General features: G+C 33.6%; 3 protein-coding genes across 3 annotated transcripts; all 3 read left to right on the plus strand.

Annotated features, from left to right (window-relative positions):
- Window positions 1-3,036: 3,036 nt before the first annotated feature.
- Window positions 3,037-4,911, plus strand: LOC127148365 (uncharacterized). The gene is made up of 3 exons (XM_051081853.1): window positions 3,037-3,340; window positions 3,587-4,042; window positions 4,232-4,911. Exons 1-3 carry the CDS (start codon window positions 3,037-3,039, stop codon window positions 4,909-4,911), a joined length of 1,440 nt encoding a protein of 479 aa, XP_050937810.1.
- Window positions 4,912-11,386: 6,475 nt separating this feature from the next.
- LOC103501261 (26S rRNA (cytosine-C(5))-methyltransferase NOP2B-like) lies at window positions 11,387-16,628 on the plus strand. The gene is made up of 17 exons (XM_008464796.3): window positions 11,387-11,785; window positions 11,879-12,051; window positions 12,162-12,225; window positions 12,317-12,450; window positions 12,531-12,614; window positions 12,698-12,772; window positions 12,903-12,974; window positions 13,057-13,130; window positions 13,429-13,481; window positions 14,210-14,319; window positions 14,532-14,600; window positions 14,692-14,766; window positions 14,872-14,964; window positions 15,048-15,127; window positions 15,217-15,316; window positions 15,954-16,213; window positions 16,334-16,628. Exons 1-17 carry the CDS (start codon window positions 11,524-11,526, stop codon window positions 16,386-16,388), a joined length of 1,833 nt encoding a protein of 610 aa, XP_008463018.1. The 5' UTR covers window positions 11,387-11,523; the 3' UTR covers window positions 16,389-16,628.
- A 49,691-nt stretch (window positions 16,629-66,319) lies between these two features.
- On the plus strand, window positions 66,320-69,539 carry LOC103501260 (uncharacterized). The gene is made up of 5 exons (XM_008464795.3): window positions 66,320-66,992; window positions 67,750-67,835; window positions 67,972-68,274; window positions 68,355-68,438; window positions 68,899-69,539. The coding sequence occupies exons 1-5, from the start codon at window positions 66,603-66,605 to the stop codon at window positions 69,347-69,349; spliced, it is 1,314 nt and encodes a 437-aa protein (XP_008463017.1). The 5' UTR covers window positions 66,320-66,602; the 3' UTR covers window positions 69,350-69,539.
- Window positions 69,540-72,089: the final 2,550 nt, after the last annotated feature.

Genomic DNA, 72,089 nt, shown 5'->3' on the forward strand with positions numbered 1-72,089 from the left:
TAAGAAAATTGTTTAGCCAAATCTAAACAATCGTGTATCAAATTTTGAAAAAAAAAAATCATTTAGATTTGGGTACCTAAATCTAAACGATCAAATCTAAACGATCGTGACCAAATTTAAATGTTGCTAAATTAAACGATCGTGCAACCAAATTAAATGATAGAATTAAAAAAATAAATTGTAGCCAAATCTAAACGACCAAATCTAAACAATCGTGTTACAAACAATAGTCAAATCTAAATGATCGTGTACCAAATATATTACGAGCGAATTGTTGACGAGGCATTTTTGGTATTTTCTACAGTGAGCTTGTGAGCCTTTTTTGTTTTTAAAATTGTTTTATATGGTGTAAACATTTTGCCACTTTGTTATATTTTTTAAAAGACCCCATTAATTCATGTAATTTTAATAAATCTTAAATTTTGTTTTTTTATCGACATCAACCACTAAGTTACTTGTAAGTATTAAAAATTGAATAGTTATATATATTATATATATATAAAGACGATAAAGTTGAGGGGGCTCGCCCCCCAGGCCTATACTAAATCCGTTGATGATCGCATTGGCTAAATCGTAATAAAATAATTTTAATTGAACTAACTCCAAACTACTACTACCAAAATAGTATTTTAATTAAAGGAAAATTATTTATTATATCATAATAATTACAAAATATATATATATATATATATATATATATATATATATATATATATATATATATATATATAAACAAATTTAGTTATTAAAGTTCCAATGTAGTGATTTTGACAAAGGTTCACATTTGAGGATAATTTTGTAAATGAAATTAATATGTTTTAAAAAGTTTGATCATACGATATTCCCCGAATTTTTTTTCATTTTTACCTCTCTTATTTGTCATACCATATATTGACATATTCATAACATTATCTCGCTCTCGTCTTCAATATTTCCCATTAAAAAAAAAATCACAAAATTATAGAGAGAAACAAAATTAGGATTCACAAGCCACGAAAAGAATATTAATTTAGCTCCAAAATAGAGAGAAATGTTACTCACATGTCAGACTTTTGAGACTTCAATAACTTTTTTTGCGTAATTAGTTGTCAAAATCCATCATTTGGTAAGAGATGAGGCTCTACCAAAGTTTCATCTTGCTATGAAAAATCAACCTTCAAGTTATATATATATAAAAAATAAATATAAAATATAAAAATAAAAAACCCTTCAAACAATGAAAACCTACTTGTATTTCTATTTTCTCAATTAGTTTAAGAGCTTGTACACTTCAAAAGCATGCTAAACCTTCAAATATATATACATATATATTTCGGTAGAATTTCAAAAAGATGAATATGTAAGTTTCATTTTAATTTTCCAACATCTTACCCTTTTATATATTATAGATATATACCCAAATGTACATATTTAATTACTTAATCAAAATTCATTCAAATTAATTAACAACTATCATTATTCAATCTTAAACAAATTTAATCCTTAAATAATTCAAGATAATTAAATTAAAATTATCTTAAAATCAGGATGTTACATAGAAGGAAGAAAAATATAAAAAGAAGAGAGAAAAGAGAGAGTCAAATTTAAATTCGGCTAGAGGCCGATTGAAGGTATAGTTGCCCTAAAAGATGACAAAAGCTTTTGTTGAAGATTTTGTCTAAAAGAAAATATGAGATCATTTTTTTAAAATATAAGATAATCAAAAGATAAAAAGATTTCCCTTTATTTTAGGAATCTTCCAAAATATCTTTGTGAAAATAGGAAATATATATAAGTCATATACATATATATTTATATATATATATATATATATATATATATATATATATATATATATATATATTTAAAGGGGTTTTTATCAAAGAAGTGTTGACTGACGAAACAAACGAAGAAATAGCATACAGTGTTGAAGGTCGACAAGATATCAATTGCTTGTTTGCCGAAGCCGGAGGTACGAATTAGTAGTAGAAGCAACAGGTACGAAAAGGTAGTGCGATCTTATGACTAAAGGTTTTGGATGTTGATCTAAGTTGATTTATATGATGAGTAATAATAAGGACGAAGAAGTGATTTGAGTGACCACAGCAAAAACTTCAGTAGAGTATGAAGACTACGTCTAAAAGATTCACTCATGCATTCAGAGGGAGCCTGAAGTCAGACACCATTGAGAAGGATGACTCATGCATTCAGGGGGAGCCTGATGTCTGAAGCTATTATGCATGTTAAATAGTCATATAGTATAACAAAGTTTATATGTTGATTCTATGTATTTTGATTGAAAGCGAATCTTAATAAAATTACTCATTTAGGTTGTGCGCACCTCCCCAGACGTAGGCATCATTAGCCGAACTGGGTTACCAAAGTTTCTTGTATTATTCTCGTTTGCTATCCCTCTAGCTATTACAATAGTTATTAACATATGGATTAACTAAAGGTTATTTGATTATCTCACATTGTTTTTTCAATTGGTATCAGAGCGGGTTGCATGATCATGGAGATAATCAGAGAGGGACTTTCAACTTCTCTTCCTCCTGTACTGGATGGTAAAAATTACTCATATTGGAAGCCTCGTATGATATTATTTATTAAAACTTTAGATGGGAAAGCTTGGAGGACTCTTGTGGCTGGTTATGAACCTCCGATGATTACTGTGGATGGTGTATCAGTTCCGAAACCTGAGGTTGATTGGACTGATGCTGAAGAACAAGCATCAGTTGGGAATGCTAGAGCTCTAAATGCAATATTCAATGGTATGGACCTAAATGTGTTCAAATTTATAAACTTCTGTAGTACAACCAAAGAAGCATGGAGAATATTGGAAGTTGCTTATGAAGAAACTTCTAAAGTCAAGATATCCAGATTACAGCTGATAACATCGAAATTTGAAGCATTGAAAATGTCTAAAGATGAATGGGTTTCAAAGTACAATGAGGGAGTTCTGGAGGTTGCTAATGAATCACTGTTGCTGTGGTGAAAAAAATTCCTGATTCTAAGATTGTGCGAAAGGTGCTACGGTCTTTACCTAGGAAGTTTAACATGAAGGTCACTACCATAGAGGAAGCACATTATATTACTACATTAAAACTTGATGAGTTATTTGGGTCTCTGCTTACGTTTGAAATGGATGTATCTGATAGAGAGAACAAGAAAGGCAAGAGGATCGCTTTTAAATCCATATATGAAGAAGAGACAACAATGAATCAATCTGATAACGAAGCCAACATGGATGAGTCAATAGCTCTACTAACAAAGCAGTTCTCTAAAGTAGTTAGGAAATTCAAAAATATGAATACTATAGGAGCGAATGCTAAAAATTCAAATCAATATCGAAGGAAAGATGGTGAGAACACTACAAGAAGGTATAATGAAGACTCAAATAGAAGGGGCGGTGATTATGGAAAGAAAAAGAAGGGAGAATGAAGGTTTTTTAGATGCAGAGAATGTGCGAGAGTTGGTCATTATCAGGCTGAAAGTCCCACGTTTCTAAGAAGAAAAAAGAAAATCTTTCGTGCTACCTTGTTAGATGAGGACATTGATGATAGTAAAGATGATAATGACATGAATGCTTTCATAACATGTATTACAGAAATCGATTTTGGAGACGAAAGTGAATGTTTCGAAGAAAATTATGATGAAGAACTGACTTTTGAGGAACTTAAAGTGTTGTGGAAGGAAAATTCTGAAGCCAGAGCAATACAAAAAGAAAGAATTCAAGACCTTATGGAAGAAAATGAACGATTAATGTTTGTCATATCATCTTTAAAGCTGAAATTGAAAGAAGTTCAGAATGACTACGATCAGACGATAAAATTTGTGAAGATGTTGAATTTAGGAACTGAAAATTTATACTTAATATTAAATTCAAGACAGAACAGTTCAAGTAAATACGGTCTTAGTTTTGATGCTTCAGTAAGAAGTGTTAAACCTACAACTAAAATAAAGTTTGTTCTTGCTTTAGTAAAAGACGAAACTGAAACAGTTCCTACAATGATAGTTGTTAGTCCTCCAGCTAAAACTACAAGATGGATTTGTTATTACTGTGGTAAAAAAGGTCATATCAGACCTTTTTGTTTTAAACTACAGAGAGACAAATGGTGCCAGCGGGAGGCAGAGTATGGCAATCTAAAGCATAAATCAACTTTAAAAAATTGGAACAGAGGAAAAAGAAGTCATATGGTCTAGAGAGTTAAACCGTCTGAACACTGCAATATTGCCTTTACAACTGTTCAAGCCACAAATGATGCGTGGTACTTTGGTAGTGGATGTTCTAGACATATGACCGAAAACAAGTCATTTTTCTCTGAGTTAAAGGAATGTGTCTTGGGTCATGTTACGTTTAGAGATGGTGCAAGAGGAAGAATCATAGCTAAAGGAAACATTGATAAAAATAATCTACCTTATCTAAATGATGTTAGATATGTGGATGAATTAAAAGCAAATCTGATTAGTGTGAGTCAGTTATACGATCAAGGTTACAGTGTGAATTTTAGCAAAGCCAGTTGTGTTGTAGTTGACAAAGATAATCATATGTTTATGAGTAGTAGTCGACAGGCAGATAATTGTTACCATTGGATCTTTAATAACTCTCATATATATCACTCAACTAAAGAAGATCAAACCTGGTTGTGGCATAGAAAATTGGGGCATATTAGCTTAAGGAGCATAGATAAAGCTATAAAAAATGAGGCTATGGTAGGTATTCCAAATATAGACATCAATAGTAAATTCTTTTGTGGAGACTGTCTAATTGGAAAGCAAACCAAAGTGTCTCACAAAAGTTTAAAAGAATGTTCCACAAATAGAATTCTTGAACTACTACATCTGGATCTTATGAGGCCGATACAAATTGAAAGTCTTGGAGGCAAGAAGTATGTATTTGTTGCTGTGGATAATTTTTTCAGATTTACTTGAGTTCGGTTCTTGAAAGGTAAATTTGATACTGTTAAAAGTTGTATCAGCCTTTGCTTAAATTTACAACGTGAAAAAGGAAAAAAGATTATTAGGATCAGAAGCGATCATGGTAAGGAGTTTGAACATGAAGATCTAAATAACTTTTGTGAGTCGAAAGGAATACATCATGAATTTTTTGCTTCTATAACTCCTCAGCAAAATAAAGTAGTTGAAAGAAAAAATAGAACTCTACAAAAAATGGCTCGGGTCATGATACATGTCAAAGGTTTGCCTTTAAACTTTTGGACAGAAGCTGTTAACACAGCCTGTCACATTCATAATAGAGTTACGAGTCGATCTGGAACTACTGTCACTTTATATGAACTATGGAAGGGAAGAAAGCCTAATGTGAAGTATTTTCATGTCTTTGGAAGTATTTGTAATATTCTTGCTAACAAAGAATATCATCGAAAGTGGGATGTGAAATCAGAACAAGGAATCTTTATTGGATATTCTCAGAATAGTCGAGCTTACAGAGTATTTAATAATAGATCTAAAACAGTTATGGAAATAATCAATGTTGTGGTAAATGATCTTGAACCTACTGCCAAACGAACTATTGATGAGGATCATGAAGCACCAAATGTACCTGTCGTTTCTTCTACTATTCCTACTAAAGCACCTAAAGTTGATATTCAGGCAGATAGTGCTGATAGAAACTCAAAATCATCATCTAAGGATGTTACAGCTAATGACACTGAACTTATTCCATCAATATATGTAAGAAAGAATCATCCATCAAGCTCAATAATTGGTAATCCTTCAGCTGGAATTACCACTAGAAAGAAGGAGAAAGTAGATTATTAAAAAATGATCGTTGATTTATGTTGTACGTCTGCCATTGAACCATCGACTGTTGATGTCGCTCTTAAGGATGAATATTGGATAAATGTAATGCAAGAAGAACTACTTCAATTTAAGCGTAATAACGTATGGACATTAGTTCCTAAACCTGAAGGAGCTAATATAATAGGTACAAAATGGATTTTAAAAAATAAGACTGATAAAGTTGGGTATGTAACAAGAAATAAAGCTCGATTGGTAGCTCAGAGTTATGCTTAGGTCGAGGGAGTTGACTTTGATGGAACATTTACACCAGTTGCCAGACTTGAAGCTATTCACTTGTTGCTCGGAATATCGTGTATCCGCATATTTAAATTATATCAAATAGATGTCACGAGTGCCTTGAATGGTTATTTGAACGAAGAAGTCTATTTGCACAACCTGAAGAATTTATTGATTCTGCATTTCCTCAACATGTGTATAAGCTTAATAAAGCTTTATATGGGCTTAAGCAAGCTCCTAGAGCCTGGTACGAACGATTGACAATTTATTTGAGTTGTAAAGGATATTTTAGAGGTGGGACTGACAAGACATTATTTATTCATATAACGAATGATAATTTAATTGTAGCACAAATTTATGTCGCTATTATTATATTTGGGGATTTTCCTCGAGATCTTGTTAATAACTTTATTGATATCATAAAATCAGAATTTGAGATAAGTATGGTGGGAGAATTATCTTGTTTTCTAGGCCTACAAATGAAACAGAGAAGTGAAAGTATATTCTTATCTCAAGAAAAGTATGCCAACAATATAGTTAAAAAATTCGGGTTAGAGCAGTCTAGACATAAAAGGATTTCAGCTGCGACACATGTTAAAATTACCAAAGATACTAATGGTACAATAGTATATCAAAAGCTTAACAGACGAAGCATGATCGAAAGTCTATTATATTTAACTGCCAGTCGACTTGATATTGCTTATGCTGTTGGGATATGTGCTCATTTTCAGTCTGATCCTCGTACTTCACATTTAGAAGCCTTTTATAGAAAATAGTAAAGCGCTGCAACTCTTGACATTTGTTGTCAATGCACAGCATGCCGCAGTGACTCAACACACACACGTTCCTCAAACACCAAAACACCACGACATTTGGCTACCATTCTCCAAAGATGTGCTCTTACGAATTTGCATAGGGCAATGTGCCATTACGCCTCTTCTCTACACTCGATTTAGCACTGGGAAAAGTGCCATACACTTTATTATACACACATTTACTCCTATGGGTATTTTGGTCATTTTCTCAACTTGATGTAATACTACCTTAAATTGGCTCGATTTAGAATTGTTTAACCTTAAACACTTTATTATACCTCTTAAGTACCAAATATCTACAAAATAAACAATTAGCACATCAAACTTGGAAAAGATCGTTAACTAAGAAGAAGATAGTAATACATTCCAAGTGTTATCAGTCAAGGTTGAGGTTGCAAAATTACTGTTTGGGGATCGAGTCCTCGAAGGTAAGAATTTCCCGTCTTTTATTCTTTTAAAATTTATTATTATTTATTTTAAATCAATTAAATTTTTATATTTATATTGAAAGGTAAACATTTTATACGACAAATTAGTATTAATGTTGCTTTATTTATTAAAGTAAATAAAAATTAAAAATATTCTAGTGTTAATTAAAGGGGTCTTTTAAAAAAATATAACAAAACGGCAAAATATTTACACTGTATAAAACAATTTCGAAAACGAAAAAAGTCCATAGGCCCACAATGAAAATACAAAAAATGTCCCATGAACCACGTTGTCAACAACGCGTGTAATATACTTGGTACACGATCGTTTAGATTTGATTGTTTAGATTTGGCTATTATTTAATATACAATCGTTTAGATTTGATTGTTTAGATTTTGATAGTCAAATATAAACGATTTATTTGTTCAATCTATTGTTTAATTTGGTTAACGATCGTTTAGATTTGGGTACACGATCATTTAGATTTGATTAGCCAAATTTAAACGATATTTTTTGAAAGTTTGGTACACGATTGTTTAGATTTGGCTAAACAATTTTTTTCAAGATTTTTTTATACAAGATCGTTTATTTTTTCAATATTCTTTGATACACGATCGTTTAGATTTGACTAAATGATTTTTTTTAATTCTTTTAGTACACGATCGTTTAGATTTGTCTAGACGATCGTGTATGAAGAAAAATAAACGATCGCTATTTTTTGTACACGATCGTCCCAAATCTAAACGACATTTTTTCAAGTCTACATGATCTTGAACAACCAAATAAAAGTTTGAAAAAAAAATAGATCTTTTATATTTGATACACAATTTTGAACTAAATAACAGTTTGGAAAAAAAGAGAAAAAGAATAAAGACGATGGAAAGGAAAAAAAATTCACATACGAAGAGGAGAAGAAAGACAGAGAAGAAAGAAAGGGAAAAACAAAACTGGAATATTTAAATAATGGCTAAATTCATGTGCTTTGTTACACTGGCAATAAATATTTTACCGGTTTGTCATATTTATGAAAATTTTTCTTAATTAAATTATGAAATAAAATTGAAAAATTAGTATAAAGTCACTATTCAATATAAAGGGTCACTTCATCTCTAGCATAAAAAATTAACTAAATTAGGCCTATGTCACTTTAATTTTTAAAATGCAAAAAAGACATGTTCGATTATCCTATACCAAAATCGCCAATGGGCTTGAACTAAAAAGTTGAAAATATGCCTCATTTTTTAAAACAATTTGATTGTTATCTGATTGTCATCTAATTCCCTTCGCATCTTTTTTTTTTTTAAATTTCAATTAGCCTTGTAAGATATTCATTTGATTACCTTTTTGACTGTCATTTGATTGTGTTATATTGTTTTATTATTAATTTCAGTTAACCTTATGAGATAGCCATTTGATTATCTTTTTATTGCCATCTAATTACCTATTTAGTTAGCATTTTGAGATAGTCATGTGATTACCTTCTGATTGTCATTTGATTACTTTCTTCTTGTCATATTAATTTTTTTATATTGCTTGATTGTCATCTGATTAGTTTATATTGTTTAGCATGTCTAATTGTTATTTGCTATCTTATTGTTATCTGATTCCACTTATTGCTATGTGATTGTTATCTAATTGTTGTTTAATTAAGATTTTATGTTGATTGTTATTTGATATTATTATTCACATTGCAATGTAAGTATGACAATTTAGTGATATATGAAAGATAAGTACATCATATCATTGAAGCCATGACAAAATCAACATTAAAACTGAGACAAAATCAATATAACAAAACATATTTAAATTCCAATAATCTCAAAACAATCAAATGGATAATAAAGATAACAATTAGATGGTGATCAAATAGCGATCATGAACTAATTAAGATACGATACTCAATCTCCAACTAAAATATGAACTAAGAAAAATCAAACAATCTTCTAGCATCCTTAGCCTTTCTATTATGAACATATGCTAACAATAACTCATTACACAAAATTTCATTCTTAACCAACATTTGATCAAATATTTTTCTAGCCTTCTCCACAAATCCATTACGAGCAAACTCAGATAACATAACATTCCAAGAAACAAAGTCCTTCTTAGACATCTGATTAAACAATTCCTCAACAAAATAAAAACGAACACGCACGAATATATTGCTAATATTGTCTAACAATTTCACTACTTATCAAAAAGAAGATCATAAGATTTTATTGTATATAAGTGTAACATCCAAAATTTCAGTAATTTTTAAATCAATTACCTCAAATTAACGAGTTTTAAATTTCCTTTTAATTGAGTGGGTGGGAGGGAGGGGATTTATATTAAAGGGTAATATGGAAAGACAAAAATAATGAAAATGAAAGTTTGTTTTTTTTTTTTTCTATTTTTGCAAAAATGTTAAAAACCCAATCTATGTTTTTTATTTCCTTAATAAGTTTTGCCATCTATTATAATTTTTCCAATATAAATATAAATATACATAAATACTAAATATATATTGTCTCCCTTTTGACTCCATCTTTTGATTCTCCCGATTCGGGCAGATCTTGCGGGTATCCAACCCTACTAAGACTTCTCAACTCTTCATCTCCTAGAAGTTGGAGATTAAATCCCACTCAGCAATTGCTATATTAAAAAATATTGTAAGATGAGAGTCAAACTATTTAACCTTTAAAAGATAATTGGTGTTATATTCAAGAATTAAAATATCCGTCTACATGGTGATATATTTGTAAATCAAAGAGTTTAAATTGATATTAAAAATTAATTGATATTTTCGATATCTTCTCTATATGTTTCTAAAATACAATAAAATATCATTCATTAAATCCAATATAAATCGAAACACAAATAAATAATATCCAAAATTTAGTTGGAAGAAAAATCAACATAATAATTAATCTAAATAAATATTTTCATTTAATAATTTGTTTACTTACAGAAATATCAATGTCTAACAATATCGATCATTCTTAAAAAAAGATGTTTATAGTTTATCGATATATTCGTAAGATTGAAATCATCAGATCAAAATTAAAAAGATTGTTTTCAAGTCTAGCAAAATGAACCTAGTGATCAATCATGATAGACACATATAGACTTTCAATGCTTATCAATGATAGGGGATGATAGCCTATTATCACCTGTCATTAATAAACATCAAACAATGATACTTTGCTAGGATTGTAAATATTTTCAATAATTTTATTATATAAATTTTTATAAATATAATAGAATACCAAAATATTTATGGTCCAATAACAAAATAAAAAAGGCCATGAAGCGGACCAATTTTTTAAAAATATCTTTCTTCTTCTCTTCTTCTACAATTTTTCTTTTCCTTTTCATCTTCTTTCTTCTTCTACAATTTTTCTTTTATATTTTTTGAAATCATGCTCTTTGTTTTCAATTCATCGTAAATTTTGTATTATTTTTTCTAAAGTGTTACTTGGTTCATGATCGTGTAACAAATATGAAAGATCTTGGTGCACGATCTTGAATAAAAATTGTCGGGATATTGGTACATGATTGTGTAGCCAAATCTTAACTAAATCTAAACGATATTAGTAGAAGATCGTGGACCAAATATAAAAGATTTTTATTTGGTATGCGAAAAAAAAATTGTTGAGATGTATACGATCATTTAGATTTGGGTACATAGTCGTGTACCAAATCTAAAAGATATTTGTACAATATTGTTGTACCAAATATAAAAATGATATTATAAAAATATAAAAATCTTGGTACACCATCTTAAACTAAGATCGTTCAGATTTGGTACACGATCACCACTAATTAATTGCATGTTGATGGAAGCATTTTTTATATTTTTTTCTGTGGACTAGTGAATTTGTTTTCGTTTTCAAAACTGTTGTAAATATTTTTGTCAAATATTTAATTTTTGATCATTTTTCTAAAATAATTATCCGTATCAAAATTAATATTTTAATCATGGGTTATATCCGGTGAGGTAGGTTGGGAATTGCGTTCCGTATCAACCATTGGTTGGTTTTGAAAGCTTTTGGCCGGGTCGATTCGAGTCGGTCTGTCAAAACTTGAAAAGACCGGACCGGTTTAACACTTGTGTAATCAAATTTTCCCTTTGCCAAAACCCTAAACCCCATTTGTCGACGATTCTTGTCGATGTCTTCCTTATTATATCTTTCTGTTTCCCGAATTGGTCGCTACTTCTTCACTTTGTAGTTCCAAGTTTCGGTGACGGGTTCCATCCAGCAAAGAAATTCTGCATCTTCCAATGGCTGCCACCAAGTTTAACAAGAAGAAGAGTGTGAAACGGGACGACCCTCCATCGAAAAGGAAGAAGAAGGACGAGCTTTTCACTCCTAAGCGTTCTAAGGAGGAAGAGGATGATTCTGACCTTTCTGATGCTCTGGATGAGGAAGAAGTAGATAATGGACTGATTGATAGTGATGAAGAAGGATCTGGGTCTGGTTCTGAAGATTCTTCGGATGGTGATGACCCTTTGGCTCATGATTTTCTCCAAGGAAGTGACGAAGGTCATTATCTTTTCCTTTTTCTTTTTCTCATAATGATTTGTCTTCTCCTGTTACCTTGTTCTGTGGGGTTTATCGAAAATTTTCGTTTTCTAGATGAAGAGAATGATTCAGGCTCGGTTTCAAGTTCTGATTCTGATGAAACTGACATCGAAGACAAGTCGAGAATCATCGATGAGAAAAGGGCGAGGGAAGAAAAGGATGCCGCTGATGAAATGCAGCTCAATATTAAAGATGAGTCCGATGAGTTCAGATTACCGACCAAGGAGGTTGCATTCATATGCAGTTTCGCCGTGTTTAGTTTGTGTGATTTTGATGTGATTGGTTTATGGTATTTTATTTTCTTACAGATGTCTTCGTGATTACTATGTTTTATTAGGAACTTGAAGAAGAGTCACTTAGACCTCCTGACCTTTCAAATTTACAAAGGCGGATAAGAGAGAGTATGCATCTTCATTTGTTCTCTGCAATTTATTATTTCCATAGTTTCTTCTGTACTAATGTCATCCCATGTCTGCTGGAATGCAATTTTAGTTGTTCGAGTTCTTTCAAATTTCAAGGCTTTGAGGCAAGAGGGGGCAACCCGCAAGGACTATGTTGAACAACTTAAGAAAGATATTGGCTCATACTATGGGTATAATGAGTTTCTTATTGGGGTGCTGGTTGAGGTAACCACTCGTTGATAATTATTTTCCTATTGTGTTAGTGTTGGGAGTAAAAGTTAATGATCAACATGCTTTGTATTCAGATGTTTCCAGTAGTTGAGCTAATGGAACTTATTGAAGCTTTTGAAAAGCCTAGACCAATATGTTTGCGGACTAACACTTTAAAGGTAGTTTCCATACAGTTGGCCCTGTTTGTGATATGAGATTTCTGATATTTGTATCTTATTGAAATACTTCACTTTGCTAATAGACAAGAAGGCGAGATTTGGCTGATGTTCTGATTAACAGAGGTGTGAACTTAGATCCTTTGAGCAAGTGGTCAAAGGTAAGGTGCCTAGTTTCTGATAAGTTATCCTCCATTCTTGCTTCTTTCTTTTCTTTCTTCTCTCTCTGTTTTTTTATTTTTATATTTTTAAAAAATAAGTAAGTAATTAGCTTTCCTATGCTTATTGCAGGTTGGACTTGTTGTATATGATTCCCAAGTTCCAATTGGAGCGACTCCTGAATATATGGCTGGTTTTTACATGGTAAATTTTGTTATAATTCTATTATCTTTATGTATGCTTCTTAGTACTTTAAGTAGTAAATAGATATGTTTTATCTTTACAGCTACAAGGTGCAAGCTCCTTTCTGCCTGTGATGGCCCTTGCTCCTCAAGAAAAAGAACGAATTGTTGACATGGCGTAAGTGAATAACATTGCTTCTCAGTTATACTTTATTGTTACTTTTTATACTGATGAAAAGGATGCCATATCCAGCAAAGTTGGCTTATTTGAACTTTATTCTCTATATCCCATTTATGGCCATCAACTCTAACCTTTGTACTCTTTGGTGAGAAATGACTTGGCTGTTTGATTCCAAAATTTAGCAACTTGAAATCCATTCTATGTTACAGTAGTATAGTCACTATCAATGTAGTTGGATATTTGGCACACTATTGTATCAAATATCTTCTCTTATAATAGTTTGAAACTATTGCAGGGCAGCACCTGGTGGTAAAACTACTTACATAGCGGCACTCATGAAAAATAGTGGTATGTGCATCCCAATTAAGATATGTTGATGTCCGTGTACATAGTCTAGTTTGCTGAAGTAATCTGTTGACCATGACCTCCAATGTATTCTTATAGAGTAAATATAAATGTATTATTCTTATGGGTAATAAGAACTGGTTGGTTAAGGGTTTGAGGTGTGGATGGGTATAATTTTTGCTTTTCTGTGGTAAATTTTGTCTAGACCCGAATAATTTGTTTGATAACAATTATATTAAATGCCAACTGGATCAAACCGAATGAGGGTTACAAACCAGTTTGGATAGCACTGGTTGGTTCAAATCCATTCAATTCAGTTATTGTTTTAAAATTGCTATGAAAATGGATTCATGCAAGCTCAAGTTTTATGGGGGCACTTGTAAATGAGGGTATGACCTTTCCTTTAGCAGGGTTTCCTTTGAAGGCTTTTCAGTTCAAGCTGTTACATATAAAAAATGTTTGAGAGTAGGGAATGTAGTTGGAAAGTAGTTTTATCTAGATTGATAAATGTAAAATTCCGTTGACAATTTTTATCTTTTGAGAAATGTCCAGTTGTTCACTACAGTTGTGCACTATATATTCTCCAAGATATACCATTCTGATCTTTTAGCATGTCATAGCCTTCACTGTTGCACCTATAGTTGATTCTCTGTTTCTTCTATTTGTGAATTTTGACGTAAAATTTTGACTGTTCTGATTCTATTTGTTCATCAACTGTTTGACTATCTTAGGGATAATATTTGCAAATGAAATTAAAGCACAAAGATTGAAGTCACTTACTGCAAATTTACATCGGATGGGAGTGACAAATACTGTTGTATGCAATTATGATGGGAAAGAGGTCTGGTTATCATTATTCTCCCCACCACCTATTTTCCAATTTATACTAATACATGTCTTTCACAATGTCAAATATAGTGGGCTTAGTCTGAGTATACAATTTTTTCATATAATTTTTTTGGGAGAAATTAGCTGCTGCATATTTGTGTCTGAGAATATAAGCAATTTTTTTTTTTTTTTTTTTTTTTTCCCTTTTTGTTTGTTCTCATTCAGCTCCCAAAAGTATTGGGCATGAATACAGCTGATAGAGTTCTATTAGATGCCCCTTGCAGTGGATCTGGAGTAAGTAACGCGTGCCAATATATTGGGCTCTTTATTTTTGTCTCGTCCATTATTGTTTTGTAAACTAAATCTTTTTTTTTCCCCGTGTTAGGTTGTATCCAAGGATGAATCTGTTAAAACCTCAAAAAGCTTAGAGGAAATCCAGAAGTGCGCTGAGTTGCAGAAGGTGTATATTATGTATTTTTGGGGACCCAACAAATGTTCCTTTAATTACTTTTTTGGTTCCATTGGACAAAAGGAGAGTTTCCAATAAATCTTATTGTGTTCACAGCAACTTATACTCGCTGCAATTGACATGGTTGATTCAAATTCAAAATCTGGGGGATATGTTGTTTACTCCACATGCTCCATAATGGTTGATGAGGTTTGTATTACTATCAATGCCTTTTGTTATTTTTTTCTAGGCGGAATACTGCCAAGTACTAATCGCACATTTGCATGGTGCAGAATGAAGCAATTGTTGACTATGCACTTAGAAAGAGGGACGTGAAGCTTGTGCCATGTGGCCTTGATTTTGGACGTCCTGGGTACCCCAAAATACTTTTTTCTAGGCTTACAAAGAAGTCACTCCTATTTTTGTTCATACCCTCATTTAACAAATCTACTTTTCTTTTAGGTTTATCCGGTTCAGGGAAAAACGTTTCCACCCATCTTTAGAAAAGACAAGACGTTTCTACCCTCATGTACACAACATGGATGGTTTTTTTGTTGCAAAGGTAGATTTCATACATACTCAAATTAGTAAATCTAGTATACACCTTGGATCCATACATACTCAAATTTCGTCAAGGATTGATGTACGTCGAGATCCTCTTCCCTAAACTTAGACATGCTCAACACATTACCGTGCGTGAGGTTCTGAGTGTTTGTTTTTATTTTATTATTATTTTGGTTAAGTTGGAGATATTCAGGTCAGAGAAGCATAAGTAAACAAAAATGAGTAAAATTAATTGGATGAAAACAAAAAACAATAGAGAACTGACATGAGGAACAATTTTAAGTTGCATGTTTTTTTCTTGGATTGTTATCTAGGAGTTCAACCTAAGTTACAAAGGGACTGTTCAAGAAACATATGAAAGTGAACAAAAGTTGTGACCATCAAGATCCTATATTTGTAAAACTATATTATTTTCATTTAGTTTATGTTTTCATTTTTGTTTTTGCTTTTTGCTTTTTTTGTGTTTTTCGAACCAACGATGGCCATCATGATTTTTGCTGCATGGAGGTTGGCATTCATTCTATTGTTTTATCTTTCAACTTGGAATTGATATTCTATTATAGCTTGTAACATAAAGAACCTTTTGATTTGAATGTAATATAACTCTGGATTAATTAGTTTCCACTGTTATACAGTTGAAAAAAATGAGCAACAAGATTCCATCTGCAAAATCTTCAGAATCATTGGACGAGGTTGTGGAAGAAGATAATGACACAAAGAAAGGTGGAAATGAGAAGAACGACGGTGAATGTCTTCACCCGCAATTAAATGACGGTGAAAAGGGGAAGAAGGGTTCACAAAATCACGCGGTTGGCAATGGCAAAGAATCCAAGCCCTCCGTGGAGCGGAGGCAGAAGAGAAAATTTCCTTCAAGAGAGGAAATTTCAAGAGCTAGGTGAGCAACTGGCTGATCTTTCCCATCATTTGCGTAGCCTCGAGAGTTCGTTGTTTTAGCAATATCCATATGGTTGTATTCTCTGAAAGATTTTGACGGTTCATTTCAAACTCTCTGCAGGGAGGAAAAACGACAAGCTTTGAGGGTAAAGAAACATGGGAGCAAGAAAGGGTAAAACCCAAAATCTAATCACTTGAGGTATCTTAAGGATGGACTAGTCGATATAGGAGGTATATTTCTGTTAGAGTAAAATCTAATGATGTTTATTGAGCACCTGAAAGCCTTGCTCAAGTGTGGAAAGAAAATACAGTTCTTGTATGAAATGTCCAATTTTGTTAGCTAAAGATTCATGTAGGAGGATCTGATCACACATTTGCTTAATTTATATTTTTATGATGAATTGTTTTTTACGACCTATGAATTTGGTACCGTGGTGGTTCCCTCAGAAAATTAGTAATAGAGCGTTACTTTATGTAATTTTTTTTTATCGATGAATTAAATTTATTTTAGTCCAATTTTAATTTGATTTTTAATAATTGAATTGAAGATGCACAGCTCTAATTATAGGATGATGGCCTCAAAATTTAATTAGGCAATCACTAGAAGCAGAGTAAAAGTAATGTGATCCGAAGTTTGACAGATTTTAATTTTTTTACCAATACAATTAATGTTGAATCAATTTTCAACATAAGCTTGCAATTACGTAATTGAACTTTAAATGTAAATTTTTTCTCTCGTTTTTGCTGAATCGACCACAAAATTTACACAAAAGTAACCATTTAATCATACCAAAAAAAAAAAAAAAAAAAAAATCAAGTATTCCACTGTCACTAATCAATTCATGAAATCATGGTTAAGAGTAGTATAAATATATATTATTTCATGGTGTGAATATTCATATTTATGTTACATAGATTGCATGTTAGATGTCCATTATAGGATTAGGTGTCTAAGTTATGAGAGTTGTAAAATCAAGAAAAAATTGCGTAAACCACCCTTGAGCTATGATATGTTTTTATACTTTGTTAATCAAACCTTCTACAAATTCCAATTCAAGTTAGGAGAAAGTGAGAGATTGAATTAAGTTGTGAAAAAAAAAAGGAAGAAGGAGAAAGGAAAAAAAAAAAAAAAATTCAAGCATTCACTTCTTTTCACTACAATATAGTATATTTCTTTTCACTACAATATAGTATATAGTACGACCCTTTTTTTCTTCAATCTCTCTCATATTTTATTATGTTCGAAATTGACCAAAATCGACCAAGTTTCTTAGAGAAGGGGGAGAGGAAGATGAAAAGGCAGAGAGATGGTGAAGGGAGAAGAAAGAAGTGTGAGAAACGAATAGAAGATGAGAGAATCTTTATTTTCATGTGTTAATTCTAAACTATCCAATAATAATCAAAGAATAAACGTTAATTCAATAAAGGGGTCAGATTGAAATCATTAACAAAGTATAAGGGGCATAATTGATCAAATTGAAAGTTTAAGAGTGTAATCCTAGCTAATATCATAGTTTAGAGGTGGTTTATGCAATTTTTCCTAAAATCAATTAGGTGATAATAATTTATAGTAATAATAAAGTGCATCCTCACTTAGGATAAACAAATTCACCAGTTTCATAGAAATATGTTGATATCTTGTAAAACTAGTTACAAGAAACTCATTTGATTAGATCTTGACAAAAAGTTGGATAATATGACTAAGGTTGAAGGTTTAAAGTTGAAGATTTATGCAATACTTGTTGTCTGGAGGTCAAAATTAGTTCGTTTTACGAGCATGCACGAGGTAATAAAACATGTTTATCATGTAGACATCGTAGGTTAAATTTTTAGTACAATAAGTTATGCTTAGATAAATCACCTAGACTTAGAGAATGTTTATTAGTTGAAATATATGCCTAAGTAAAAGTACACCTTAATCATCTAGAAAATTTTAGCTGAAGATAAGTATTGTACTTTTAGCTCTAGTGTACTTAAAAGTTCACACCCGTCTTTAAGAGTTAATTTTGTAAGATTGCCTATCATTCTTTGTTTTGATATTTTTTTTTTAAAAAAAAATTCACAAATGGCTAATTGACAATATTCTACCCAAAAACTGAATTAGATAACTATTTTGGGAGTAATTCTCGGTCAATCACCTAACAAAATTTATCTAGAGAAAACTACCTCTTTAGTCCTCAAGTTTTGATGAATATGTGCTTTTGGTCCATGAGTTTTAAAAATGGACATTTTTAGTCCCCATGTTTATAACAATAGACCAATTTGATCCTCGAGTTATCAAAATGTACTCTTTTAGTCCCGAGTTTTAAAAATAGGTTTATAAGGTCCTAAAAGTATTTTATGTTTGATATTAAAAAATAATTATATGATATATAAAAAAAATGTTTTAGAGAGGATATGATTTTTAGACGTTATTCTTGTAATTTAAAATGCCAAATAGTTCTTTAAAATAAAAGTACAAAGTTATCTTAGGGGCTTTTTAAACTTATTTTAAAAACTCAGAGACTAAAAAGGTATATTAAGACTCAAGGACCAAATGAATTTATTCATATAAACGTGGAGACTAAAAATGTCTATTTTTAAAACCTAGGGACCAAACACACATTCATCAAAACCTAGGAACTAAAAAGGTGATTTTTCCAATTATCTATTACCTAATTCCTCCAAAATCAATCTAAAATGATTTAATATTTTTGCAAAATCAATTTTAGTTCAAGCTAAACACTATCAATTGAAAAAAAAAATTGATTTTGGCAAGAGAAAAAGTAATTTCGACCATGTCAAAATCACTCCAAAATAAGGGTGATCTTCAGTTAGGCCAAGGCTATTTTGTACAAAAATCTCATTGAAAACAGACTTAGTCGATTTAAAAAAGGAGAAATCGACCACCGACCCCAAACAATTTAAATCAATCGAACGAATCACCTATCCGTTTGGTTTTTCCCAACATAAATGAAGAAAAAAGTGAAATCACATGGTTGTAGATTTATCATTTTAATAATCGTAACCTCTCTTCGAAAAAATCAATGGGGTAATTAAAAATAACCCTGCACGATGGGGTACATGATCGTTAACGTAACTCTAAACGATAGGGTACACAATTGTTAATGCACCTCTCATCTGCTTAATAATAAATTCGTCGATGTGTCATTGATGATTTGAGTTTGCGACTACGCTACGCGATGAGACAATATCATCGCATGCAATATGCACGCAATGTTTCTAGGCGAGGATCGTTGGTAACAAATGCTTGCCAAGCGATGATCGTTGAGGTTCTTACTCTCTCGAGCAGTTGGTGACAAATGCTGGTCAAGTGATGGAGTCAAGCTCAGCTAAACACGATGAACCATATAAGTAAAGATCTCTTATTAAGTAGTTATCATGAACTTAAGCTACTTATAACACTTCAATAAGATGAAAAGTAAAAAAAAAAAAATGATAGAATGACAGTGAATAACGAAGTAATGTATTAATTGATAAAGGCCTTATGGCCATGGAAATGTAAAATTCAAAAAATTACAAAGAAAATACAAAAATGGAAAGTAAAGAAAGGAGCTGAGTCATAGAATGCCTTGTTGAACATTCCTTGGCTCTTTTACAAGTTAGGGCCTAGGAGAATGGTAGGTGGTTTCTCTCTCTAATCTCTCTCTAAGTTCTCACTCAGAAGTTGATCGAAGAAAAGGTGAAGAGGGGAAAAACTTCTATAAAAGGGAGAGTTATTCTCTTCCGTCGGCTCTCAGGGAGACAGACCTCCCATGAGCTCTCTAGCTTTTGGTCTATTCAGACCTTCTTTCTCATGGTAGAGATGGAGACTTTTATATACTACTTTAGGCGGGAAACTTCTATCCTTATACTCTGCACATGTTAACGCCAAATGCAACCTTGTTAAATCACATGAACTCTAACTACCATTCTTGTCTTCTAGCGAATCTCTTTACGTGATGACGTGGTATATCACCTAGCAATGTTAATTGCCAGGCAACTTCTTATCACCTAGTTCTTATTGGGCGTTCTTCATGCGATTTGTTGTGGTTTCCTTCTATTTTTCATTATCCTACGATAAGACACTGAAAAACATAGGAAATCATGCATGGAGACTTATGTAAGTTGTATTCTCTTATCTTTATAAATTTGCATTGAAAGCTATGCATTTTGGTACTTTATCTTGCGTTCTGACTTTATTGTTTTACCTAAAAGGCTATAATAACTTGTAGATTCTACATGTTATCACACTCCTAAATTTAAAACAATGTTTGTCCTCAAGCATAGCTCTATATCAATGCTTGTCCTCAAGCACAATTCCACACCCAAGACTTACCTTCCTCTTCGCATCCACTAAACTTCTCGTAATGCAAGTTAGCCTTACTCGCCATTAGGGTTCATTCTTGTCACGTAATCCCTCTATGAAAATATTTTCAGTTCAGAACACGGCAAGGTTAAGTCTCAAAAGACCCTTGTACCTTCCCTAGGAAATCTTATTTTCAATTTGTAGAAATGGCTAAAATTTTCGAAGAATCTTGGGTTCTTTTTGGCAAAGAATTTTTGTTTATTTATTAGAGATCTAGCATTAGTGGGAAATCATAGGCACTGTATGAGTCTGTTCCTTTCCTCAACTATAACTCTTATCACCACTTTTACTTTAAATCTAAATTGTTTTTGTTGAAGCTTTGCTTCTTATTTTTGGTGAGAGGCAGAAACATTGAAGTTTTTATTTCAATTGAATAAAAGAATACATGAACTTTTTTTTTTTTTGAAATTTGCTTTATTCTTTTTACTTTGCTTTAACTTGTTAAAATGCCTCATTTGAAACGCCTTGAAAGGATCTTTCAAAAACTTTTCCAAAACTTTAGCTTGGACCTCACACACCTCCAAATTTAGAAAACAACAAGGTTCTAATTGCTGAAAAGTGAATGATAAGATTTATCGCAGAAAAATCTTACTAAAGAGGTCTGAGGTAAAGCTTGCTCGGCTAGTGAACTTTGTAGAAAGATTTCTTAAGTAGGTTTCCTTAACAAGTTGCCTGCCTAAGTGACAAATAAAAATTGCACAATTATATCATTGAAGTTATCTTTGCGTGGAAAATAAGAATTAAAGTACTTAAACAAAAAAAGCTAAAACTTGCGACAAGGAAAGTGTAATATGGATAGAATGCATCAAAACTTGTACTTGCATTGCAAAATATATAATACAAGGAAATAGAAATTACATAAGTACAAAATTAAAATTTACAAAGGAAGAAGAAACATATACACCCCTAAATTTATTCTTGACGTGTTTGGAAAGGTTCTACTGTGGCACTTGGTTTTGGGTAAAATTCAGTGAGGGGTTCCTCAAATTCGAGTGGATAGATAGGTTGGGCACGAGGCTAACAATCACCACGTGGATGTAGTTCATTATGGTTTTACATTGCCTATCAGTCTACAATGATGTTCGTTTGATTAATTTGTTCAATGCATGAATCTGAGTCTGAGTCATTTTGAGCATGGCAATCTCCGACTCTATTTTGTCAAATCGTGCTTGATCATGAAGATCCGGATTTTCCAGCTTGAGCTCCAAGTCTTGAAAGCTACTTTTGACTTCTCAATAGATTTTCTTCAAATCCATCTTGCATTGGGTTGTCAAAGTTGTTTTCAATGAATTTGAAGTACTCATCATCATCATCATTGTCCTTCGCCGCATCTTGTTGCTTGGTGGTATGTTCACTTGTTTGTTTAGGCAGTGAAGGTAGACATGTCTTGCTTGTTTCCTCAGCAGCAATTGACTTATACCCTTAAGGAGTTGGTCATCAATAGCCTTTTCCAAGACTTAGTTGCTAGGCGACCCAATAGAGACTAGGGTCGTATTAACTGGATCCTTAAACACTTAGTCAATCAGGTCAAGAGGATTGTAGAGTGAATCTTCGAAGTGGTCTTGGTGGTGGTTTTTTATTGTGCTTTATAATAGTTTTATGGATAATTGATTTATTGTTTAATAAAAGTTATTATTTTCATTATTAGTCAATTGCATGTTATTTTATACTAATATTCATGAATATTTTATTATATTCTAAAAGATAGAATTAAAAGAAAGCTATAAAAGAAAGCAACAAATACAAAAATGATGTATCAGCAAGGTTAAAGAAAGTGATATGTTACAAAAGCATCTATGCGTTCAAATTTCTGAATGTGGATGATTGAGGCCTTGTTACGATCAATGTCTCACAAATCCATCCAGATGTGTTGAACTTTCTGAACGACTTTGACATTTGCTACACGATCACTCATCGAAATGATCTTCACAGAGGAGTTTGATGCATTTACCTCATGCTACAAATGATCGCTTGGTCCATTCTTTGCATAGTTAGTGAAGAATGGGTGTTCACTGCATCCATTGCATGGACCTTTTAAACAATCGCCTCAATGGAAATCCTCTACAGAAGAGGATTAAAAATCTTTGACTCCAAATGTTTGAGGGACCTTCTATATCTTGTTTTAATCGCTTCTACAAAGGTTTCTTTTGTCATCGCCGAAATATGCTCTCAATTTCGTGGTCAAGTCCATGCACCACAGATTTCTATGGTACCACAAACTTGTTCGCATGTTTTTCAGTTAAACGTATGATACAATACAAATTGAGTGTTTGCTTTATATAAAAAAAACGTTATGTCTAATTTTGAAAAAGAAATTCTCAGGAAACGACGCGAAAAACTTGCTTGCTCGAGATTTTAGTTTTAATGTTACGAATTACGTGTGATGTAGATTTATTATTTTAATAATTCTATCACAATCCTTTCTTCGCAGAATCAATGGGGTAAGAATAACCCTGTACGATGGGGTACACGATCGTTAATGTAACCCTCCATGATAGGGTACACAATCGTTAACACGCCTCTCATTTGCTTTATAATAAATTCATTGATGTGGCATTGAGGTTCTGAGCCTGCAACTACGCTACACGATGAGACAAGATCATTACATGCATAATGCTTGCTATGTCTCTAGGCGTGGATCGTGCAATAAAAGGTATACATCTTTTCCACCCGTAACTACTTCATCTGCATGCTCGCTATGTCTCTAGGAGAGGATCGTGCAATAAAAGGTACACATCCTTTCCACACAGAACTGCTTCATCTATGTTGAATGCAAGCTTTTCTCTCGCTTGTCCAAGCGAAGCGAGAGGTTTCCTATGTAGGCCAGGGTCAAGCACATGGAATTTCTATTAAACTTAGTTATAATGTCTACTTCTTATTTCAACAGTATAAATATCTATACAATATAAAGTATGTATGTATGTATATCTTCATTCTACTATTTACACTAAAGATTATGTAGAAGGTGGCATGGAGTGATGTGGTGATAAAAAGTGAACTAACTTATATTAAAGAAATGTGAAGAAAGGTCTCCACGTTGTAGGCGATTAAGCCATGCGGCGATCCTTGATGTGATAAATATCACTTAACCATTTCTAATTAAGGCAAGCAACCTCTCGGTGCTTAAAAGTCACACTTGTTTACCTTTTGGAATACAAATGATAAATATTAATTAGACGATAGCTATCTAGATTTTCTTATTTATAAGAGTCACATTGCCTCTATTTTAAGGTGGACAACCTCTCGGCGTCAAGATACCACACTTGCATGTTCTCCTTTAAGGACACAAATGATGGAGGTTAATCGCCAGAATGGAGTTTGTTTCCAAACTCTTTCTGTGCATATTTAGTTATGTTCTTGCTACTTACTCTCTTCAACAATTAGCGACGAACGTTGGCCAAACGATGGAGTTAAGCTTAGCTAAACTCGATGAAACTTATAAGTAAAGATCTCTTATATCAAGTACTTATCATGAACTTAAGCTACTTATAACACTTCCATAAGATGAAAAGTAAAGAAATGATAGAATGATGGTGAATAAAGATGTAATGTATTGATATAGGCCTTGCGGCCATGGAAATGTAAAAGTCAAAACATTACAAAGAAAATACAAAAATGGAAAGTGAAGAAAAGAGCCAAGCCGCAAAATGCCTTGATGCGCATTCCTTGGCTCTTTTATAAGTTAGGGAAATGGTTGGTGGTTTCTCTCTCTAATCTCTCTCTAAGCTTTCACTCAGAAGTTGACCAGAGAATAGGTGAAGAGGGAAAAACTTATACAAAAGGGGAGAGCTATTCTCTTTCGCCGGCTTTCAGAAAGACATACCTCTCTTGAGCTCTCTAGCTTTTGGCCCATTCAGACCTTCTTTCTCATGGCAGAGATGGAGGCTCGTATAGACTACTTTAGGTGAGAAACTTCTATCTTTATCCTCTGCACATGTCAGCGCCAAAAATGGCCTTGTCAAGTCACATGAACTCCAACTACCATTCTTGTCTTCTAGCAAATTTCTTTGTGTAATGACGTGGTATATCACCATAAAATGTTAATCGCCAGAAAACTTCTTATCATTTAGGTCTTATCGCACGTTTTTCATGCAATTAGCTATGATTTCCTTCTTTTCATTATTATCCTACGATAAAACACTGAAAAACATAATAAATCAGGCATATAAACTTATATAAGTTGTATTCTCTTATCTTTATAAATTTGCATTAAAAGCTAGACATTTTGATACTTTATTTTGCATTTTGACTCCATTGTTTTACCTAAAATGCTACAATAACTTGTATTTCTATAAGTTATCAGTTTTCTGGCCGAGATAAAGAAAAAAGTGAAATCCCAAGGGTAATCTTGGTGTTTCCCAACCGAGATGAAGGAAGAAGTGAAATCCTGGGGCTAATCTTGGTGTTTCTCAACCGAGATGAAGGTCATAAAGCTTTAGAGATTGAGTTCTCGGGTTAATCTCGATGCTTGTTCGACTGGGATGGAAGGTAGATAAGTTAAGAAGCATAGAACTTGAGCCATCTTGGTGTCCAAGTCGGTCGAGATTGGGAATTAGTAATAAATTAATATAATTATTAATAAGGAGGGTTTGGAGCTAACATGGGATCATTGGGTTGGGCTAAAGGTTTTTTTTTTAAACTAAATGTATGCTATTGGGCTTTTAGTTTCATTATATATGTGTGTGTGCGCGTGTGTGAAAAAATGATAAATTTTTTTAAAAGGTTTAAATTGGGTGTTAATCCAACGTGTCTGGGTCTTATTTTTGGGGCATTTTCGAAGTGTTTCATTCTCACATTCAGAGGTATATTACAACACGTGTGTCTCTCATATTCTTGGCATTTGGTTGACGGTATAGTCGAGTTGCAGTGATTAATTATAGATTGTTGATTGCATTGATTTCTGTAATTGTTCCTTGAATTTGCTCTTAATAAAATCCTTCCAAGCTAGTTCTCAAAGTGTATGTAGACTAAATTGGTCGAACCACTATATATCATTATGTTTACTTTGCTTCTTTACTGCTTTATGGATTTTGTGTTCTGGTTTGCTGGATTATTGCGTTCTGTTTTAGCTTCATACTCTGATTTAGTGCAGAAATAAACCAGCGCCATCCCACTCTGATACCAATTAAAAAATGGTGTGAGATAATCAAAAGTCCTTTAGTTAATTTTGAAGTAAATAACAATCGAAATAACTAAGTAAATAGCGGAAGAAAAATAACATAGAGAACTTTGGTAACCTAGTTCGGCAAATACCACCTACATCTAGGGAGCTTCGTAACTTAGATAAGAAGTATTATTAAAATTCACAATAGTCAATATAAATCAATACAATAAGGAACATTCTTATGTATATGACTATCTTTAAGTACAATATAACTTAAAGGAATCAGGCTACCCCTGAATTTATTGATGAATCCATCTTGAAGATAAACTTAGGCTTCCCTTGAATTCATTGATCGTAGTTCAACTATTTTAGTCTTCTTTCGTATTTTCTATCCACTCATACACAATATGATCACTAGTAGATCTTCAATAATTAGTCATCACAAAGAAGGTAATTGGTATACCTTCAAAACCTTTATCTCGAAAGAATGCTTTCAAATTGAATGTTCAGCAATGCCCACAAAGAACCAAGCACAGAGCTTCAATATATAACCATTCTATCAAATCTTCGAGATCTTCTTTAAAAGATATAGATAAAAGATTCCTATTTATGAGGAAGATCTTTTAACTTTTAAAACAAATATCTTTTTAACCTCTTTTTAAAATAATCCTTAAATAAAAGGAATCTCATTAATTTTTTTTGACAAAAATCTCAACCCTTTTAAATTCATTACTAGAAACGTATCGAGAGGTTAAGGCAACTATTAAATATGGTCAGGATTCATTGACCATGAATATAGTGTTGGATGCCTTGAATACTAGAAATCTCGATATTAAGAAAGAACTCAAGGATGGAGAGTTACTCATGGTCAGAGGAAGGAGTGAGAAAAAGAGCTGGAAAGACAAAGAGAAGAATTCCAGGTTGACATCAAATGGAAATCTAGAAAGTGTTTCCTTTGTCATAAAGAAAGACACTTTAAGAAAAATTTCCCTTTGAATAAGAGCAAAGAAGCATCTAATAGCAAGCATGCAACTGAGACTAGTGAAGCGAATGTTACCGATGGGTATGATTCAACAGAGGTCTTGATGGTGTCTCCTAGGGATATACAGAATGCTTGGATCATGGATTTAGAGTGCTCATTTCACATGACTCCCAATCGAGATTTTCTGATTAACTTTCAGAAAAGTGAGGAGAAAAAGTCCCATTGGGTATAATGGTACCTGTGATGTAAAGGAAACTGGTTCAGTTCAAGTTGCAACACATGACGGGATGATCAGGATGCTTACTAATGTGAGGTATGTTCCAGAACTCAAACGTAATCTAGTATCTCTTGGTGAATTAGATAGATCAGGTTATACCATAAAATCTGAGAGTGGAGTTATGAAAGTTACCAAGGGTTCTTTGGTTAAACTGAGGGGAACCTTGGGGAATGGTCTGTATGTGTTGGAATGTACTACAGTTTCAGGTAGTGCTGCTATTGCGTCAGATAAAGTTATAGATATGTCTATGTTATGACACAAAAGGCTAGCTCATGTGAGTGAAAGAAGTTTACAATTGCTTTCTCAACAAGGTTTGCTGGGAGGAGTTAAAGATGTTAAACTCCCATTTTATGAGCATTGTATAATGGAAAAGTCTACCAGAGTAAAGTTTGGGAGAGGGAAGCACACAACCAAAGGTATTTTAGATTACGTTCATTCAAATTTTTGGGGTCCTACGAAGGTGACTTCTACGGGAGGTTCGAGATACTTCATGTTTATCATTGACGATTTTTCAAGGAAAGTGTGGATGTATCCATTGAAACAAAAGGATGAAGTTTTTGAAAAATTCCTTGAATGGAAGAAGCAGGTTGAAAACCAAACAGGTAGGAAGGTCAAGTATCTGAGGATAGATAATGGTTTAGAATTTGTGAATAACAAATTCAACAACTTTTACAAATCTGAGGGAATCATGAGACATTTCACTGTTACGTACACTCCACAGCAAAATGGTTTGGCTGAGGTTTAACAGAACTATTATGGAACGTATGAGGTGTCTCTTAACTAATGCTTCATTACCCTTGAAATTTTAAGGGGAAGCTGCCGAAATAGTGTGTTCTCAGTAATAGAAGTCCTTCTACAACTTTAAGCTTAAAGGTTACTCATGAGGTATGGATAGGTAAAGCTCTAAGTTTAGATCATCTCAGAGTGTTCAGATGCACAACTGATGCTTATATTAAAGATGGAAAGTTGAACAAAAGGATACTAAAATGCATGTTTATTGATTATCCTTAGGGTGTCAAAGGTTATAAACTTTGGTGCTTGGAAAAAGGGAAGAATAAATGCATTATTAGTAGAGATGTAGCTTTTCATGAGACAGAAATGTCGTATTGTGTCAAAGAGCAATAGGAATAGCAGCTAAGTGATTTGTTGTGACAGAGGTCAAAGTTGATTTAGAAGTACGACCATCAATTGGCTTAGATGTATCTAGTGATCAGTCACCACTAGTTTCACAGATAGAGCCTACACAACAGTCTGAATCTGATGGTATACAATCTCAACAGGAGAGGACTTTTATTGATGAGGGAGCTTCTAGTGAAAAAAGCTCAAGTAATAATGACCTACAGAACTATAAGCTTACTCGTGACAGGGCTCAGAGGGAAAGACATGCTCCTTCAAGGTATGGTTATGCTGATTTAGTTGCTTATGCTCTTACTTGTGGGTCTAAGTTTTCGGGTAATGACGTTGGGATCCGACGAGTTTGGATCAGTTTCGTCATTGGATGTTAATCTGACGTGTTTGGGTTTTGTTTCTGGGGCATTTTTGAAACGTTTCGTTCTCAGATTTAGAAGTATATTTCAACACGTGTGTCTCTCATATTCTTGGCGTTTGGTTGATGGTATAGTTAGGTTATAGTGATTAATTACAGATTATATTGTTGATTCCGTTGATTTCTGTAATTGTTCCTTAAATTTGCTTTTAATAAAATCCTTTCAAGCCGGTTCTCAAAGTGGATGTAGACCAAATTGGTCGAACTACTATATATCGTTGTGGTCGCTTTGCTTCTTTATTGCTTTGTGGATTTTGTGTTCTGGTTTGCTGGATTATTGCGTTCTGTTTTAGCTTCATACTCTAATTTAGTGCATAAATCATAACAATATATATAATATTTTAAAATTTCGGTCGGGTTTGGTCGATGAGGATGTAAATTCGATTGGATTGGTTCGGTTTTTTGAAAATCTCTTTCTTAAATCGACCATCGGTTTTTCATAAAAACCAACCACTAAGTGTCGGTTTGTTCCGATCCATTGTTTGGGTGTTGATGTTCACCCCTACTCCCAAATACACCTTAAGTTAAATTTTCAAAGTCATATTTCAATCATTGAAATTGCGATTGATATTTTTATTTTAAATGAAATTTAAGTTCCAAATTGTTGAAATTGAAAGTTAATGCTCTAGGGATTTTTTTTAAGTTAACAATTTCTCATTTTTAATATCAAGTAGTTTTTAGGGGACTTTTCAAAAATATAACAAAGGAGCAAAATCTTTATACTGTATAGAACAATTTCGAAAACAGAAAAAGCCTACAAGCCCACAATGAAAAATACAAAAATGTCCCATGATTAATTGGAAACCAATTGTGTGTAATACATTTGGTAAATGATTGTTTAGATTTGGCTATTCTTTCCTAAACGATTGTTTAGATTTGATCGTTTATATTTGGTTACCCAAATCTGAATGATTTTTTTTCAAGATTATTTGGTACATAATAGTTTATATTTAATCGTTTAAATTTGGGTAGTCAAATCTAAATGATTTTTTTTAAAAAAAAAATTGGTTCACGATCATTTATATTTAATACATGATTGTTTAGATTTGATCGTTTAAATTTGGATAGCCAAATCTTAACAATTGTTTTTTAAGATTTTTTTTGTACATGATCGTTTAGATTTGATAGTTTAAATTTGGCTATCCAAGTTTAAATGATTTTTTAAATATTTTTTGATACACGATCGTTTAGATTTGACTATACAATATCTCAACGATTTTTTTCATGATCTTTTATATTTTTTTTCATGATCTTAAACAACCAAATAATAGTTTGAAAAAAAATTGCAAAAGAAGAGAAAAAGGCAATAGAAAGGAAATGAAAAATTGTAGAAGAAAGAAGATGGAAAAGAAGGGCAAATGAAAAATATTTTAAAAAAATTGCAAAAGAAGAAGAGAAAAAGATGATGGGAAGAAAAAAAATCGCAATCAGGAAGAGAAGAAAGACGATAAAATATAAGGGCAAACTTGAAATATTAAAAAAAAAATGGTAAGCTTCGTGTACTTTTTCATTCTGTTACCCGTGCTATAAATACTTTGCCGATTTGTTATATTTATGAAAATTAACCTAGTTTTTATTTGTTAATTATTTATTTTATAATTAATTTTTTTTAAAAAAGAAAACATTCGTGATATAATGTCTACATGACATTATTAACGTGCAATTCACTCAAAAGAGTGAAAATTATATTGTCCATCATTTCAACCTTTTTTTTTCTTTGGTAAAAGGATCTCAACTTTTTTCTCAATATTTTCACATGTTTAAATATCAACATAAAAATAAAAATTCAAAAGTAAAAAATCAACATAAAAAATCATACACAATAAAAGGTCAATACGTAAAAAAAAGCAACAATGATATAAGTGACAAGCATTTTAACTAATTAACACAATCTTAAAGTAATTAATAATCATAATAATTATTTTGATTTAATTATTATTGATCTACCTACATGGGTTGAATTAACTTAGGTTAGGTTGGTAGTGTTTTGTGGTGCAACCTAAAACACCTAAATAAATTATAGTTATAAAAATGTTTCTTTTCTCTATAATTTAAATGTATAATTTTATTTATATATAACACATAACACATAACTAAAATCTCATGAAATCCATATATTAAACTAAAATTATTTACAAAATCTAACAAAAAAAAAAAAAAAAAAAACTAAAATATGTTAAAAAGAATTGGATAGATTTTGTCATGTTTTATAAATAGTTTTAATTTTTTTATTATATTTAAAATGCCTCTATTAAATATAAATGTTTATAATATTTATTACAAATTTTAAACAAAGACAAACATCCTAACAGCTAAAATAATATATAAAAAATTCACGTATTCATCGATTTAAAGTAGTTAAACTTTAGACAAGGAACAAAACTAAACTAACCAGTAACCTCACCCAACATTTACATTTTGAGCAAGATAGTCAGTATTATTCCACTAGTTGGATCATCCAAGCATCAAAATTTATTTAATGAATTGACGTGAAATGTTTACTCTCGCTCCAAGTATTAGAAAAGAAAAAATTAGAAACCCATCAACTTATTGTTGAACTCAAATAGCTGGGGTTAAAGTTTTTTTTTTTTTTATTTCTAAATTTTCATGTCGAAGTAATAATTCAGTCGATGAACTTTAGTTTGTAACGATTTTAATTATTATATTCCTAAATTAATTTGCAACAATTTCATGTTTGAACTTTTATAATCATCACAATAGTCTATTTTTAATATATAATTGGTTTCGTAGATATAATCTTACGGTGAAAAATACTATTGAGATTAATAAACTAACAGAGTCTAGTTTAATTAAAAACTATAAAAATTAAGTTAAATACAAAAATTGACATTTAATTTTAATAGGACTTTTTAGGATAGAGACAAAATTGTAACAAATTTTAATGCATAGAGACCCAATTGTCAAATGAGTGATAAAACTAAAGCTCTATTTATAACTATTCGATTTTGGTTTTTGAAAATTATATTTACTTTCACATAACTTCTTTCATCTTTTATAACTGAACACTTGGAGAATGTTTAGGGTACCTGAGAAGAGTTTTAAAGTATGAAATCAATATATTGGACCAACAAAATATGTGTTCGGAATGCAAAAAGTCGTTTAGTTGAAATTTTCTAATAAGTGTGCGAAATAAAGATAGATGGAAGGATAAAATGCACTTTTTGGTCCTAAGGATTGAACTTCGTGTCTATTTAGTTCATAAAGTTTCAAAATAGACACTCTGGTTCCCACATTTGCTAAATACCTCTTAATAGTCTAAAATTAAATTACTTGAAAAATAATTAATTAAAATAAAAGCTTTAAAATATTAAAAAGTTTCATTTTTCCTGTCCTCCGCTTCCTTCCTAACCTCCTCAGCGCTATATCTTTGACGTCGTATCTGAAGGGATAAAAAGTCCTTTACAGCCAAAGAATTACAAAGACCGTTTTAATTGGAACCTAAAAATACCAATACATTGCCAAAATCATTATAAAATTAATTTATATGGCTAAGCATGCTTTAAAAAAATTACAGAGAAGAATAAAGAAGAGGAAACTTACGATCGTTGACATCTCTGTATCTATAAAACTCCAAATTGGAGAACAACATCACTTGGAGACCTTCCTATTCTCTAGATTGAGATGGTTTGTGGGAACCAAATTGAATTAAGGGAATTTTTTCTTCACAGAGAAAAATTCTTCAGAGAGAATTGGAGAGTGTTCGCTGTATTCGCAAAACTCACCTTCTGTTTTGTTACGCAAAAATTTCCTCTTCTTCAGACGGAAGAAGTAGGAAGTTGAGAGAATAAATGGGGATGTGGAAAACACCAATGTTCCCTTTTAATTTAATAAATAAATATAAGTTAATATATTTTAAGATAATTAATTAATTAAATTAAATAATTAATTAAATCATATTTAAATGAATATCTCTTGCATAACCTATAGTTTTAATTTAATTAATTTGATTAAATCAAATTTAATTAAATCAAATTAAAATAAATTATTAATTAATTCTCCAATTAATTAATTTCTAAATTAAATATCTTATATTTAATTTAATCCAAAATTTGAATCATATTCAAATATTAAATTTCTCTCATAACCTATAGTTTTAAGATGTATCACATACACATTAAATTTTAAACTATAGTTTTAATATGAATCTAATTCACATTAAATTAATATTTGAACTCATTGAAATATTTTATTCTCTCATAATATAATTTTGAATCATATCCAAAATTAAATTTATATAATAAAGTCTAATTAAAAAAATAGACTTTATATTATAATGTATCAACATATATTATATTAATTCCTAAAGTAAATTTGAACATTTCAAATTTACAACCAATATAAATAAATCTCATTACTCTTTATAAGCTAGGAAGGGGACCTAATGGACCTACAGATCAGAAGCTACAACGATACAAGATTAATTAGCTAAACACATTAACCACATGAATCAATATTCGTTAGCTGTGTATACTCCACTAAAGACTCACAACTGAACTCTTCTCATTGTAGATATATTTCTGTGTCCACATATATAGACCAATACCAGTAAGTTAGTCCTTCACAAATGTTCGTAACACCAGCTGGGTCAAATTATCGTTTTACCTCTAGATTACTCCTAATTCCTAAATACCAGCGCTCCTCCAATGAACAACCTGTTTATGGTCCAACCACTAAACAGAAACCTCTCTCGTGTCATAGAGAAGGTAGAACCCTTTGTTCAAGTCCCGAAGACACCATTTAAGGGAACACTTATCTACTTACCCTAAAGTTGGGAAGGAGTGAATTCCATCTTGTGTGATTATATTTCCAGCTCCCCACTCGGTCTTGTCCCCAAAATGATAAGCATATTAAGTCGGCAATCTGACCACTCTCACCCATATAAATCAAAGGACAATCCCTTACAAACAAAAGTTCATAATACACTCAGGATTAAGACTAAGTTACCTAGGTCATCCTAATGAAATAGAAACCCAACTAGTTAACGGAGTTACATCTAGTGATTACTATTTCGTGGTCCGGTCTTATGCAAACTCATTGCATAGGATACCCTCACTCGCATTTCGCATACATGAACACATTGGATCAATTTGTTTGTATCAAATACAAAGTGAGTCGTATCCATAGTGTTACCAGGATAAGGTACCCAACCTTAACCCTATACTATAGACCCTTTAAACTGATCTTGAACATTGATCCCTGTATGTCTCTACATATTGTTCAAGACTCATCAAACAACTTAGGATGTTAGTTTATTGGATTTAGGTTATTAAGACAAAACTAATAATATAATCAATAACACTTATTGAAAATATAATAATAAAACACTTTATTAATAACGGTCAATGGATTATATTTACTATCTATGAGTTTTAGGACATAAAACTCAACAATGTCTCGTTGTAAATCCCTCGCCGGCTTCAAAACCATCCTCCTCTCCCTCTACATCCACGAAATCCCTCTCTATACTTAATAAAAAACTTATTCATAAGTTTCATTCAACTCTTGTTCATTGTTAAAGCCCCTAAAACATAAATAGGTTTGATTAGTCGTATATTCCTCATCTCAAACCCTAAACTTATTCCCCTGAATAAGTTATGCCCAATCTCCTAAACTTTTCATCAAAGCTAAGTTTAAACTATAGAGGCTATCATAACTGCAGGATAACCACCACAAGTTAACCACAAACAACTTTAATCGTTAAAACCTACCTATCCCTTCCAATATATATACTTTACAATCTATCTACCATAGCTTCAAACCCTTAGAAATACTAACAAATTCAAAACTAAGTTGGCACTTAATAGGCTACCATAACTGCAAGATAGTCATAATAAATCAACAACAAATGACTTCAAAACTACACTAAGAAGTAAAAAAACTAAGATTGAACTAAAAGATACCATAACTATAAGATAGCCAAAATGAATTGCAACCACAAATTACAGAAATTATAAAACAATAGCAACCCTCACCCTTCGTAAGTTTTCAATACGACTCCCTCAAATTTTCAACCTTAACCCCCTCAAATATTCAATTCAAACACCCCTCACCCTCTTCATAAACCTCACACCCGCTTCAAATTTCAATTGAACCCCCTCTCAAATTCTGCAACCTACCCCCTTCAAATTTTTAATTAAACCCTCCCTCCTCAAATTTTCAATTCAACTCAATCCCCGACCCTCTTCAGTGTCCTTAATTGGTTAAGTGTATTTTCAAAGTTTAACAAATGTATCAACAACATATCAAGTGTATCAAACCAATGATGTGTATCAAGTGTTATTTAATTCATTGAGTGTATCAGCAAAGCATAACAAGTGTATCAACAACACATCAAGTGATGCATGAAAATGTTGATAATTGTAGTGGGTAGATTTGTAATTTTTTATTTTTTAAATGTGGGCTGGACTTGAATTTTTCCATTTTTGCAAATTTAAAAGTGGTGTGCTATAGACTTAATTTATAAACCTAATTTTGCTAAATTTGCAAGAGCCCCAAAACTTAATTTAAAAAAAACACTGCGAAGCTTAATTACATAAGAAAAGAATGGAAAATTTTGAGAAGTAGCACACTTTTGATTTTACAGTTAATTTCGTTAACGCATTGAAGTTTCTCGTAGATGTTGAGAACTGCAGCATAATTGAATCTCTTGGTTGGAATTTGTGAGACCCGTGCTTTAAAAAGAAGGGTCAAGTAAAAGGATTGAAGATGGTTGTTAGCCAAAGTAAGTGCCTTGGAAAGGGAATCCTAAGGTAGCCTTGTGAGGTCTTGATCGAGATTTGAGACAGAAGGTTGATCTCAGGGCAAACTTGCTCTTGCTCGATTGAGAGGAAAGACAATATGCCTTTTTATGTAAGGATATCTTAGGCAGTCATGTAGAATCTCAGGCAGGACGAAGACAAAAGTGAGAATTTCGAGCTTGCTTTAAGTAATTAAAATCACAAAAAGTACACTCGGGCCAACCTGAGGCCGACTTTGGTCAAGAATGGACATAGAGAAGCATGTTTAAGGAGATCTTGAGCGATCACGAGGATGATTTCAACCGACATTGAAGACTAAAATAGGAAATTTAAGGGCTCTTGGACAATTTTGAAGCTATGTTTTGCCGAGACTGGAGACAGAGAATGTTTTGCTTAAGTTCTTGGGGTGATCTTAGGCCGTTTTCGACCAGGATCACTAAGAGTTAAGTGTTCGGCGAGTTGGATTCTTGGTGTCATGACATGCAAATGCTTAGAGTTTTGGGAAGCAGGAGCTGACAAGTCACTAAAAGCTCAAGGAATGACTAATCTATTTTGGGATTAGTATAAATAAGAGATAAAGATAGAAGGAAAGGGGTGTTATTTTGAAATTTGGTTAAGAGAAACTAAGTGTGTGCTATTGAGAAACTATTAGGCGAAGAGAAACTTAAGGGTTGTGTTGCTAAGGAGCTATCCGGCGAGAAGAAAGATTGGGTTAGCCAATCTGAAGAAAAGATTTAGTACTATGAGTGATTTTCTAAAATTAAATTATTTTAAAGCTTGCCTTCTAAAGTTCATGTGGTTTGTCATGTTGTTTTACACATAAATGTTTATGAATTGATGATCTAATAAAGAAAACTTTTATGTTAGAGTAAAGTTTTATACGTGATGATTGTAATGTTGTTTTACATATTATGGTTTATAAGAAGAATGATTTCTTAAGGAAAGCTTCGATGATTTCTAAAGATGAATTATGTATGTGATGCATTATATATGTTATGATTGAGAGTGCATTATATATGTTATGATTGAGAGTAAACCATTAATTTTATTCCTATCAATGAACTAGCTATTATGTGCACATAATGAGTCAAGATGACCATGAGGTGAAATGACCACATGACAGTGAAAAGATGGTCAATGCCTTGAAAGGAGCGTATTAAGCTTAGTGGTCTAAGCAATGAGAAATGAACCTATGTTTCTCCAAAGGAAGCTAATGATGACGTATAGGTTATCACAGTAGTCTATGCATGGGAATGGTTCATGTTCCTGGTGAAGGAATAGTGAAAGACTAATGTGTGATTTCTATTTTATTGAAATGAGGCATTGAAGCTTGTTTTATGAAAACAATTTTTGTGATTGTATTTGTATTCCCCAAAAGGTTTTCAAAACTATCACTCAGTGTTTGACTTATGTGTTAAGTTTTCCTCCCTCAGGATATCAGGCGTTGAAACTAGGTTAAGAAAGCAAGGCGAGTAGGCAAAACGTTTAAAGTTTGGAAGCTGTTGAAGGCATTTAAGTTTAATGTTATAATTCTTGTATTAGGGATGTATGTAAAGTGTATTTGTAGAATGCTTTGTTTAAGTAATAAAGAGATAATTTGTTATCAGTTATTATTAAAGGGTAATCATTTTCCTCAGATATGCCTTGAAGTTGTTGTGATTTCGCTACTTGTTAATGTTTAAGTTTAAGTAATTTATCGCTTAGTAAGTAAGGATTTAAGTTTGAACTAGGCGATAAAGCCAAGTTGAAGGACTTAAGTGAGCATTCTGACGTTTCACTTGAGGCTCAGGGCTGCTTAAGTTGCGTCTTGTTTTGCATAGCTGAGTTCAAGGATGTGTGCGTGGCAGGGCGTGACATAATTATTGCGAGGAAGAAGTCATTGTTGAGCTATTCGACCTTGAAGAATTCATTGAAGAGTACCCTAAAAGCATTCTGGAAGAAGTGAACTCGTATTTAATGCAAAGGATGTTTGAGCCTTTGGATCTTCAAACCAAAGGTGATAAGAAAAATAAGCCATCAATCGAAGAGCCACCAGAATTAGAGCTCAAATCTTTGCCAAACCAATAGAAGTATGCACATTTGGACAAAGAAGAGAAGGCATTAATGAAGATGTTAAAATGCCACAAGAAGGTAATAAGATGTCCCTTGGTCGACATTCAAGGAATAAGTCCATCTTATTGTATGCATAAAATCAAGTTGGAGGAAGAGCATGCTGGTAGCATTTAATATCAAAGGCGATTAAACCCCGTGATGAAGGTAGTTGTAAAGAAAGAAACCATTAAATAGGTGGATGCAGGGTAATCAACCCAATCGCTAATAGTGATTGGATCAGTCCAGTCCACTATGTGCTTAAGAAAGGAGGGATGATTGTCAGTACAAATAATGAGAATGAACTGATTCCAATGAGGATAGTCACAGGATGGAGGATATGCATGGACTGTCGCAAGCTGAATGCAACGACAATGAAATACCACTTCCTTCTGCCTTTCATTGATCAAATGTTCTACAGGCTTGCTAGAAAGAAGTACTACTACTAGCTTGATGGCTACTTTGTGTACGACCAGATAACGATTGCACCAAAAGATTAGCATATGATAACATTTTTACCTGTCCCTATGGCATGTTTACCTTTCATTGCACATCATTTGGATTGTGCAACGAGCCAGAGACATTTCAAAGGTGCATGATGACGATATTTTCAGACTTCCTTGAGAGATTAGTTGAGATTTTTATGGATGTCTTCTTATTCTTTGAGGACTCCTTCAAAGAATGTCCGAATAGCCTTGAAGCAGTGTTAAAGAGATGAGAAGAGACACGACTGGCACTAAATTGGGAGAAGTGTCACTTGATGGTAATTGAGGGGATTGTGCCTGGGCATAAGATCTCCAATGCGGGCCTCGAAGTGGACCTTATGAAGATTGATGTTGTGAGCAAGTTGCCAAAGCCTTCAAATGTCAAACCATTGTGGAGCTTTTTGAGGCATGCGAGATTCTACAGAAGATTCGTGAAAGGATTCTCTCAAATCACAAAGCTGCTAAGCAACCTGTTAAGCATTAATCAACCCTATATCTTTGATGAAAAGTGCCACCAGGCGTTCCAAACATTAAAAGATGTGTTAACCTTATTGCCTATTCTCATCATTCCTGATCGATTGCAACCCTTCAAACTAATGTGCGACGTTAGTGATGTTGCGGTAGGGGCTATGCTAGGTCAAAATATAGATAAGGTGATCCAACCGATATACTACACCAACAAGACCTTGAATGAGGCTCAAGAAAATTATACAACTATAGAAAATAAATTTCTTGTCATATTCTTTGCAATAAAAAAGTATAAGAGCTATATTGTTGGTTCCAAAGTCACGATACATACCGATCATTCTACAATCAGATTTTTGATGGCAAAGAAGGACGCCATGCTGAGATTGATTAGATAGATCTTATTTCTTCAAGAATTTAATTTGGAGATTATAGATTGCTAAGGTACCGAGAACTAAGCGGCGGATCATCTAGTGTTTCCGAGCAACATGCCTTTTCAACAGGAGAAGAAGGATATTGTACACTACTTTCCTGATGAGCAGGTATCATGCGTTTAAGAGAGAGAACCCTAGTATGCGAACATAGTCAACTATTTGGTTTGCAAAACCTAGCCGCAAGACTTTAGTAGTCAGCAATGCAAAAAGTTGTTTCATGAATGCAGATCTATAGGTGGGATGAGTCATTTCTGTACAAGTTGGGATAGGGCCACGTATTAAGAAGATGCATCCTTGAATATGAAACAAAAGAGATACTCGCTAAGTGCCATGATGCACCATATGGAGGGCACTTTGGCAGACAAAGGATAGTTATGAAGGTCTTGTAGAGTAGATATTTTTTGCCCACTCTATTTTAAGATGCAATAAATTTTGTGGTCAATTGTGACTAATGCAAGAAGACTGAAAACATCTCCCATCGCAATGAAATGCCACAACAATCCATGTTAGAGTTGGAACTCTTTAATGTGTGGGGAATCAACTTTAAAGGACCATTTTGACAATATGATGGCCAAATGTACATCTTGTTGGTCGTTGACTATGTGCCAGAGTGGGTTGAAGCTATCTCTTGTGCAAAGAATGATGCGATGACAATCAACAAATGCTTGAAGAGTTTCACCTACCATCTTCAGACTAATAGTCAGGTTGAAGTCTCCAAGAGGGAAATCAAGAATATATTGGAGAAAGTGGTAAATACCTTCCGAAATGACTAAGCTGATCACCTAGATTCGACAATATGAGTTTATAGAATTGCATACAAGATGCCAATTGAAATGCACCATACTCATTAGTCTTTAAGAAGGTCTATCACTTACCATGAGAGTTGTAGCACAAGGTGTTGTAAGCGTGCAAAAGGTTAAATTTTGACTATTATAGCACAAGAGAGGCAAGGCTACTTCAATTTCATGAGCTTCAAGAGTGGCATTCTCAAGCTTACGAGAACGCACTTATGAGAATGTCAAAATTTACAAAGAGAAGACAAAAGCGTGGCATGATCTCCACATCCGTAAATACGAGCTTTATTTTATACAAGAGATATTACTCTTCAACTCATTTTTACATCTGTTTCTAAGAAAGCTTTGATCGCGATGGTCTAGCCCGTTTGTGGCTAAGAAGGTCTTCCACATGGTGTTGTAAAGATCACATCGCTGGATGGAATTAACGCATTTAAGGTCAACAGATAAAGACTCGAGGCGTATTATGAAGATGAAGATTGCATTAAAGTCTCCGTGGATTTGCAGTAATATAGCCTTCTTAAAAATTTCGTTGGCGTGTTTAATCTGTTTGTAAACTATTGATCACGAAAACATATTTAACTACAAGCATATCATTTTTGTGCATCTTTTTATTGCTTCTTTTTACTGTTTCCTTTTATTGCTTTCTTTTATTATTTCTTTTGATGATTTCTTTTATCGCTTTCTAGAGTAGCTCATTTTGTGCCTATTGAGAAAACAATGAAGAGAAGAGATGCTTGAGTCTTAGGACACGTCTTGAAAAATGAGTACGCAAAATACCCCATAGGCATTAAGGCACAAAATACCCCACAAAATGTGTAATCGCGCAAAGAAAATCGAAGCACTACATTTAATGCGTCCTAATTAAAAAATCGAGGGGATGCATCATCTCTTGTCAGGTTTCATTAAATGCGCCTGCGGCGTCACAATGACTTGCATCGTCACATTTTACCTAAATAGAGGCCCATTTCCTTTGTTTGAATTCATTTTCATTCTAGAACTCAAGCATTCCTAAGAATCCTATTTTTATGTTCTAGATTTCATTTAAAGTTATTTCGTTTCTTCAACGTAAACTCATCCCACCTTCTTCAGAAACCAGAACTCTATGGCGGAGCAAAGAAAACCAACCCTTACGTTCACCAAGACGTTTGCATTCATCTGCAAGAAGCCATTAGCTTCTTCATCCACCGTTACAATCAAATGACCTATCACCAACCCTACTACCATTTTTCCAAGAAACCTTACATTCTCACCTCACAGAGTGCTAGACTTGAAGCCTCTATGAAGAAAGAAATAATCGAACCTACCCCCCATAGAAAACCTAACCATGGTGCGATCTAACAGGCCTAAGTTAGAGAACGCACAACACTTATTAGAGAAAACCCAAATTCCAGCCGCATCTGCAAGCAAGCTAAGGAGGAGAGATGGTGAAGAAATATTTGAAAACCTTAGTGATTTAAACCGCACAAGGACGCATAGAGTGGACAAAAGGGTGGTGAACCAGCCCGCACCCAGTAACTCTGTTCTGAAGCATGAGAGTGGTAAAGTGTTTATAGAAGGAACGTTACAAGGCTGTATGCACCAGGAGTTTGAGCATGTTGAATTTGAGATTGAAGATAAGGATGTCAGAGCCATCGTCGTGTTATTAACTGAGCTACGGTAGAAGAGAGTAGAAAAAGAAATAAAGAAGGTAATGGTAGTAAAGAAGCCACTCAAAGAGAATGAACTTTCGCATCTCTAGCACGAGTGCATAGAAAAGCTCTTTAAGAGCAAATCATCTTTTGCATAGACAAAGGAGAAGATTGTGACAATCCGTCAAGTAATTGAGAAGAAGGAAAAGAAGAAGGATGAGCTCGCTAAGATAAGCAGCAAGTAGAGGAATTAATGGCCAAGAGAAGGTCCATCAGAGGAAAGGAAATAGAGCTTGTAGAGGAGGTAGAAGAAAAATTGAGGTGATGATTCTAGTTGAGACAAAGCCTTCACCAAAAGGAGTTATGAGAAGGGAGGTCGCCAAGCCATTAAAAGTTAAGAAAAGCAAAGTTGGTTCATTCAGACTTGAGGAGGTCCAACCTAGCGGTGAGAAAAGGGAGGCCCCTAGAGCAATTATCGCCAGAAAAGTCAAGATTGAAAAATGTCTTTTCCCATTCGATGAGGCAACTGGAACTTTCTGTATGTGTTTATCAAGGTGTTTGGATGGAGAAAATTTTTTAGAGTATCAAAAATTCGATTGGAGGTTGAGAAGAAATTCTATGATTCTAAGTACAATCCAACAAATTATTATGCGATAGTGGAAGAACATGGTTTAATTCGACGTCGATACCATAATTCACAATACGATCTGTCCAATGACGCTGAGACTACAGGGCAGGTGTTAATTACTCAACCTGTGAAGAGGCAGACTAAGGAGGCATTGCAAACTATCGAGTATCTTGGGGCAAAGTGAGAGATTATGCCAACTGGAAAGTATTAGTTGTATGCACAACAATTAACTATTGAGGTGAGCATGTGGCTATATTTTATCAAGAAGAAGATACTTCCCATACGTCACGATAACACCATCTCTTTGGCATATCGATTTTAATTTATTGTATCATGAAGAAGTTGGCATTTAGTCTTGATGCGGTTATAAGAGAAACCATCCTATCTTGGATATGGAAATACCCAATGGCGCCAAGCCCTTCCCCTCAATTGTTGAGGCTTTTTGTCCGGGAGTTATCCACATCCTTGGAAGCCATCCTACAAACCAATCTATCATGTGGCATTTGTGATCAGGTGGCTCTCAATCACATGAAGAGTGCAACCTGAAAAATCGAGGTTAAAGACAAGGCCTAGATGTCACAGACGAAACCTCTCCACCCCTCATCTCTTAAAAGGAAGGCCACTATTGGTGTGTCAAGCTTTAAACCCAAGAAAAAAACCTAGGGTTGACACGACTATTGACCCTAAACCTCTTAAAGTCATCAACTCTCCTCGCCAACCAAACCTTCCTCCTCCCGAAGTCTAAAAACCTCCTCCTACTCGTCAACAAAACTATTGTCCTCTCTACCACCTAAATCCTCTTCCTCTCAAAGTCCAAATTCCACGCCTGAACAATAGTTCTTCTTCTCCTCCTCATTTTCCCACCAAAATGCCTCCTCCCCCAACTTCTTCTACACAACCTTACAAAAAAAAAAAAAAAAAAAACAAAGGAAGAAGTTAAGGCAACCACTGAACCACATACTCCCTCATACCAAGTACCTTCTCCTAGAAGTATCCATGCTACAGTTGAGTACAACTCCCCCATACTAAGTACCTTCTCATAGTTTGTAGTTTAAAATTATATTATATTCAATAAAGTGGCTATTTAGGACTTATTAGTGAAAATAGAATATTATAATCTTGAATCTAATAAACTAAGGTCTCGAGACTATCTAGTGTAGACTTGAACTTTATGTAGAGACATAAATGTGGATCAAATTTAAGTTTATAGCCTAAACGGTCTATAATGTATGGATAAGGTTGGACTCCTTATTTTGGGAACACTATGTATTAGAATTTTGTCAAAAAGATTTTATGAGATTATCTTTTATTAATAAGTTATTTAATCCCAGAAAGATAAAAGATCTTCCTTTATTTTAGGAATCTTGTATCAATATCTTTTTGAGATTATTCTTGAAGAAATATATATATACTACGGAACTTATGGGTTTTGGGATGAAAAATAACGTAGTGAGCAAGTGTAGAAGATTAATCGAGTTTACTGTCGCTGAAGCTACAAGCAAAAAGAAGGTAGTGCGACAGATTTCTATGGTATCACCATGTTGATTTGTGATGAACTTAGTGATGAGTAATGTGAAAGATGAAGTAGTGATCGAGAGGTCACCTTAGACTCAGAGGGAGCATGAAGACATCATCGAGTAGATTCACGCATATGTTTAGGGGGAGCCTAAATACTTAAGTGATTAAGTATATTAAGATAGTCATATATTTGAGTAGCAACTACTTGTTATATGAATATATATTGACTATTGTGAATCTAAATAATATTACTCATCTGAGCTGTGTGTAACTTCCCAGATGCGGCGGTATTTACCGAAGTAGGTTACTAAAGTTCTATGTGTTATTTTCTTCTACTGACCCTCTAGCTATTATAACATTTAAATACTTTAGATTTAACTAAAGTTTTATTTGATTATCCCACAACGTTTTTTCAATTGGTATCAAAGCGGGTTGCAAATCCACAGAGATAATCAGAGAAGGACCTTTGGCTTCACGCCTTCCTGTTCTTGATGGAAAAAAGTATTCATACTGGAAACCTCGTATGATTTTGTTCATTAAAACCTTGGATGGGAGAGCGTGGAGAGCTCTTGTGGCTGGATGGGATCCACCGATGATTACTGTAGATGGGGTGTTTATTCCAAAATCTGATGTAGACTGGACTAATACTAAAGAACAAGCCTACGTTGGGAATGATAGAGCTCTAAATGCTATATTTAATGATGTTGATCTAAATGTGTTTAAACTAGTAAATTCTTGTAGTTATGCCAAAGAAGCCTAGAAAATATTGGAAGTTGCTTATGAAGGCACTACAAAAGTTAAAATATCTAGATTACAGTTGGTGACCTCAAAGTTTAAAGCGTTAAAAATGTCTGAGGATGAGTCTGTATCTGAATATAACGAGAGAGTTCTAGAAATAGCCAATGAGTCATTACTTCTTGGAGAAACGATTCCTGAATCCAAAATTGTGCATAAGATGTTGCGATCTCTGCTTGAAAAATTTGACATGAAGGTTACAGCTATAGAGGAAGCACATGATATAACTAAGTTAAAACTGGATGAATTATTTATGTCTCTACTCTCATTTGAGATAACCATATCTAACAGAGAAAATAAGAAAGGCAAGAGTGTTGCTTTTAAATCAGTATATGAAGAAGAGTCAACAGTCAATAAGTCTGAAAGTAAAGCAAATGTGAATGATTCTATAGCTCTCCTGACGAAACAATTTTCTAAGATAGTCAAGAAGTTCAAAAATATGAATTTAATTGGATCTAACTCTAGAAATCCAACAAATTACAGAAGAAGAGATGGTGAAAGTTATAATAGATGGAATAACAAAAGTTCAAATAGAAGAGACGGTGACTATGTTCGAAAAAGAGATGGTGAAGGCATAATGTTTAAATGTCAAGAATGTGGGAGAGTTTGTCATTATCAGGCTGAATATCCCACGTTTCTGAGAAAGCAAAAGAAAAATTTTCGTGCTACTTTATCTAACGAGGATACTAATGATAGTGAGGAAGATGATGGTGGCACAAATGCATTCATAGTAAATCTTACCGAGGCCGACTTTGTGACTGAAGATGAAAATGAAGATTTCGATGAAGAGAGTGATAATGAGTTGTCTTTTAAATAGCAAAAATTTAATGGAAAGAGAATTCAGAAGCTAGAGCTATATAGAAAGAAAAGATACAAGGCCTCTTGGAAGAAAATGAACGATTACTATCTATTATATCCTCGCTAAAGCTAAAATTGAGGGAGCTTCAAACTGAATATGATCAGACTACGAAAACTATAAAAATGTTAAATTCATGGTCTGAAAATTTAGATCAAATACTGAGTTAAGGACAATCTAGTTCCAACATATATGGTCTTGCCTTTGACTCATCTGTAAAAAAGTCAGATAACTAGGATAAGATTTATTCCTGCTATAGTAAACATCAAGGTTGAACTACCTGTTGGAACAAAAGTTGTTAGCACTTCTACAAAAACAAGTAACTTGGTATGCCATTACCGTTGTAAAAAGGGTCATATTAAGTCATTCTGTTATGTCTTGTAAAGGCATAGATTTCAATTTCAAATAGATACACATAATTCACAGAAGCACAAGCCAAACTCATCAAGAGGCAAGAGAAGTTATCAGGAATGGAGAGTCAAGAACTCTTAAAATTGTAATATTGTCTTTACAACAATTCAAGCTTCAGCTGATGCTTGGTATTTTGGTAGTGGATGTTCCAGAAACATAACTGGAAATCAATGCTTCTTTTGTAGTTAAAAGAGTGTGCATCCGTACATGTTACTTTTAGAGATGGAGCAAAAGGAGGAATCATAGCAAAAGATAATATTGAGAAATACAATCTACCGTATCTAAATGATGTTCAATATGTTAAAGAGCTCAAGGCAAATCTAATTAATGTCAGTCAACTTTGTGACCAAGGTTACATTGTAAATTTCAGCAAAAATAATTATATAATGACTGATACAAATAAAAGAACTCTTCTGCATGGCTGTAGACATGCTGATAACTGCTATCATTGGATCCAACAATTCTAATGTTTGTCACTCAATCAAAGAAGATTAGGCTTGGCTATGACACAGAAAACTGGGACATTCCAACTTAAGGAGTATTGATAAAGCTGTAAAAAATGAGGCTATCATAGGAATTCCAAACATTGACTCTAAGAGCAAGTTCTTTTGTAGTGATTGTCAAGTTGGGAAGCATATCAAAGCAACTCACAAAAGTATAAAGGAGTGTTGCACGAATAGAGTTTTAGAATTGTTACACATGGATCTTATGGGTCCCATGCAAACTGAGAGCCTTGGAGGGAAGAAATACGTGTTTGTAGTTGTGGATGATTTCTCTCACTTCACGTGAGTGAGATTTCTTAAAGGAAAATCTGATATTGCCAAAGTTTGCATTAGTTTATGTTTGAGTCTACAACGTGAACAAGGGAAGAATATTGTTCAAATAAGGAGTGATCATGGAAAAGAATTTGAAAATGAAGAACTAAATAATTTCTGTGAAGAAGAAAGGATTCATCACGAATACTCTGCACCATTAACTCCACAACAGAATGGTGTAGTAGAAAGGTAAAACAAAACGCTACAAAAGATGGCTTGAGTCATGATTCATGTCAAATCTTTGCCTTTGCATTTTTGGTTTGAAGCTGTTAATACTGCTTGTCATATACACAACAGAATTACTACTCGTTCTGGAACAATTGTCACTTTGTATGATATATGGAAGAGCAGAAAACCTAATGTGAACTATTTTCATGTCTTTGGTAGTACCTATTACATTCTTGCTGACAGAGAACACCACAAAAAATGGGATGCTAAATTAGAAAAGGAAATTTCTCTTCGTTATTCTCAAAATATATGCTTACAGAGTATTCAATAATAGAACCAAAGTGGTTATGGAGACTATCAATGTGGTTGTAAATGATCATGAGCAGACATATAAACGAATTGATGATGATGATGAACTAGCACCTAAGGTTATCATGGTACCTGAAATAGCTGCTGCTGATGTTCCTATAGCTGATACACGTGTAAATAACTTTGAAGATGACTCAAAATTAACTTAGAAGAAAGTAACAGCTGAGGAGAGTAAACGTATTACATCTTCACATATCCGAAAGAATCATCTGTCGAGTTCTATAATTGGAGATCCTTTAGCAGAGGTTCCCACTAAGAAAAAGGACAAGATTGATTATACAAAGATGGTTGCTAATATTTGCTATACTTCATCTATTTAACCTACATCAGTGAATGAGACTCTTAAGAATGAATTCTGGATAAATGCGATACATAAAGAATTTCTACAATTCAAACAAAACAATGAGTGGACATAGGTTCCTAAACAATAGAGAGCAAATATTATAGGAACCAAGTGGATATTTAAAAATAAAACAGATGAGAAAGGACATGTAACAAGAAACAAGGCACGATTGATGGCTCAAGGTTACTCGCAGGTGGAAGGAGTAGATTTTGATGAAACGTTTGCACCTGTAGTTAGACTTGAATATATATGCCTATTACTCGGCATATCATGCATTCGGAAGTTCAAACTGTATCAGATAGATGTCAAGAGTACCTTTTTAAATGGGTACTTGAACAAAGAAGTTTATGTAGCTCAACCTAAGGGTTTTATTGATCTTGTGTATCCGCAGCATGTATATAAACTCAATAAAGCTCTATATGGTTTGAAACAAGCACCAAGAGCTTGATATGAATGGCTTACTGCTTATCTTAGTCATCAAGGATATTCCAGAGGAGGTTCTGACAAAACCTTATTTGGGAATAGATCTGATAGTTGCACAAATTTATGTAAATGATATTATATTCGGAGGTTTTTCTGAAGAATTGGTTAAAAAACTTTATCAATATCATGCAATCAGAATTCGAGATGAGTATGGTTGGTGAACTATCATGTTTTTTGGGTCTTCAAATTAACCAAAGACAAGTCTTTATCACTCAGGAGAAATATATCAAGAATTTAGTTAAGAAATTTGGCCTTGACAAGTCTTAGCAAAAAAAGGATTCCAACTGCTACACATGTTAAAATCACTAAGAATATTACTAGGGAGTCTGTAGATCATAAATTATACAGAAGCATGATAAGGAGTCTGCTTTATTTAACAACTAGCAAATCTGATATTGCTTATGCTGTAGGTATATGTACTCTATTTCAATCTAATCCTCGTGTTTCAGATTTTAGTTACAATCAAAAGAATAATTAAATATGTGCATGGAACAAGTGAATTTGGAGTTCTATATTCTTATGATACAAATTTCATTCTTGTTGGATATTGTGATGTCGATTGGGTTGGAGGCTCAGATTATAGGAAAAGCACCTCTAGAGGTGTTTCTTTCTAGGAAATAATGTAATCTTCTGGTTTAGTAAAAAACAGGATTGTGTGTCACTTTCTACAGCAGAGGCAGAATTACATTGCAGTAGGAAGTGAGTGCACTAAGCTTTACTAGTACAAATTTGGGTTTTAGCGACACTATAAATCAAAACATTGTGTCGTTAAAAATAAAAAAGAGGTAGGGTGGGAGTAAAATGTGTCGTTGAAAATAGAAGTGACACACTATTTCTTGACACAATTCTATTGTCACAATTTAATTTTTCTTGACACATTTAAAGTGTCGTTAATTAACGACAAATTCTTTGTGTCATTAAATAAATTTTGAAATAAAAAAACCAAAAATTCAAAATTTTCCAATTCCCTCTTCGCACGACATTCAGAAAGAGTTTTACAATTTGCTCAACATTTTCTCTCTCTCCCTACCAAAAAACGGAAAACAATGTAACTCATCTCCAAATCTAAGAGACTGTCGTCAAATCCACTAATCTCACACTGTCGAACAAGCAAACATTATCTAAGGGACTGCCGTCGAACCCACCAATCTAAGAGACTACCGTCGAAGAATCTTGGCTGCTTCGATTTCTCTTCTCCCCCGGGTACTAGAAAAATGGGTTTTAATGACACTACTAATCAAGGTATTGTGTCGTTGAAAATAAAAAAGATGGGTTGAGGTACAATTGCGTCGTTGAAAATTATTTATTGACACAATTTAATTTTTCTCGACACATTTAAAGCATCGTTAATTATCAACAAATCATTGACATTCAAGGTCGTGAGTTCGAATCCCAGCCGAGCGTATTCCTTTTTTCCTCATTTTCGAAAGACTTCATGCGCCCACCTTCTCCACTCTTCAGCCAATCTACGCATGCCACGTGTCGTCTTCTCCTCACGCGGGCGCCTTTGATGTGCTGTGTTCGAATCTCATAGCCTGCAAATCATTTTTTCTCACATATTTTCAATGGCAATCTTGTAAATATATAACAACTTTTCGAAAATCCTCTCATTTCCGTCAAATTGAGCGCGCGCCTGGCCCTGAAGTTATGAGTTCGAAACCCATGAAGCGGTTATTTTCATTTCATTTCTATATATAACTCATTTTTCTGTAAATCTTAATCAATTTTCAGTTATATTTGATCCATTCATAAATTCAACTCCAATTTTCACCCAAATTCTCTTTAAATATCATTTTTTCAGGACTCCCCCATCTCATTCTGTCATTTTTTCTCTAAAAAATATTTCATCAATCTTTTATTCCAATAGAGGGGTAATCTTCTAAGAGGTAAGAGGATAATGGGTATCAATTTATTTTAGAGTTTCTTCCATTTTTCTTCTAATTTAGCATGTTGATTCTTTAATTTTTGTTCAAGAACGAATTCAATTCCATGTGATCTCTATGAAACAATCTTTTAATTTGCTCTTGATTGTTTAATTAGTACGCAAGATACATTTTTTTTAGAAAATTAAAGTACAAAATTCAATTGATTATCTTTGTCTACAAGAAATATTTTTTGATCCAATGGAGGGGTAATCTTCTAAGAAGTTGTAGATACAACATTTTGTCCTTTATTTATTATTTTATTTTATTTATTTACTTTATTTTACTTTATTTTTATTTTATTTTGAGAGTTGGATTTGAATTTGAATTTAACTTTTTCTTTTTTAAAAAAAAAAAAAATGAATATCAGTCTCTTCCCTATTTTTCCTTTGACTCATCCAATTTTCTCTCCACTCCCACCTTCTCCACTCTCCTCCCTATTTTCCCTCAACTACTCCTACTGCTGCTGCTACTACTACTGCTGCTGCTGCTGCTACGACTACTACTACTACCACGACTACTACTACTACCACGACTACTACTACTACCACGACTACTACTACTACTACCATGACTACTACTACTACTACCACGACTACTACTACTACTACCACTACTACTACTCTACTACTACTACCACGACGACTACTACCACGACCACGACGACTACGACGACGACCACGACCACGACCACCACGACCACTACGACCGCGACTACGACCATGACCTCTACGACCACCACTACGACCACGACCACTACGACCACGCTACTACCACGACTACCACGACTACCACTACTACCACTACGACTACGACCACTACGACCACGACCATGACTACGACCACGACTACGACTACGACCACTACGACCACGACCACTACGACTACGACTACTACTACGGCTATGACTACGACTACGACTACCACTACGACCACGACCACGACCACCACGACCACTACGACCACGACTACGACCACGACCACTACGACCACCACTACGACCACGACTACCACCACTACCACTACTACCACTACCACTACGACCACTACGACTACGACCACGACTACGACCACGACCACTACCACTTCCACTACTACTACTGCCACTCCCACTACCACTCCCACTACGACTACTACCACTCCCGACTACGACTACCACTTCCGACTACGACTACCACCACTCCCCACTACGACTACGACCACCACTCCCTACTACGACTAAGACCATCACTCTCCACTACGACTACGACCACCACTCCCCATTACGACTGCGACCACTCCTCACTACGACGACTGCTACCACTCCCCACTACTACTACTGCTACCACTCCTCACTACTACTACTGCTACCACTCCCCACTACTACTACTGCTACCACTCCCCACTACTACTACTGCTACCACTCCCCACTACTACTACTGCTACAACTCCCCACCACTACTACTGCTACCACTCCTCACCACCACCACTACCACCACTACTACCACCACTACCACCACTACTACCACTACCACCACTATTACCACCACCACCACCACTACCACCACCACGACCACTACCACTACCACTACGACTACGACCACTACGACTACGACCACGACTACTACTACGACTACTACTACGACTACTACTACGACTACTACTACGACTACTACTACTATTACTACTACTACTACGACTACGACTACGCCCACGACGACCACTACGCCCACGACGACCACTACTACGACGATCGACACTACGACGACCAACACTACGACCGACCACCACTACGACCGACCACCACTACGACCGACCACCACTACGACCGACCACCACTACGACCACCACCACTACGACTACCACCACCACTACTACCACCACTACTACTACCACCACTACTACTACCACCACCACTACTACTACTACTACCACCACCACTACTACCACCACCACTACTACCACCACCGCTACTACTACGACTACTACTACTACTACTACTACTACTACTACTATTATTGGTCTGCTTATTAAGAAGGTGATTTTTTTTTCATGTACTTAATGTTTATGCTTATGCTTATGCATTTTTTGCAATGAATGTTGGCTAAGGTTCATTTTCTTCAGCTTTGCAGGTAGTTGAAGAATCCATGGACCATGGTATCGATCAAGTTCTCATTTATGCGTCAGTTTGATTAGATTAGGTCACACATACATGTAATATTACAGTAAATTTATCTTTTGGATTATTGTAAAATCGTTACCGATAATGTAAGTTATATTTTTTTATTATCAAATATAAATATCTTTCCAAACATATGTGGGTAATGCTGAAATTTAGTATTTAATTTTTTTGACAGAAGAAATATATGACAGAAAAATATGTGTTGCGAAAATGAAGAATAACGACACCAAACATGTGTCGACATATAAGCCTTTATTAAACAGAAACAGTGTCGTTAAAGCACATTTTCTTGACAACAATTTTGTGTAACGAAATATTTACAACGACAATATATTGGTGTCGAGTGATAGATAACGATGACACATTTAAAGTGTCAATGTAAGGGTATTAATGACAATATATTTGTGTCAAGGTATAGATAACGGTGACATATTTAAAGCGTCAATATAAGGTTATTAATGACAATAAATTTGTGTCGAGTAATAGATAACGTGACACATTTAAAACGTCAATCTAAGAGTATTAATGACAATATATTGGTGTCGAGTGATAGATAACGATGACACATTTAAAGTGTCAATGTAAGGGTATTAATGACAATATATTTGTGTCAAGGTATAGATAACGGTGAAATATTTAAAGCGTCAATATAAGGTTATTAATGACAATAAATTTGTGTCGAGTAATAGATAACGTGGCACATTTAAAACGTCAATCTAAGAGTATTAATGACAATATATTAGTGTCAAGGTATAGATAACGTTGACACATGATTTGAGTCAATATAAGGGTATTGATGACAATATATTGGTGTCGAGTTATAGATAACGATGACATATTTATTACGTCAAGGTAAAGGTATTAATGACACAATTTTGGTGTCATCTAAGCATATTTAAGGACACATTTTTCAAAGTGTCGTTAAATAGCCTTTCTTGACAGTGGCTTCAATGACGTGAAAATTGTGTCGTTGAAAGTCTTTATGATGCAAAACTTGTGTCAATAAAACCCATATTTGTAGTAGTGCTTATTTGGATGAAGCAAATATTACAGGAATATGATATTCAGTAGAATCTTACGACATTTTATTGTGATAACTTGAGTGCTATTGATATCTCTAAAAATCTAGTACAGCACAGCAAGACAAAGCATAGTGATATAAAACATCATTTTATTAGGGAGCTTATAAAAGGAAAAATTGTTACGCTTGAACTTATTCGATCGAACCTCCAGTTGGCTGATATATTCACTAAACCACTAGATGCAAATTCTCTTGAGCATTTGAGAGCTGATTTATGAGTATGTAAAATTTAATTTTGTCATCTATTTCGAAAAAATAACTAAAATAAATAAAAAAAGGGAAAACCATGGTCAGTATTAATGGACACGTCAGTGCCGAAATAGGCTTTAATAAGGGGTACATTGTGTTTAAGCGAGAAGTTTTCTGTTTTTTTTAAGACTCCTAAGCTTCAAAGTAGATTGTTCATCTTTAGATATTCAGAGAACATGTTCTTGAAGTCTTGACTGTTGCTATCCTTTCAAAATCGAAAATGGTGAATACTCGAAAAGGAAACTATCAAGCTCATTCGTCCAAAGTGATTGATGAAGCTCCTGAGTTTCAAACCAACATGCATGGTGTGTGAATGAGGGGTTGTTGTTTCAAAAGCACTCCCACTAGAAGACCTTATCGACTACCATCAGGAAAGTCTCAAGTAAATATTTTTGAAAGTTCTTCTATTTCTATGCATGATGAGCATATTACTGATAGAGTTGTTGAGGATGTTGAAACAACATTGGGTGTATCTGAGTCTCATGTCTCTGAGATGGATTTGGATGAGCGAGATGATGTTCCCCTAGTCAGATTATTGAAGAATGGGTTATTTTCAAACGTTAAGCCTTCTATAATTGATGTTCCTGTAACCACGACTCATTCTGACAAAAGCTCTTCGTCTGAAGACATTTTTGTTTCAATACTTTGTCATCCTTCTGTTACAAAGAAAGAACTTTGTCAATCTGGGCATTCTCCACCAGTTAGATCATCTGTTCGATTCGGCTCTTCAGTTGATGGTCAACATTCAGTTCTTGAGTCTGATTCAGTAGGTGATTTTACTGGTAATTTGGGTGAGAACATTGCTGATCCTACTAATGAAAATCCTGATACAAATGTTAATGCTCATAGTGAACCTATTGATAATTGAACCAAATGTGGATGTTCCTCAAACAAAGACTCAACAATCTCTAAGTGAATCAAGACTGAAGGGAAATAAATTTCAACAAAATCGACGAAATATCACTACAAAAACTTGAAGAAAGAAGGTTCCACCGAATATTCCATCTGTTTCCATTGATGAAATTTCGTTTCATCTTAAGGAGAGTGTGCAAAGATGGAAATATGTAGTACAGAGGCGCATTGTAGATGAGGTAAATGTCTCTAATAAGCATTATTCTTGTTTAAGTGTCATGGATCTAATTGTTAAGGCAGGGCTTTCCAAAACAATCTCGAATGTCGGGTCATTCTATCCTCAGATGATCAATGAATTTATAGTCAACTTGCCTTATGATTTCAACAATTCAAGTAGTCCTGATTATCAAATAGTGCACATTTGAGGTTTGAAGTTCAAAATTTCTCCTACTATAATTAATGGGCTCTTGGGTAAGACTGTGGAAACTAACTTTTCTCCTACACATCCATTTAATGAAGTCTTAGCTTTTGTACTATCTGGAGGAACCTTATCTGTTTGGCCTGTGAATGGAATTTCATCTGTGTCTCTTAGTGTAAAATATGTCATTCTTCATAAAATTGGCATTGCTAACTGGTTTCCCTCTTCACATGATTCTAGTGTTTCTGTTGCTTTAGGAACTTTTCTTTATCAGACATGCAATGATGAGACTATAGATGTTTGACTTTTTATATACAATCAGCTTCTAAGACATGTGGGAACATTTGAAGTCAAAATTTCTGTACCTTTGGCCCAGTTTTTCTTGAGCTTACTGATTCACTTGAATATTAAGGTTCTGACTCCAACTGATGCTTCTAGTCCTGACTCGAAGACTTTGCCTTAAGTTACAAATTTTTTTAGGGGAGTCATGTTCTTGATATAGAACATGATATTGGACCTTCGAGGAACCCCCGTATATTTGACGCAGAAGATGTAGATGAGAGTGCTAAATGGTTCTTCGTTCATCGTGCCTTAGCCTCCAGAATTATAAATACACTTACAGTTGAGTCTCGGGCTCTCTCTACATCTATAAACTTGGTCACGAATAGATGTTTGGAGGTTGATTCACTTATTCGTCATTTGAAGAAATTAATTCCCTTTTCTAGCGTTGTTGCTCAAGATCAGAAGTAGTATTTCTTTTCTGTTCAAAGGTGGAGAAGTAGGACAAGAGGAGTAGTTATAGTTGGTGGTTGTTTTTGTTGAAGCCAAAGCTGTGCAATTTTGATGTTGTTTTGAAGTTTCTTTTTGAAGTTTTCTTTCTCTTTTAAAGATTGTAAGGGGATCATACGAGGTAATATAATCTATGATGTTTATTGTTTCTTTTTGCTACTGTTGTGATGCATACAAATTAGAGAAATGAAATGATGATCTTCAGTAGTGTATGGCTAATCTATTGATGAATATGTTGATCTAATGTGATGTTATAAGGTTGAATGTTGCTATTTGATGACCGTTGCACTGAGAGAAGTCACTGAGAAGTGTTGACTTGAACTTGAAAAGAAATCTCTCTTTTTGACAAAAGGGGAAGTTTGTTGGGATTTTGTCAAAAAGAAAATTATGAGATTAACTTTTATTGACAAGTTATTTAATGCCAAAAAGATAAAAAAAAAATCTTTTTTTATTTTAAGAATCTTGTATCAATATCTTTTTGAGATTATTTTTGAAGGAATATATATACTACAGAACTTATGGGTTTTGGGATGATTAATGACATAGTGAGCAAGTGCAAAGGATTAGTGGAGTTTACTATCGCTAAACCCTCAAGCAAAAAGAAGGCAGTGGGACGTATTATCTATGGTATCACCATGTTGATTTATGATGAACTTAGTGATGAGTAATGTGAAAGATGATGTAGTGATCGAGAGGTCACCTTAGACTCAGGGGAAGCATGAAGACATCATCGAGTAGATTGACACATATGTTCAAGGGGAGCCTGAATACTTAAGTGATTAAGTATATTAAGATAGTCATATATTTGAGCAGAAACTACTTGCTGTATGAATGTATATTGACTATTGTGAATCTAAATAATATTACTCATCTAAGCAGTGGGCAACTCCCCGCATGTAGGTGGTATTTTTCGAACTAGATTACCAAAATTCTATATGTTATTTTCTTATGCCATCCCTCTAGCTATTACAATAGTTAAATACTTTAGATTTAACTAAAGGTTTATTTAATTATCTCACAACGTTTTTCACTATGAATACGACCCGCTCTGTAGTTAGTACAAACGAAGTGATCCTGAATCGTTCATGTAAAGACATGAGAGTGGGGGCATCCTATGTAAAGAGTTTACATAAAACTGGAACCATGAAATAGTCACTTTTAAGTTATAACACCTTTGACTATATAAACTAACTATTTCAATTATGATGACCTTGGTAACTTAAACTTAATCCTGATCTAATTACGAACTTCTACTCAAATGATATTATCCTTAGATATGCATAGGTGAGGGCAGCTCAACAGTGCAGACCCAATAAGCCTTAGATTTTCATAAGTGAGGGCAGCTCAACGGCGCTGGCCCAATAAGCCTCCTATTTCAGAGATAAGATTGGGTGGATGACTAGGGATATAGGTTGCAAGATGGAATTCGCTCCTACCCGTTTTAGGGTTAGTAGATAGATTATTCCCTTAAGAACTAAATTCAAGTCTTGAACAAGGGATCCCACCCTCTCATTGGCTCGAGATAGATTCGATTTATAGGTGGACCTTAAACCAATTGATCAATAATATATCAGTGGGACTTAAGAAACAAGATGTAGTTTAGCGGTAAAAGGGTATTTTGACCCAATTGAGGTTATGAACAACCTATAAAGGATTAACTTACTAATCATGGTTATATCAAATGGACACAAATATATCTATAGTGAGGGGTGTGTAACTACGAGACTTTAGTGGAATGACCCATTAGTTAATGAACCAAGTTTAGGGGTAGAATTTAGCAAGCTAATCTTGGATCGTTGGATCCTATGATCTATAGGTCTATTAGGTTCCCTTACTTGAACCAAGTTTAGGGGTAGAGTGCGATGGAAGCTTGCCATTCTTGAGCGCTTTAAAATTAATATATTGTAATCTATTGTATTTGTAACTAACACAAGTATTTTTGATTCATGAATTCACAATATTGCCTATTCGAGAAACGACAAACATTGTCTTACAACTAAACAAAAAGTAAATAGTCGTAAAGTTTATTTACTTTAAAATTCAATGTGCATAATCACCTTAATGCTCGTGATAGGATATTTAAACGAATTAAAAAGAAACCCCCACCACAAGCAGCCTTAGTGTGAGAGGATGAGGACACATACAAGAACTACGTGTTGAGGGAATTCTACACCCATTGAGCAGACCTGAATTTTGTGTACACGACAACTAATATTAGTTAACACTTGCTATTACTCATTATAGACATCAATATAGGTGTATTGTACGTATATGATTCCCACCCATCTTACACATCCATAGTGAACTTGGGGATTTGACTAGAGCTTGGAATTGTCACAGTACCATCCGTCCTCCACTACTATGACCTTAAAAGTCAAAAGTCAAACTTCTCTACCACTCATGGGAAAGTATGTCGACTAAGAAATATTGATATACGGGACTTGGGGTAACACCTCATTTTATTAATGTGTATTAACCTCTAATGTTATGGTAATACATTTTTTTTGTTATATGGTTTTTTTTCTTTCTTTATTATACTTATCCACTCTACTGATCATGATTATACCTTACACCTAAAGCAATACAGTGATAAAGTGATATAGATAGATAGAAAAATAGATTTAGAGCAAGATAATGATACAATGACACTAAGTCCATGGTTGTTAGTGAGACAATTATATATCGAGACAATGAAAAAGTGAGACATTCATAGAGTGACAATGATAAGGTCTATGTCTGACTAAACTAATTTAGTGAGACAATATGGTAGAGCAAGACATATAGATAAAAGACAAATTTAGAGCAAAATAATGATAAAGCGACATTAAGTCCTTGGTTGACAATGAGCTAGCGAGACAATTATAGAGCAAGACAATTATATAGTGAGACAATGAGAATGAGACATTCATAGAATGACATTATAAAGTCTATCTGTTGACCAAACTGAGTTAGTAAGACAATATGATAGAGTGAGACATTGTTAGAGCAAAATAGTGTCAAAGCAAGATAGTTAGAGAGAAATACAGCTAAAGAGTGAGACATTCAAAGAGCAAGACAATGATTAAGAGCGACATTTGGATATATAGAGCAAAATAATTAGGAACTAAACATCAGTTGAGCGAGGGAGACAATTGATGAGCAAGTGAAAATGAGATGAATGAGATAAAATGTAATTACAATTTGTATCAATTATAGATCATTAAGTATAGATCAATATACATTAAGCATTAAGTACACTTAGTACTAAACATCAAATAACATTTGCTCTATCGATGTGCTTTCGGTATGTCATACTGTTGTGAATGAGTCACTATTGTTTTGTTGATGATTATCGTAATTCCCACGCATTCTCCACATTTGACTTACCTATGACATTCTCGTCTAGATGGTATTATTTGTACTCTTTGTTGGCTGACCTGTACCAGTCTTCTTGAAAGAAGTATGTTCTTTTCAATATATCTCAAAGATCTTTTCCATTTAGATCTGTATCCAAGTGGATTCATAACCTTTACATAGGAATACATTACGCAGTCAACAATATAAAATTGGTTGTAAAGATCTTCAATAGGGGATGTTTCATCCCTGGGGAGCTAGGATTGTTTGGTTTTATGTCTCAAAACTTGTAGTTTGCGAGTGTTAAACTATTTTATTATTAAATAAAGATGCTATTAAATTATTGTTTGATAAACTTTTATTGAATAAGTGATTTACTCGTTATAAACTCTAAATCCAATAAACTAAGGTTCCTTAACTATAGTATAAATACTTGAACTTTGTGTGATGACATAAAAGCTGATCAAGTTGGAGTTGATAGTCTAAGTTGTTTTAGTATATGATTAGGGTTAGGACCTTATTATGGGGACACTATGGATGCAACTCACTTTGTATTTAGTACAAATATGTGATCCTAAATCTCTCATGTAAAGACATGCCTGTGGGGGCATCTTATAATAAAAATTTGCATAAGATCGAACCATGTGTTAGTAACTTTTACATTATAATACTATTACAGTTTAAAACTTGACATTAATCCTAAGCTAACTATGAACTCCTGTATATTCGAAATTATTCTTAGATCTATAACGTGAGAATATTTCTTTTGGAATTTACATCCTAAAACTCGTAATTTAATTTATAGTTTAAAATTATATTCTATTCAATAAAGTTGTTATTGTGAGGTCTTATTAGTGAAAATTGAATACTATAATCTTAAATCCAATAAACTAATGTCCTAAGACTATCTAGTGTAGACTTGAACTTTATGTAGAGACATAAACATGGGTCAAGTTTAAATATATAGCCTAAATAGTCTATAGTATATAAACAAGGAAGCCACCTACTTTGTAGTTAAAGTACAAACAATGGAAGGGGGATCCTATGTTAAGAGTTCACATAAGACTGAAACCATGAAATAGTCATTTTTACGTTATAACATAGTTGACTGTTTAAAATTGACTATCGATGACCTAGGTAACTTAATCTTAATATGAGCTAATTATAAATTTCTAGTCACATGGAATTATCCTTAGATTTGTATAGGTGAGGGCGTCTCAACAGCGCCGGCTCAATAAGAGCCTCCCATTTTAGGTTTAAGACTAGATGGATAGTCAGGGACATAGGGTGTAAGACGGAATTCACTCTTAAACACTTTCGGATTAGTATATAGGTTGTTCATTAAGAATTGAATCCAAGTCTTAAATAAGGGGTCCCACCCTCTCATTGGCTCGAAAGGGATTCAGTTTATAGGTTGGACCTTAAACTATTTGTTCAATAGTGGATCAGTGGGATTTAGACAAGCTTACGAACAACCTATTTTTTAGATTATGTTTTATAGCCATCGGTTATTTGTTTGAGATAGAGTTGTATGTTTAAATATAATTTAAATATTAAAAATATAAATACATATGCATATTTAGAAGCTAAAAAAACTCAAAATGTTGACTTTTGACTTTGAAAAGTCATACTTTGATCAGTTTTATATTCAAATGTGATTTTGTTGGATAATCCCACTAACACCTAGTGGGATAAGTAGCTACATGGGATGCATACTCCTAACCCACTAATAAGTTTCAATGATGATTAGTAGAATGTTAGGTGTTGAGATTTGATGAACTAATTACATGTAATTTTGTGTGCAATTAGGTTATTTAAAGGCGTCATTTCAAATTTTTAAGACTTTTGCTAATTTTGACTTTAAAAAATTATACCAAATTCATTTTTCTCTCTCAACTCTCAACCCAAAATTCTACCTCCAATTTCCATCTCTCACTTAATTCCTTCACTTATTGGATCTAACAATCTGGTTCTAAGTTTGGAGAATAGCAGGGTCAACACTAGTTGTGGTCCCAAGTTCGCATTCATAAAGAGATTAAGGAGATTGAAAAGCTTTGAAGGTACGTATTCGATAAATCCTAATTTCACGTGATTAGCCTAGATGATGCATGTTAGTTTCTAAATAGTTTAGATGCAATTAGGATAAAATTAATCCGTAATTCTGCTGCGGCTGTCTACTGTTTGCCATTAAGCTCAATAGTGCTAGCCCAATAGACCTCTCATTCAAGGGAAATACTTGATAGATTGAGGACATAGGGTGTAAGACATAATTCACTCCAACTTGCTTCTAGGGATAGTAGAGAGGTTATTCCCTTAAGTTTTAAGAATTGTGGATAAAATGTTGGTGGTGGTCCTAAAAGAATTTGAGATCAATTACTACTTCAATTCGTGGAGGATTTGAGCTACAAATGTATGAAATTTAAAACTATGTTCTTTTATGGTTTTTTCAAAGCATTTTTAATCCTTAAAATTGATGCACTTAGGATGATATTTGATCAAATTACTTTTGCTACATCATTTCATAATCTTTCAATAATTACATGTCAGTAGAGGATACCAAGATAGTTAAATTTGTTGTACGTGCACTCCTTTGTATGAAGGTTTACAATGACATCCAACCGATTAGCACACATGTGGATCTGATAACAATCAATAGACTAGACTTTATACCGTCTACCTTTGTCAACTTCACTTCCCAACGTGGACTCATAATAGTCAATGTATAATTTGGTTCGAGATGCATAATGATTCATATCCTCATAGAACCATATTTGGTTCATGGCTCTAACTTCTTCTAGCAAGGACATAATGAGCAAAAGACGAAATTCTTTAGTCAATTAATTGAAACACTTTACACCATTGGATGTCATGTTGTCGTATCTTCGATCTAATTGGTAAATATGTGACTAGCGCTTAAGAATGTGTCCTCTAAATATCATGTGACCACATCATCTCAAAAATTACAAAGTTGATCCTAATATGTCTGTAAATTTGTCATACATAATGCCCTTGGTGCATCTTTAAACATACGAATGGTATTGTCCTTAAATTTTTCTTGAAGGTTCTATTCTATATGTCAAGTGCAAAGTCCATGAAATGTCATGGAGAAAACATCACAAATACCGTTACTGATAGACAACTTCCTATCAGAAATGAATACTAGGTTAAGAGATTCTTCAACAACGCATTTCAAGTTCTAGAAAATCCATGCCCATGCTTGGTTCGTTTCCCCATAGGCTATGACATATGTTATTGTGTATAATTGGTTATTACCGTCCATCAAAGTGTCGACCAACATTAAACCTTTGTACTTTCCTTTCAAGTGAGACCCATCAACTATTATAATAGGCTAACAACTACAAAAATCTCTAACAAAATGCCCTAATGTCATAAACACATACTTGAAATACTCAGATTTTCCATTTTCAACTCTTCCTTGTATGCATGTAGTTCGACAAACGATTCTTCTAAAGTACCCTTAGTGAGATTGTAGGTGGTTTACCTTACGCACTATGCTTTATCGTAGCTTATGTCGACGCTGCAATCTCTCCTCATATCTTCAACAATATGTTTAGGTTTATTAACACATTCAATGCCTATGAACTTGATTTTGATCAATTGACCAACTACTCTTGTAGTTGCTTGTTCATAGTCATGATTCAGAATTCCAATAGCATACGTGTATGAACTCTTGTACTTTGCAATCTTGAACACATCACACCCTTGTAGTTTCCTTTCACATTAACTCCACCTACAATTCATCCCAATACATTTGATAGTAAACAAGGACTTGCTTGACTTTCTAACTTTGTATTTGAAATTTTTGTTGATGGACATAATAGACAATCGCATTTTCAATTAGTCCGTCTTACTAAAAAATAGTTCATTAACTTCAACGTATGTCTTAGATAAAGATGTACCAAACATAATCAAATCTACTTTACGACTTGAAGACCATTGAAGCAACTGTAGGACCATTCGCATATGTAAGGTTACAATGCACATCATTCAAACCTATTGATCGCTCATTTCCATCAAGTGAAAGACCCCGCTGATATGGGATAACAATCTTCATATAATCAAGTCCAGATGGTCTTTCACATACTCTGTGATACTTTGCCTCATACAGTGACTTCCAAATGGTCTCTTATCACTATCCATCAAATCCAACCTGTCTAATCTCTCGTTACCAGATACCACCGTTGGATTGCATTAAGTTCCTCTTTTTAATTCTCATGGATTTGTGCTATTGTTTTCTAGTGATAACGTTGATGGAATAGTGTTAGTAGGCAATGGAATATCATCCTTTAAGAGCAAACTCATACGATACCTCTTATTGCTTGTCTACACATGTATCATCGTAACTTATATTTTCAAGACCCATTCTTAAAGTTTCCTCTCGATAGGATTTCAATGTTACAAATAATTGGACTTTATTAAGACCATTTCTATAAAGAAGAAAGACAATGTCATCATTGTTCCTTATGTACTATGGAGGGATTTCAAAGTCAAGCTTATATTTAACTCTCATTACTACGTCAAAGTCTAAATAACTAGCATTTATAATCTTGTAGATGCAAGCTTTAAGTTCAATGCTAAAAGCATTAAATTGAAACCCAAAAGTGTCTACACAGAGTATGCAAGCTTTAAGTTCAATGTTTTGCAGATGACACAAAAGTGTCTACTTGTTCGACATAGAGGAGATTGAGATGAAAACCACAATTTTTATGTTGGAGGCAAGTTGGTATGAAGTATTATGCTTATAACATTAAAGTATGAAGAACTTAAAGCTTGCATCTACAAGATTAACTTGTAACGAACATTGAACACCAGCACACTATGCCTCGCTACCTATATAACTCTCATTGTCTCGCTCGTTCAAAGTCTCTCGCTATCTATGTCTCACTATCTATGTCTCGTTTTCTAACATGTCTCGCTATTTTAATGTCTCACTTTAACTCTATCTCATTGACTTATTCTCACGCCGTCTCATTGTCTCGCTCTCACATTGTCTTATTGTCTCGCTCTCACATTGTCTCATTGTATTGCTTTTGCTCTATCTTGCTCCCAGTACTTCTCGCTCTACATCCTTCCATGTGTAACATTTTCTCTCACTCATCTTTGATTTCAAACTCTTACTCTCCCTACACAGTTTTGATTAATCCTCGTTTTATACCTTTTTCGGACATCACTAACTACTACAAAAACCTAAATAATGGAACATAGTTGTGAAAGACCATTGTGCAAAGGCTAGTTGAGTTCTAGAAACTTTGTTCAGCAAAACTTTGTCTAACAAAACACCGTTGAGAAAATTTCTATCAATAAAGTATTTACTGTTGAAATGAAACTCCAGTCAAAAGAAATCACGATTGTTTGTTTGTTAAGGGGTAATGTTGATATTCATTTTCATTTCAATAAAGATTGTCAAATCGTTAGTACTCTGACAATCAATCACATCATTAGTAATTTCGAGTGACAGCAACACTAAAGTACAACAAGAGCAAGGCACAAAAGTAAGGACAAAAAACCCGTAACCTTATAGTGTTATGACCAATTGACATTTTATCAAAAACAGTTTAGCAAATTAGATCGGCCGAATGAGTCATCCGTACAAATTTTCTAATGTCTAAAATAATTCCCTTAGAAACAAAAAAGGTTAATTTACATAAATGTAACTAAACTAAAAAATATTTACGACTCATGTAGCAAAAAATTAAAGCCCATGAAGCCACCATTGTTTTTTCATAATTTCAGGTTTGCTCATTATTGTTTTTTAATATTGCTGGATCATTGTTCACTTCAATTCTTTTTCTTCTTCTCCTCTTCCTATCATTACTTTTCATTCTTCATATTCTCACTTCGTTTTGTTTGTGATTTCTTCATTTTCTCTTCCATAATTTCTTCCTTCTTCATCTCTCATCTTCTTTTTCTCTTCTTGGTATCAGATCTAAACGATCGTGTACCAATATCTAAACAATCAGTTGTCTATCCCAGATAGACAGAGGTAGACCACTCTCACTAATAGATCATTTAAATTTAGTACAATATCGTTTAGGTTGAGTACAAGATTGTTTACACTAGATACAAGGGTACAAGATTGTTTAGGCTAGGTACAAGGGTACAAGATCGTTTAGACTGCGTATAAGATCGTTTAAACTTGGTACAAAGGTAGAATATTGTTTAGACTTGGTATAAGAGTACAAGATCGTATAGCAAAATCATTTAGATTTGGTATAAGATCGTTTAGATTAGGTATGAGGGTACAAGATCATTTAGACTTGGTATAAGGGTACAAAATCGTTTAGGCAGAGGATACAAAATTGTTTTTCACGCTTGTGTGATCAAAGGGCATTTTTGTTATTTCACGTTGTGAGCTTTAATTTTTACTTTCTAAAGTTATTATATATGGTGTAACTACTATAAATGTTTATTCTATTTTTGAAAAAACCCAAACAAAAAACACATTTCCCTTTATTTCTTCTCTTCACACTTGGGGGTCATTTAGCCCAAAGGTTATCACTCTTGGGTTGGGTTATGGTAACTCAACTCTTATTTAGGAGAAGGATTATCATAACCCCTCTTCCCTCTCTCTCCTTCTTAAACCCTCCTTAACTCTCCATAACCTTATCTCTTTAACTCTCCATAATTTTACTATTTTTATTTATTTTTAAAAATTTTACTCTTTTATTTATCAAATGTCATTTGTTTTTAATTAATTTAATGATCTTAAAAAGAATATTGTTTTTAAATTTATTTTATTTACGAAATTAATTTTAATTAAATATTAGTTGTGATTAGTTTACGCATTTAGTCCTCATATTAAATTTTATTATTTTTATAAATTTTGTTATTTTATATCTTTTATTTGTTTTTCACCTTTTCAAATATTTTAGTTTAAAAATAATCTATCTATATTTAAATTATTTCTGATAAATTTAAGTTTAATAAATTGCTAAAAAAAGAAGAATTTTATTAAATTTATAAAAAAATCAAAAGACGATTTAATATTAAATTAAATAGCTTTTGAATCCTTAAATAACCTAAAAAGATGTATAATAAACATTTTAAAAATTATATAAAACTTAAATGTATAAGAATTTCCTTTAAAAAAAGACGATATTTGATTTAAGATTTATTTCAATTAAATTTTGAATCTAAATTTTTTACCAAATTATGCTTCATACGGTTCGAAAATATAGTTTTTTCTCTTTCTTCTTCCTTATTTTTATATCTTCATTAATTCATTATAATTTTTATTTTAAAAGAAAAACAATAATTTATTCAACCGTAACGATTACGTAAAAAAAGTTGAAAATTTTAGATCGTATTTAAACAAATTAAGTCAAATTGTCTTACGAAAACTAGGACGATTTGTTAAATTAAATATACGAAATTCGTGTACTAGATTTAGAATATGAATTTTAAAAAAAATTATTCTCACGTAACGATTACTTAAAAAAGATTTGACAAGTTGCTTTATAAAAACTAGGACGACTTAATAAATTAAATATACAAAATTTGTGTATTGGAGTTAGAATATGAATTGAAAAAAATTAATAATTTATTCGTACATAACAATCACGTAAAAAGGTTGAAAATGCACGTCGTATTTAAAGAAATTACTCGAAATTGTTTTACGAAAATAGGACATTTTGGAAAATTAAATATATGAAATTTGTGTATTATATTTAAATACAAAATTTTTAAAAAATTAATAATTTATTCACACGTAAAAATCTCGTAAAAAACATTGAAAATGAACTTCACATTTAAAGAAATTACTAAAAATTATTTTACAAAAATAAGACAATTTAAGAAATTAAATATATCAAACTTGTGTAGAATTTAGAATACGAAATTTTGAAAAATATATAAATAAATAAATTCCATAATACTGCATACTTAACTTTTCCTACCCATTTTATATCACTATTATAATATTTTCCTCAAACATATGTTATAACACTATATTTATCGTAACATAACATTCCATAACACAAACCCTTCCACGGTTTGGGTTTTTGGCATCAACATCTATATTTTCAGATTGAAGTCTCCGAAAGGTCATTCCTTTTCTCCCAAATTTCAAACCCAATTTGCCCAAAATTTCACTGAGGACGGCAAATAATTCAACCTAGTATTAGTATTCCGCCATTCTCCCCTACCGCCACACCTTGACTTCTCACTTCCATTCCAAATTTCCAATTCCACCATGTAAAAGCGACCCCAACTGCCACTTTCTCTCGTTTCCAAGCCGAAGCCCGTTTCCTCAAATCCCATCCAAATCATGTCTAGCAGCAGAGACAGAGACGACCCTCTTTCTTTCGCCCCCACAAACCCATCTTCTTCTTCTTCCCCTGTCTCCGTTTCTGACCCTCGTGATAGTTTTCTCTCTGACCCTACTACCCACATCGGAAGTGCCTCCAGTAGCTTCCAGAATGAGGGTCTTCTCTCCGATTTCAGTCCCAACATCAGCGATGCCGAGTTTGGATTCTCTCGTCCCGAGTTCCGCCAGACCCCACTTGTTGGGACTGTTGATTTCTATGAACGTCATGTGTTTCTTTGTTACAAAAATCCCCAGGTCTGGCCTCCTAGGATTGAGGCTGCTGAGTTCGATCGCCTCCCTAGGCTGCTATCTGCGGCTGTAATGTCGAGGAAGGCCGATATGAAGAAAGAAGTAGGTCTTTATGTTTAACGCCCACCAACTGTTTGTTGTTTGTTCTGCTTTTGGGTTTTCTTTTGTGTTTTACTGTGTAATTGGATCCGCTCTGTTGTTGGAGTGATTTGGGAATGTGGGTTTTGCAATGTGGTGATTTTTGTGTAAGGGGCGGGTTGGGAGTGGAGTTTACGGCTTTGAAAATAATTTTCTTTGTGGTTAAGAGTTTAATTTTTCGGAAAGAGGCATGGTTTCTCAGGATTTCAGAGGTGTTTCCATTCCTCTTATTTTCTCATGGGACAGAAGGCAATTCTTGGGGGAAACAATGCTGGTTTTGCTCTAGTGCCGTACGCTTTTGTTTTAGATCTGTTAGTTTACTTAATATATGTTTTGGACTATCCTTTATGCATTTTAGAATCTTACATTTGTTGTGGCTAAGCATTTTAAACTGGTTTAAATTATGCTCACAATAATGCTTTTGAGAGTGGATTAGAAGAAATTAAAGAAGGTTTGCACTTAAATGTTGTTAATGAAAACGGAAAACAAGAAATAAAAAGGTTGTCAAATGGGTTCTTTGTAATTTACTTTGAAGTATTACCATCTTTGTTGTAGTTATTGAGGTTCTTGTCAATCCTGTTGTGTGGTAGATTGACCACTATTATAATCTATACCTCTTAGAATATGCATACAAATGCTTCTTATTATCTCTATAACTCTATGATGCTGGATACTTTTACTTCTCTATGTTCAACCTTCCTGCTTCATCTGGAAATATTAGACTCGCTTAACCATATGTGAGGGGCATGATGGAACGGAGACATCAAATGGGGATGTTTTAATCTTCCCGGACATGATAAGATATAGGTCAGTTGTGTCAGTTACAAGCTCAACTTCAACTTATTTCATTCTTATGAATTCCTTGATTATCATTTGCCTTGACGATGTCAACTCAAAATTTCAGATAAATTTAAATTGAACAATGACTTTTGAAGAATTGCAGGAGGTTGACCCATTTTGATGTTGACACATTTGTTGAAGAAGTGCTTGTGAAGAACAGCGAGTGGCAGCCTGGATCTCCTGAAGCACTGAAGGGTTCATATGTTTTCGTATGTTGTCATGGGTCCCGAGATCGTCGGTGTGGCGTTTGTGGTCCTACCTTGGTCAGTCGGTTCCGCGATGAGATAAAATTTCTAGGTCTTCAAAATGTATCTGTTAGCCCATGCTCGCATATTGGAGGCCACAAATATGCAGGAAATGTGATTATATATGGATCAAATGCCAATGGAGAAGTCACTGGGCATTGGTATGGGAGAGTTATCTGTCTCAATTGATACTTCTGTCCATTAACCTGTTTCGCTAACACCCCTCATAATTTGGTTTCAGGTATGGATATGTTGCCCCCGAAGATGTATTTTTATTGCTTCAGCAGCATATCGTGAAAGGGAAGATTGTAGATGAACTTTGGAGGTATGTTCTTTCTTCACACTAGTAAGTCTGATAAATGTATGGCCAGTGCCACTTTAGATAAAAACTCGATCATTATCACTTACCTTGCATGAAGTCATTTTCGTCTTCCAATTATTCAGAACAAGAAGGTAAATTTTCATTGAGTTATTGATCTTTAGATTCGGGTTTGTGCGAACACCATGAATTTCTAATTCTGATGTGTTTTGTTGAATTGAAACTATGGTTAAAAACCGTTTTTTGTTGTTAAGGACATGACAAAGATGGGTGATGAGCCGTGTCTTCCAAAATGTGCCATATAAGAAAATGGTTAGCCTCAATATTTTGAGAGACTTAGCTTAAATATAGGGATCAAATGAAAATGTTTGAAGTAACCGATCCCAAACTATTAGATAAAATGTTTGTTTTATCTAAAATCATTATTGAATATTCTGTTCTAATTCTATATGATAAATATACTCAGGGGCCAGATGGGTTTATCAGAGGAAGAACAGATGCTAAGCCTTGAACTGAGACTTCGTGCAATCAGTGGGACTAATGGCCACAAAAGCAAGGAAGAGCTGGCACAAATCGAGACCAACGATTCAAACTCTGATCCCTATAGATCTCGGGCTGAGGTTGCAGCCTGCTGTCAAGGAGATGGAGATGGTTATTCCTCTTGCTGTCAGAATCCAAAACTATCAAGAACAGTAATTGATTCAGATACAGACAACATTTCTCCAAATGTTGTTACTGCCAAGGGCAACAGAAAACTAACTTCACGAAGCAATAGCAGCAAATCATTTTCCCGTAAGGTTTGCGCAATGCCAACATGGCTCGAGAGCTGGGAGCGTGAAGACACATATGCCGTTGCTGCTGTTATCTGTGCTGCTGTTTCAGTTGCCTTCGCTTATCGGTGCTACAAGCAGCTGTAACAATGTAGTTTGTGAGAAGAAGCTTCAGTCCAGATTTTAAATTGTGCTTGTGTTGACGTGATTTCCGGTTGGTAGATGAGCGAAAGATATAAGAATTTAGGATAATATTTCTTTTTCCTGCGAATCTTACAAACTCTTGAACTTTAAATGGAGTTGGAGTGGAAATTAGATTGAGTTCTTTCTGTGTAAATTGAGTTCTCATAGCAGTACTTAAATAATGATTCGAATGGCACTTGGAGCAAGGAATTGATTATTATAAGTTAAGTTATGATAGTTTATGTTTTAGGTGTAGTTTAAGAAGGAAACATCAATGTGTGTAGAAAAAAATTCAAAAAATTAAAAAAAAATGGAAATGAATATTAATTGGAGAGGAAATAACAATAAAAAATGATGAAGGGAAATGAATATTAATTAAAGAGAAAATAATAATGCATGAGTTTGAACACATGATATTTTAGATCACATTGTTATTATACCATCTTAAATCACCGATCGACATAAAAACTTAAACTGTTGGATGAAGATAAATTTAACATAATATCTAACATTAGTAGCAAGAAGTGATTATTATAGTCTTAATGTAATTGGTGACTCAAACGGTTCCTAATTGGTTATTATTTTGCCTATTGTTTTACAAATGACTATTAAACCTTGCATTTATCATGTTTTATTATTATTATTATTACTATTATTTTTTACGATATTTGTGAGATTAAAACTAAACTCTCGAAAGTGATAATAATATAAGTTAAACTATACTTATGTTGACTCATTTAAATGTCCGTAGGATTGGGTTGGTCCTACTCCAACTTACCTCAACCCACTCAAATTTTTTCGAATTCTCCATACCTCCACTATTTTTAATAGCTCCACTCATTGACATCCATCAACTTGCTACCACATTGCAGTGACATACAATCACCTATGCATGGTCAACTTTGAGCTCCTGCAACTCCAATGATAACTTTGGCGACCAACTCCGATGACAACATTTGTATACGCAACTTTGGCAACGTACTCTGACTTTCACCTTAGGAGAGAGGAAGATTATCCCGATATGTTTGATTTCAGTCCTTAAAGATAAAAAGGTGTCAAGGAAAGGATGTTCGACTTTTCTTGCGTATGTTGTAGAAGTGCAGAAGGAGAAGTTGAAGCCTGATGATGTTCTAGTGGTAAATGAGTTTCTACATGTTGACTTGTCAAGATTGCCACTTGATAGGGAAGTTAAGTTCACCATGGAGTTGTTGCTAGGAATGACTCCTATTTCTCAAGCACTGTACAAAATGGCTCCAAGTGAGTTTAAAGAGTTGAAGGTACAGTTACAAGAGCTAGTCGACAATGGATACATCAGGCGTAGTGTATCGCCTTGGGGAGCCCCAATGCTGTTTGTGAAGAAGAAAGACGACACACTCAGGTAATGCATCGATTATAGGTAGTAGAACAAAGTCACGATATGTAATTGCTTTTTTCCTTTTTTATTGTATTTTATTTGTGGATATATCATGATAGGTTCTAATTATTTGACAAATGATGAGCATCTAGGTTAGGGTATTTTCCGGTTGGCATTATATCCCACTTAGTCCTCGACCATGCAATTGTCTTTAACGCGACCCTCATGTCCTCCTACGTGGGGTTCTTCAAAATTACTTGGCCCCACCATAGTTTTCTTCTTCGTGTATAAAACCCTTGTAGAAAAGGTTAACACGTTTATCTCTTTTGGCCCAAAATAAACTCTTTCATGTTTGATCAATTTGTAGTTCTCTTCTTCGTTACTAGCACAAAACTAGGCTTTAATGTTGGTTGACAACCGACATGTTTGATAGTGTTATTAAAGCCCTTTAATGTCGATTGGGCTTTGATGTTGGTTTAAAACTTACATTAAAAAGACCTTGAATGTCGGTTTAAAACTGACATTACAATTTTAAACCGACATCTTTCATAGTCTCATTAAAGCCCTTTAATATTGATTGGGCTTTGATATCGGTTTAAAACCGAAAAGAGACCAAAAGTGTCGGTTTAAAACCAACATTATATATCCCTAATAATGTCAGTTTAAAACCGACATTAAAGCCTTGTTTTTGGGTCCATTTTTACAAATTTATTTTTATTAAATTATTGCATTATTGTCCAATTTTTATGATGTTAAATAGTTAAAAGCTGACATTATGGATCCGTGTAGATAAATAATTTTTTCTTACGCCAACAAATCAATAAAATTTAATATTCTTTTAGAAACTATAATATTTCTCTTTTACATGTATACATACAAAATGAAATCTTAATATTGTGTTTATATATACATTCTATAGCAGTACGTGAAACAAAATCCTAATACAAGACTTAAATAAGAAATCTGAAACGCTTTCACAGTCTTCAACCTTCAACGATTGCTTAGCTTTCTACGCAATCATTTGGCTATCTACTTGATTGCTAAGCTTTCAATATGATCGCTTAGCTTTCTACAACAACAAAGAAAGCGATCGTTTAGCTACTTCAACATTAAAGAGAGCGAGAAGTTTAACTATTGAGTTGACTAGCTCAGTACTATTTACAAGAATGAAAATAGTAAAAAAAAAAAATTAAGGATGAAATGAAAATGCTACAAGCCTATAACCATTCGAAGTTATGTGAAAAACATCAATATGACTTCAATAATTCTACAAATAAACAATATCTAAATCAACATTTAATCTTTAGAATTCTAACAACGCATTCCAATTGAGATAAAGATTCAAGTATC

The sequence above is a fragment of the Cucumis melo genome, chromosome 1 (genome assembly GCF_025177605.1).
Source record: "Cucumis melo cultivar AY chromosome 1, USDA_Cmelo_AY_1.0, whole genome shotgun sequence".
NCBI classification, from domain to species: domain Eukaryota; kingdom Viridiplantae; phylum Streptophyta; class Magnoliopsida; order Cucurbitales; family Cucurbitaceae; genus Cucumis; species Cucumis melo.

Coding starts and splice junctions, on each gene's coding strand:
- LOC127148365 (XM_051081853.1), top strand. CDS start 3,037: ATGAAGGTCACTACCATAGAGGAAGCACATTATATTACTACATTAAAA. Junction 3,341..3,586: donor TCAATATCGAAGGAAAGATG/GTGAGAACACTA, acceptor CATGTATTACAG/AAATCGATTTTGGAGACGAA. Junction 4,043..4,231: donor ATGGATTTGTTATTACTGTG/GTAAAAAAGGTC, acceptor CAACTGTTCAAG/CCACAAATGATGCGTGGTAC.
- LOC103501260 (XM_008464795.3), top strand. CDS start 66,603: ATGTCTAGCAGCAGAGACAGAGACGACCCTCTTTCTTTCGCCCCCACA. Junction 67,836..67,971: donor CCGGACATGATAAGATATAG/GTCAGTTGTGTC, acceptor GAAGAATTGCAG/GAGGTTGACCCATTTTGATG. Junction 68,439..68,898: donor ATTGTAGATGAACTTTGGAG/GTATGTTCTTTC, acceptor AAATATACTCAG/GGGCCAGATGGGTTTATCAG.
- LOC103501261 (XM_008464796.3), top strand. CDS start 11,524: ATGGCTGCCACCAAGTTTAACAAGAAGAAGAGTGTGAAACGGGACGAC. Junction 12,773..12,902: donor CTTTGAGCAAGTGGTCAAAG/GTAAGGTGCCTA, acceptor TGCTTATTGCAG/GTTGGACTTGTTGTATATGA. Junction 13,131..13,428: donor GAACGAATTGTTGACATGGC/GTAAGTGAATAA, acceptor AAACTATTGCAG/GGCAGCACCTGGTGGTAAAA.